Source organism: Sander lucioperca, chromosome 13, assembly GCF_008315115.2.
Source record: "Sander lucioperca isolate FBNREF2018 chromosome 13, SLUC_FBN_1.2, whole genome shotgun sequence".
Lineage (NCBI taxonomy): Eukaryota > Metazoa > Chordata > Actinopteri > Perciformes > Percidae > Sander > Sander lucioperca.
The window spans coordinates 12,479,951-12,540,898 of NC_050185.1; the positions used below are offsets into that span (position 1 = coordinate 12,479,951).

Consider the following 60,948-nt stretch of genomic DNA (forward strand, 5'->3'; position numbering starts at 1 on the left):
AAAGCCAACATGAATGGTGTGTTCAAAGTCTGAGGGTAGGGATATCTCAGGACGTTCCTTCTCCTTCTTCTTGTTTGCTGCAGGAGACAAACAAACAGTGATTAACAATTGAGTATTTTTATACAGAGGTAAACTAGTAAAGGATGTGAATCAATGTGGGGCAGAGTGTGAGGGTGACGTGTGGGGAAGGATACTTACTCTTGTCTCCCCCGGGGAAGATGGAGCGCAGACGGACTTTCTTGTTTTTCTCTTCAGGAGCCATTGGAAGCGGTTTAGAGGCGTGATTCAGTGATGAAGAGTCTCGGGAACTACTGTTCATTCTCAAGGGGGGGGCTGGTGGTTTCTCTTCAATATCGACACTATCAGACATCTTTAGTAGCACTCACAATGTCCTATGAGAGAGAGAGAAAGAGAGAGATGGAGGAGTTCAGTGTTAAATAATCTGGTTATAGATCAGTTGGGACTCGTGAAGGTCACAAAATCTCTCTGGATGCTCCAAACATAGCAACCTTGAATTTTGACTAGTGCTTAGCCATAGTAAGTTCAAAAAAATACAATTACATCAAGGGATTAAATTATTGTGTCAATATCAAGGATGACAAAGGCGTGAGATGCATATTCTATAAAAACGGCAGAAAATAGTATAAAATTGGCCATAGGAATCAGAGCCAGATGTAATGTTTTAAGATCGCTTATTTTATCCAAAACCCAAAGATATTGAATTCATATTTGAGTTTTTGTTGATTTGTCTTTTCAATTCATTATTTCAGCAGTCACAAATTGTTTACTTTTTTTTTGCTTGAGACTATAAAAGTCTTCTATTTCTCACAAAAGTCTGACATTAATTAGTTTTGTACACAGACTACTGATACGTGTGGGCTCCAGCTAGGAAAGTGACATACAGGAGTTGCAAAGGCCGTCTCTGTGGCTGGTTTCTGAAGCAGCAGAACTGGGGAAATATAAATGTGACAAAGTCATATCAAGACTTGAGTTAGCTGAATTCAGACAGATCTTACAGAAGACTCCTAGTTACACTTTCAAAGTATTGTATTTTAAGAGCTTTGGCCTATTTTAGCACTGTAACATGAGGAATTCTGTTACAGCGACACTGGCTGCAGGTCTAAAAAAATTCTCTGCTAACACATCTGAGTCTGATGTCCAGTGGGTCTGTTCAGCTGTGAAAACAGTAACCAGGAGTTGATTCTGAGAGAAACTGGCAAGAGTAAACATTCCCATCACTCATCCTCTCATCTTCCATCTACCCATCCCACTACCATCTTAAACTCCTTCACTGCCTCACCCTGAGGCCAAGCCCATCATGTGATGTGCAGCACAACCGTCCCAGAAAGCGGGCCATCCAGGCCGCCCCCTTAGTGGAGACCTACATTAGCAAACAAAGACCAGTCCTCGGTTCTTACACAGTGCTCACTGCCTCTGACAAATTACACATGTGCCATCACAGTGGCCTTTACAATTTTATGTAACCATCTTCGTGCACAAGGCCAAAATCTGGTTGGTTACACCCTACTTTTGGTTAACTTCCCAAAAGAGTTGGTATTGAATGAAGGAATTAGATTAGTGAGAAAGAAATACTATATATTGATTATGAAAAGCCATGATGTAATCAGATATGTCAACAGTAAAAGCATACTCTTCTTGTGAAACATATTTGCCACTCATGTTTCCTCTTTGGACAGGACAACCAGAACCAATAGAATCTTACAGATTGTGTTCACTATCTTTGTCTTTAACTCTGCAGTGGCTCTTTCAAAGCAACACAATTATTAACAGATGGGTATTTCAATTGTATCTCCATAAGAGCGGAACAGTCTCTCATCTGATCTAACAGTTTTTTTTCCCCCTTGGATAACATCAACCATTAATGTGTGTTTAGACTTATTCTAATGTTTTATTCATATAAACTAGACTACAAAATATCTGCCAATATTAATTATCTGACAAAAGTCTTTAAGATCAAACATTGGTCTGCCATAAAAGACAAACACAATCTTGTTGTTTCCTAATAAACTGGACAGTGTTTTTGTTCCCCTCTGCTGATGGTGTGATGAGAATATCAATTGTGTTTCACTTCAGAGAATGTAACACAGAAACTGCACTGTGATCATTTCAATTGGACAAACTTTTCTATCATCACTGCAGGAAATGATTTGGCAGATAGCGAAGCCATACTTTTCTGGCCTTTAGTATCAGAGCTGGCTGTGGATGAATTGTCACGCAACTAACGGTGGGACACGTGTTATACACTGAACAAGCGTGAGGGTGGCATCCACAGTGAAGTGTGGAACATGATAAAAAGAAAGATTAAAAAAACACTGCAGCTCTTCTAAGATGATTTTCATGGCGTATTTCCAAATAGACTGGCGGTGGTGGTGGTTGACTCTGCTGGCAGTTTCTACCATGTTGGGTGAGTTCCAGGTGAAAGTCCAGACAACAGCAACAAACAGGTTCTCTTAGGATTAGGTTAGGCGTGTCACTAACAACAAAACCCAGTGAAACTCTGCGGTTTACAAAGTTATGTCACAATATCGACAGAGAGCAACAGGGAGTTGCCGACAACATGGCTATCAAAACAAATCTACAGGAAGTAGCCAGGAAAATAAAGATGACATAGTGGTATGTCATGGAAACCTTACAGTATGTGCCACATGACAAAGAAGCCCGAATTTAAAGTTAAAGGGTTGTAGGGATACATACAATTACTGTGTTTCAGCTTAATCAGCACAACATATATCCATTGCCTAGAGTTGTTTTCTATTACAAAGACACATGCAAGTGGCTCTGCCCTGTTGAGACTAATGCAGCTGTGAATGATGCCCTTGTTTAAACCATTAACATAAACCTTTGAACACATTCTTGCCAGCTACAGTACATCACACAGCTTTTATATAGTCATGCACAGAAGTAGATTCACTAATATGTGCACATGGCACAAGCAAGACCTGACAACAGCAACTGGGATCTAATCAATCAGGTCATTATGTGGTCTGCAAATACAGAGAATCAATGGCTGCGACATCCAATCATGACGAAGTCCATCCATCCATCCATCTTCGTCCGCTTATCCGGTCTCGGGGATAGCAGCTCCAGCAGGGGACCCCAAACTTCCTTTTCCCGAGCCACATTAACCAGCTCCGACTGGGGGATCCCGAGGCGTTCCCAGGCCAGGTTGGAGATATAATCCCTCCACCTAGTCCTGGGTCTTCCCCGAGGCCTCCTCCCAGCTGGACGTGCCTGGAACACCTCCCTAGGGAGGCCAACTCTCACCTGAAACGAGTCCGACTTACTGCCGAGAACCCGGACACAGCTCTCGCTTTGGTTGTACAGAGATTGGATGGCCCTGAGAAGACTATCGACCGAACCCTCCTTTCCAGCACCTTGGAGAAGACTTTACCGGGGAGGCTGAGAAGTGTGATACCCCTATAATTGGCACACACCCTCTGGTCCCCCTTTTTGAAAAGAGGAAACACCACCCCGGTCTGCCACTCCTTAGGCACCGTCCCAGACTTCCACGCAATGTTGAAGAGGCGTGTCAACCAAGACAACCCCTCCACACCCAGAGCTTTAAGCATTTCTGGACGGATCTCATCAATCCCTGGGGCTTTGCCACTGTGGAGTTGTTTAACTACCTCAGCAACTTCCACCAGGGAAATTGACGACAATCCCCCATCATCCTCCAGCTCTGCCTCTACCATAGAGGGCGTATTAGTCGGATTTAGGAGTTCCTCAAAGTGCTCCTTCCACCGCCCTATTACCTCCTCAGGTGAGGTCAACAGCGTCCCATCCTTACTGTACACAGCTTGGATGGTTCCCCGCTTCCCCCTCCTGAGGTGGCGAACGGTTTTCCAGAAGCACCTTGGTGCCGACCGAAAGTCCTTCTTCATGTCTTCTCCAAACTTTTCCCACACCCGCTGCTTTGCCTCTTTCACGGCAGAGGCTGCAGCCCTTCGGGCCCTTCGGTACCTTGCCACTGCCTCCGGAGTCCTCTGGGATAACATATCCCGGAAAGACTTCTTCAGTCGGACGGCTTCCCTGACCACCGGTGTCCACCACGGTGTTCGTGGGTTACTGCCCCTTGAGGCACCTAAGACCCTAAGACCACAGCTCCTCGCCGCAGCTTCAGCAATGGAAACTTTGAACATTGTCCACTCGGGTTCAATGCCCCCAGCTTCCACAGGGATGCACGAAAAGCTCCGCCGGAGGTGTGAGTTGAAAGTCTGTCGGACAGGGGCCTCCTCCAGACGTTCCCAATTTACCCGCACTACCCGTTTGGGCTTACCAGGTCTGTCCAGAGTCTTCCCCCACCCCCTGACCTAACTCACCACCAGATGGTGATCGGTTGACAGCTCTGCCCCTCTCTTCACCCGAGTGTCCAAAACATACGGCCTCAGATCAGATGAAACGATTATAAAATCGATCATTGACCTTTGGCCTAGGGTGCTCTGGTACCAAGTACACTTATGAGCATCCCTATGTTCGAACATGGTGTTCGTTATAGACAATCCATGACTAGCACAGAAGTCCAACAACAAACAACCACTCTGGTTTAGATCAGGGAGGCCATTCCTCCCAATCACGCCTCTCCATGTATCTCCATCATTGCCCACGTGCGCGCTGAAGTCCCCCAGCAGAACTATGGAGTCCCCCACTGGAGCCCCATACAGGACTCCACTCAAGGTCTCCAAGAAGGCCGAATACTCCGAACTCTTGTTTGGTGCATATGCACAAACAACAGTCAGACTTTTCCCCCCCACAACCCGCAAGCGTAGGGAGGCGACCCTCTCGTCCACCGGGGTAAACTCCAACGTAGCGGCGCTCAGCCGGGGGCTTGTGAGTATCCCCACATCCGCCCGGCGCCTCACACCCTGGGCAACTCCGGAGAAGAAAAGAGTCCAACCCCTATCCAGGAGTATGGTTCCAGAACCGAGACTGTGCGTAGAGGTAAGCTCCACCAGATCTAACCGGTAGCGCTCCACCTCCCGCACCAGTTCCGGCTCCTTCCCCCACAGAGAGGTGACATTCCACGTCCCCATAGCCAGCATCTGCTGCCCGGGTCTGGTCTGTCGAGGCCCCTGACCTTCACTGCCACCCATGTGGCAGCGCACCCGACCCCAGCGGTTCCTCCCACAGGTGGTGGGCCCATGGGATGGAGAGATGGATGCCACGAAGCTTCTTCGGGCTGTGCCCGGCCGGGCTCCGTGGTAAACCCGGCCACCAGACGCTTGCTGACGAGCCCTCCATCTGGGCCTGGCTCCAGACGGGGGCCCCGGGCTTCCTCCGGACAGGGTCACTCCATCTCTTCCTTGGTCACTCATAGGGTTTTTGAACCATTCTTCCCTCACCTGAGACCACTTTGCCTTGGGAGACCCTACCAGGAGCACAAAGCTCCAGACAACACAGCCCTCAGGTTCATAGGGACACACAAACCTCTCCACCACGATAAGGTGATGGTTCCCGGAGAGGTCACGAAGTGACCGGAGGTTATGAACCATTTAAACATACAATTTATATTTTCTTGAGATTTTGGGTGAAGTCTTGGCTTCATCGATACTCAGGCTCTCCCTGGGAGGATGCGATGCACACTACCCTTACATAAAGCAGTGCGGGTAAAGCGCATGCTCATTAATATGATAATTTCATACAACACCTGCCATTGGAGAGCAGTGTGAATGAATTATGTACTCTTCAGTATCTGACTGTGGTCATTTCTATATCAGGCAGCAGCGAGAATATGTGCCACCAGCTAAAGAATACAGCAGGAAACCACAAGAAACCAAATGAATTAATATGTTACAAACTGTGGTTGTCACTGCTGTGTGGCTATTTGGCTAATCTCCTGCAGCAGCAGCAGCAGCTCTGCTGAGCAGTCAGACGGCTAAGGATGGCAGATTCATGGAGGCCCAGACGTTACTTGATTCTTCTCTCACATAAAACACTGACCTATTTACTATGCAGACTGACAGGCAGTCAGTCAGTGAGTGCACTGTCCCTGAAACAAGCAGCTCCTATTTCTGAAACACACATAAGCTAGTCTCTCAACATTATAAATCAACTCTACGTATGAGGCTGAACTATTTCAGCAGACAACGGGAAAAAATATCATTAAGAAACCAATTTTTGTCAGCTGTAACAATGATCCACAATAAGAAATTACAACCCCAAACCTCACTCTGCTTAGCTTGCTTTGGTAGGAAGTGACAATATTCAGTATGAATGCATGTGTCTAAAAAAATCACAGAACCACCGCAGACACACCACCTCAACTCAGATATTATTGAGGATGTTTTCACATTTCTCTTCCATAAAATATTAATCTGTCTATGAAGAGCAGGCATTTTCTCTGCTTTTTCAAACATTAATGCAGAATTTGAATGGCTAACACAGGAAGAGGCTCTAATCTTGAGCCCATTGCGGCCCAGTAATGGCCCGCAGTGGGGGGAGGGCTTCATAAGCCCGGCTCTTCGTGCCCCTGATTAGGACACACTCTCTTTTTGACTTGGCTTTAGCTATGGCTGTGCTTCTTTGAAGGATGCTGATTACTTGGATGGGGTGGACAGCTAGAGGGCATTCAAAGGATAAGGAGGAAGGGGGGATACTCCAGAGCTGCAGTTTACCATTGTTATCTCCTTTATCTTGGTGCTGTTCATACAGTACTTTTACTGGCCACTGGAGTGTTTTATAGACACAGAGTCAGTAAAGTTGGCCCATTCTACAATTAGCAAGAGCAAAAAAAGACAAGGCCAGTTCACTTGACAACCTTCATATAATACAGACACTTCACCCAGACATTATAGCACTGGAGGCCGACGACACACAGATGTCAACATGCTGCAGTGATGCTCCTCTCTCACATGGTTGGTAAGAATAAAATACACAGAGTCAAAATGTAGATGCCATCCCCCATTCATTTCAAATGAGGGTTAGGGGAGGAGGCATTTGGTGTTATAGTACAATTTTGCTAAAGAGGACGCCCTTTGAAAGGGACTCGAGTAAAATTTATGGTCACAAGATTAAAATCTTACGTGGTCAAACATGCCACAGCATCTCAAGGAAATCATCTTATCTAGTTTTAGTTTCATTTATTTATTTATTTTTAGTTTATAGAAAAACTGAACATAAGGAAAGGATGATGGAAAAAATGTTTTTTTCTGTTGTTTTTTTTTTACTTACTGAGCATTGACAACTGATGGTTAATATGTTATTAAATAGATATTATCCTGAAGATTCATTACTTCTACATTTGAGTCCAGTGTCCCTGGGACATATGTTCACATGGGTGTGTACCAGAGTTTGTGTAACAGACATGGAATTGATGAACATAATCCAGGCTTTTGCAGAATCGCCAAATTTTAACATTGATGTCTGGGGACAGGGTTCCAGCTTTAAGTCTTAAAAGAGTAGAATACGCTTATTTGCTGTCTTACAGAGAGTTAGATGAGAACATTGATACCACTCTTTACTATCAGTATGGGAAATATTAGCTTAGTTTAGCACAAAGACTGGAAACAGGGGGAAACAGTTAGCCTGGCTCTGTCGAAAGTAGGGCTGAACGATTAATTGCATTTGCGATAATATTGCAATATGTTAAAACGCGATTTCCCAATCGCAAAGGCTACGATTTGGTCACATGACTCGCGAGAGCAAATCAGTCTGCACTCCGCAGAGAAAGCATCAACTTAGCATGCTAACGCTACACTGTACCTTGAGCTGATTTCTGTCATTCAAACAACTCTGAGTTGTAGTTTAAAACTTTTACAGCCATTTTAATAAAATTAAGGGTTTTATTCTGGTTCGAGTCCATACGTGCAGTTAATGGATACAGACACGCAGAACTGAAGGCTCGGTTGGCAACTAGCTCTGATTAGCGGTTAGCTCCGGTTAGCTCCGTTATAAATATATGGAGTGGAGGAGCTGCCACTGAGAGGGGTAACAACCAGACTCTGATAAATGACGTTCGGGAAGCTTTCACAGCAGCGTGGCCGCGGTGTTTCAACGGTTTTATTAGTACAGTTAATCCCACGGCAATAACACCAGCAACTAGCTAACGTAACGATAGCCTCTCTGAACAAGTGCACACGGCAGCACGCAACTTCACGAGGGGGAGGGGCTGGAGGCAGCTCCTCTCTGTGCACTGTAAAAAATTACACTGTTGTGTGTGTGTGTGTGTGTGTGTGTGTGTGTGTGTATATATACTATATTTTTACTTGTTTAACTGTCTAGTGTGTAATTGTGTGTTCATACTATAAAATGATTTATTGTTTGTCTTTGTTGAATAATACAGAAGACAAAGAGCTTAAAAAAATAATCGAATCGAAATCGCAATATTTGGGGGGAAAAATCGCAATTAGATTATTTTCAAAAATCGTTCAGCCCTAGTCCAAAGGTATCTAAATCCACCTACCAGCACCTCTAATGCTCACTGTTTAGCATGTCATATCTTGTTTGTTTAATCTGCAACATGTTTTAACGTATAAAGTCAGACTAAGTAGATTAGTGACTTAAAGAGCTGACATTTGACATTCTTAAGCCAACACACAACATACACCGGACCTGGAATTTACAAAACATCAAAATACAGCTGCTGACTGTTGCATCCAATTATTGTCTGTGACTTGGTAACTGATATAAAAATGTTTGACATATCAGCTTTTGTCTGATTAGGCTCCACCTCTCTGGTTTGGTCTCCCTCCTGCAAAACTCTACTTTACATACAGCTGCCAACGTTTGGTTCATGAAAAGGACAAGTCACAGCAATCTCATCAGTTTGCTTACAACAGGTGGCAGGTGAGACAGGGGCATGTGAGTTTTCCTCAACTCGACAACCGAGCATAAATCTTGTTGAGTTCACTGTAAGTACACAAGTTCCAGGCTCATATTTAATGGGGCTATTTGATTGTGAAAAGAACAATTCTGAGAGGTAGCAAACATCTATATACACTCACTAACATATAAATGATGCTTGAGCAAGAGCTTGATAAAAGCTCCATTACATATTCATACATATTGATTCAGTTGTTGTCACCTTTCATGAAGTGTGAAATTGTATTGTTCACTGCTTGTCAATTGCATAACAGCAGTAGAATCATGTCTTGCATTACTGAAAAAAAAGTCAAAATCAAACTTTCTCTTCCAACTTCTATTTTTAGCTGATACACATGCCTTGAAAGAAAGCTATGGAAATGTTGAAGATGCACATCTTTTAATCGTGTTAGTATAAAAGGCTATTCATAATATGCTAACTAGAGCATGATTACACAATATCAAAATCAAATCTAATGGGTGCAATAGTTCCACGTTAAATGTCCGTTCACACTGACACATTACATCCCTCAGAGATAAAAAAAAAAGAAAAGTTGATTCAGATACAATATTATCCTATTAAGATTAGTTTTACTAAGACAGAACCTGACAACAAACACTACACAGTGCATAAACATCCCTAATCAGTAACCAGTGATCTATTATTAGCCAACAGCCAGATGTATGTTCTTGTTTTACTTCATCGTGGCATTTTTATTAATGGATTGTCTAGAAAACTTTAGATCAGGGGTCTTCAACGTTTTTTAAGCCAAGGACCCCTTAACTTAGAGAGATGGATCATCGGCCCTCTACTACAGATATTGTATAAAATAAAGTTGCATATTAAACTGGGCCTACAACAATGTGTGGGTGGCCTATAGCCTTCTTATATACCTATTTAGTACATAGAATACTAAGCTTATAAAATATAAATTGTTGGCATGATTTTATAAATCATGTTTTAATGTTAAGCATACATATGGCACAGTGAATCCTTTGGATTAAATGTCTGTGGATGGCTACCTTAGAGACTACTTTACCTATAGGCCAGTAAGCCTATCATCAATGTTTTTTTTTCCACAAGTAGATCGATTTATATTTGCTAATAATATGTTGGATTCATGTTTACATTTACATTTTTGACAAAACATTATGCAAATTATTATACATTATACCATTATTTGGCGGGCCCCCCTGCAGTAACTCTGAGGACCCCCTAGGGTTGCTGGACCCCCTGTTGAAGATCTCTGCTTTAGATAACCAAGTGTTATTATAGCTTATGAACATCCTGGTGACTTTTTTGACCTTATATATTACTGTTGTTTCCATGCAAATATCACACAAATTGCAGAGCAAAACTGGAACTGAAATTGAACTGAAACTGGGTCAAACAGCAGTTTTTCAAACAACTTGTTTTTTGTATAGTGGATATAAAGATGAAAGATACATTTTTCATAAACTTCACAGAACTAAATCTACCATGTATTGCAGGGTGAGCAGTTTGAGTTGAGATGTTTTTCCTGCAACGCAGTATTTTCTGATTTCATCCTCATTTAATCTAAATTAAATTACTACAAAACACCTTTTGTCTGGGTGTTAAAATCCTACATTGATCTTGTCCATTGCTAATTAGCAACACTAATGAGATAAAAAAAAAGATGATAATAACCTCACACAAATTACTCTCAAAAACTCAAAATATTCAGTGATCTTACCACACAATATTGGACTTACTAACCCTCGGCTCTCACATGTTGTGGAATAATATTACCTATATCCAATACCAAGCAAAAAACATTTATTCATCACAGTCTACAATCCACCATGCCTCTCATTTTAACAGGCATCTTTCTTTTACTAGCTTGAGAGCTTACTCGCTCAATATTTAATATTGAGTTTGGGTGAACCTGCCCCCAGTTTAACTCTTTCTATCCACACACACACACAGGCTACATGTCTTAAACCTGTCATGCTAGTTTCCTCATTTTCAACCGATTTTTGTTTCAACATCTCAAAATCGTTTTAGTCTGCGTTTTCTGATGTAAGTTAATTAGCTGTGTGCACACACTTCTTTTTTGATAAACGACATTAAATTAAAAGCATTAAATAAACTACTAACAATCAAAGCTGAAAAAACTGCTGTGCACTGTGTTCTGACAGTTTGAGAGGCTCTCTCTGGATAAGTTATCGGTAGAATAAAAGCGAACAGTTTATTCAGTTAGGTGGGAAACGTCTATTAAAATGGACTACCAGGAGTACCTTATTCTCTCAAGTGGACGTAACTATTAAAAACTTGATAAAATTAGCTACCTTATTTACACTACTGGTTGTTTTGAGAGATAATTCCTTCATGACAGAAAGGCCTTATTTTATTCAAAGCACATTTCTTTAACCGTTAGTTCATTCTAATAGGCATTTCCTGCCTGACAAAGCCTATTTATCATACTAGTACACAAGGATTGCTTTTCTATTCTCCCTGACAGAATGAACGGTACCTCACTTAACAGAATGCCTTATTTTTAATCACATTTGATAGTCCATCTTGAAATATTAAGTATTTTTGCATGAATGTTCTACTCTTAACCCTGTATTCAAGATTTCAGAAATTGTAATAATGAAATTGGCATGCATTCAGGTCCAATAAAGACACAAGATGGATGCAGAAGTTTGTGGTTGCAGTTTGGTCCAGTGGTTTATGTCAGCAGCAACTCAATACCTTTTTACAGCATTTTGCCTTTATTTGAAAGTTGGTTGTGGAGACTTACTGTACAGGAAACAGTGGGAGAATCAAACAGAAGACATTGCAGTTGTAAATCATGCGTCTTGGACCACTATGCCTCAGGGATGACCAAAACCTTGAATATATCATACAATGACATCCCAAGTAACCCTCATAGTTATGCACCATGTTGGTGGCTGCAACCCATGAATACACTGTAAGTAATGACCCATACCAGTTTCCAAGATGATAAGCAACACACCAGCATTCCCCCTGTCCTTCACACTGACACATTCTCAGCCAACCCTCAATATAAGCATCTTTGAGTGTCAAATATTATACTGTAGAATTTGAATTTCATATCTTACCTTGAACTTTTGAAACATTTGCATGGGAACATGTCAGCAATCAAGACAGGCCTACTAGGTTTGGTGTCATATCATCACAAAATAAGCAAACAACACCCTGGCTACTTTGTTCTTTTACTGTAACCAGTCACTCCAGTTTGGCTTCTTACTCCAAAATCGATGATTTGAGTTATATTAACTCTGTGTCCGACAAAGATGCAAGCACCAAGCACAGGTAAGGCTGCCCATCACGTATTGTCCGCTTTATGGTACCAAAGTGTGTGTTTTTTTTTGCATTAGTGTGGCATGGGTGGGCATGTTTGAGTGCCAGCTGGAGGCAGAGAGGGGAATGGATTCCCTCCCGCAATGCCAGCTGGTGCACCTGCTCTGAGTCAAGTTGAAAGGGTTAAAATGCACCCGTTGGATAGGAAGAGAAAACAGATATGTACATGCTGCCAATCCCTTTCCAGCAATGTATAGTTTGTATGTATGCAAGGTCAGTTGATTCTTTTGAGATTAAGTATAACATCCTTCTTATCTCCAATGTGTCTCTATATCTCGACAGCCTGGCTCTGTATCATGTACTACAACTATACTGCACAAAATATAGTCTAGCTGTTGTGTGAGTACTACAACTAGACGTGCATTTAATTTCAATGTCTCCCCTGCCAAACACATACGTATAGCTGCATTATGATTTTGCATAGCAAACACTGCCACAGGACTAATACGTATGTCAACAAGTGAATCAACTGAGAGGTTGTGTTCTGCCACACACAGTAGTTGCACCTCCATGCGGCTGAATTCCTTGTTGTTTATTTTTAAAGCAAAGAAACAGTGACAGCACTGCTCTAAGTGATCTTCAGCTCAAAGGTGTTATTTGTGTGTGACAGATGAGTAATTCCCTTCTACCTGGAGTTACAAATCTTGGATCGTGTTTGTCATGACCACAGCTTTCCTATAATTTTGTACCAAAACTGTGCCTGGGGTTTTATTCAGTAAATCAACTTAATTGTGAGCATACTTGTTTAACATCATTGACAAATCTTGATCAAACACGAAGCTTTCTGCATTTAAACTCCAGTTGAAATGAAAGTCTTATTAAGTGTTTTGTATAGATATTATAGCTGAAGCATTTGTGAAAGTCTCTCCTCAGGAGATACAGCACAAATATACAAAACAGAATTAGGGCCAAAATGTGAGTTTATAACAATTCTTCTTATGGAAATAACAGAGAAACAGTTACCGTTTGAAAAATGTTTGAGGTATTTCTTTTAATTCACTCTTCCCCTCCAACATATTACAGTCTGCAGTCTGTTTACCTTAAAACAAATTCAAGTTCAGATGCCCTCTGCAACTCTCTGCAAACTCTTGACCCAGCCCAACTTGTAAATCTCTTAAACCCCCTGAACCTGTTTCCTCCTCTTCAACATTTCATCCTTTTCTTCTCCACAGTCTCTATCCATCTGGAACGTCTTCACCCATTGCATCAACTTACTGTAAAGGCTTTAACCCCTCTAACTTTCCGGGAATCTCGAATCCTCCCAATACTTTTCTCTTCACTATCTTGAAGCCATATTTGTTATTAGTGTTTGATACATCAGAAACAGTGTAAGTCACAGAAGAACTATCCTGGTCACAAATTGAGGGATTTTACACACACACACACACACACACACACACACACACACACACACACACACACACAACACTATTCTAAGTAGCAACAGACATCAAGTAGGGAGATTACAGAGGGAGCTGTGTCAATGTGTCAGTGTGTGAGTGTTTCTTCTGTGTGTGTGTGTGTCTCTCTCTCTCTCTCCTGTCTCTCTCCATCCATCTCTCTCACTTATTCCCCCTCCCCTTTCTGAGACAAAATGGCCAGATGGCTTCCAATCCTACATGCTAATCCACAACACACAGACTGTAGCTCTGACACACCTACCACAAGACTACAGTCCTGCTTTAGACAGCTATGCCCTTAAGCACACCCAAACAGCCCACATGAGGCCACTACACATTTATAAACTGTCAACAAGGCTCCTAGCCGATAACTTCACTGAACAATAGCAGCATAACTCATCCTAAGTCCTCAGCAGATGGAGGCCTACTTGTATGTGTTGTGTGTCCTGCTATCATATTTCAGGCAGCCCAGTTAGCAGGCTATAGGCCAAGATGAGGTTCTGTGTCTACTGCTTTTGTTAGCTGAGGTGAGGTAAGAGAAGCTGTGTGTGTTAGGTTACACTGGCCAGTGGAAAACAAGGGGAAGCCCAGAACTGCTGCATACACTAATAGCCATGGAGACATACAGGCAGATATACTGAAAAAAGAACGGTTCACATTGCTTCAGTGTACAAAAAAGTTCTGATTGTATGTGTTGTTTATATGATTATGTTAAATAAATGTGCAGGGCGATTTATACGGTGGCAGATTAAATATTAACCACTTCATTTTGGTCATCCGGGTCTGGTCAGAAGATCATATTAAAAACATAAATAAAACCAATGAAACATCTACTAGTACATTTATCCAAGTGGCCAAGAGATAAGGAGATCCTGGTGTGTATAGTATTGCAAAACATACCTGCCTGACAAATCAAGCTAGAATAAAATAATCCATTATTTAAGCAAAATGTCATGTTTATTTTGTTAAGCAGAAAAAGCCATACCATAATTTATTACATTGCATACAAAGATACTAAAAATAACAATCTAAATGTGGATTTTGTTTATCTATTTTCTGATGATTAAGTTGATGATGTTCTGTCATGTTTCACTGCCTTTAATCTTACAAGGCAATTCTATCTAATGGTTGGTGTTCACAGAAAGTATAGGATTAAAACAAATAATGTTTTGGTTATGCAAGTTGATCACAAGGGTCAGTTGTTAAGACATTGCATAAAAAGCCAAGCCACAATAAGCTTGGATTTTGCCTACACAATTAATGTTTACACTGTAAACAGTATGCTATTTTGGTGCAGCGTTACTTTTATTTTTATTGATACAGAGCGCACATGCACAGAATATCAGACCTGACACGTTACCACCTTTTGCAAATATGACATTTTCATGAGATACCTGTAACACAGAGACAAAGGCCTATGTGTATACTTTCAACTGATGCTAAGCAGCTTTACCCAGCCCTGTGTAGACATTGAAAATACAGAGCTGTTAACTGTCCATTTCCCTGTAACAGACCTGTGCAGATAAAGGTGTGATGAATATATAATGCTTGTGGCAAGTGTAGCACATTGTCTAAGACCCAGAGCGGCAGCCAATTATCCAGCAATGGTTTCACAGATCAGTTGAACAGCAGGATGTATAAATACCAAACACGTTAATGGTATATCACAGCATCTCTCTGATTGTCTCTGACACTGCATTAGATTACAACTGTAGGGCTGGTGTCTTCTGCCAAGCAAAGTGCTGTCTAATGTAATGAGCTATACCGACTCAAACTATATATATATATATATATATATATATATATATATATATATATATATATATATATATATATATATATATATATATATGCACCAACAACATTATTTTCACATAGAAACAACAGTTTAGATCATCAAATGATGTTGTTGAGCTGAACTGAAGGACAAAGGTGGGGCCATGGTGGTGGTGATGGTGGTTATAGGGACACTTCACATTTCCGAAAAGATAGCAGTGGACACAATACAAACCCTTGGGTGAACACAGTGAAAGGAGGGCAGTCATGGTGTCTGGACAGATAGATTAGTGATGAATGGAAGGGCATGTATCACATCTACTGTATATCAGTATAACAGGCCAATGTTCAAAGGGAGTAACACCTTCAGCATCCCATCCCCCAATTCCCCTCTACAATCATCTCACCCTCCCTCGATCACTGACATGACTCCCTAACATCCCTCTTTCACACGACAGCCAGACAACAGGTCTCCCATCAGGCCCTGCTTCTCACAAACTGGAGGATGACTTTGCTCCCTTTAGAGATGAATCTCCCTCTGCATAAGCTCTGACACCACAATCTAAATCAGCAGAGGTGATGAGGAGACATTCACGACTGTAGCCAATCCTTCCATTCTCCACCACCGATGGCTGTGGAAGAATCCGAGGCAGAATAGCTCAGCTTTTACAGGACCGGCCCCTACCCCCACTCTGCTCCCCAATGAAGTCAGGTGACCAGATGTTGTATATCTCCCTGTCACTACAGCCTCCATGAATCTGCTACACACATCCATGTTAAAGCCAGGAGACAGAGGCACGTCTCTGTTCTCTCTCTCTCTGGTCATTGAACGAAATAAATGGAAATAAAAGCTATTTCTTTAGCAAACACTCCCTAGAAAGGCCATAAGTGAGGCAGTGCAGAGATAACAAAAGAGCATCTATCAGCATATTAGGCATCCATCACCCCCCATCCACAGCATATACAACTCTGATCCATCCGTCAGCCTCGGGTCTACAGACTCAAAATAGCATTGCTTCTTTTTTGTGCCAGTGTTGCCACTGCAGCTGCTGCATTTCTCCAGGACTGACACACACACACACACACACACACACACACATACACACACGCCACCATTGATTCTAACACCTCCCCATCAATAAAGATGCTATTTGCGAGAGGCACAAGGGAGTGCATACAGAAATGATGTGATGCAGAGGGGGGTATAGGATCATATAAATACATCTCTAGCCCATTTGATGCAGGCATCCATTTCCATCTCGCCCTCACAGACACACTGCTGATGAAACAGCTGCCTTCTTAGCAGGGCAGAATGCAGAGTAGAAGAGGGAGGAAAAAAGGCTACAAAGCACCCCTACATACACAGCCTCCCCCTCCTCCTCTCCTCTCCTCTCCTCCCTCCCCTATCTCCCCCCTCAACATCCCCTATTGCCATACACAGAGAAGGAATTACCTGAAATATGTCTTCACATTCTCTTGCTCAGTGTTTTGCCTTTGAGCCCGGAGCTCTGGTAGATTCATCGTCAACCGTACAGGCCTAATGACAGTTTAAAGGCAGGATTGCCATTCTCTTGTCAGACCAGTTCCTGACCCTAAAAGCAAGCTTGTTCGGCAGGCTGGATGCTTCACTGGCTGCTCACTGTTCCCTAGCCCATGATGTCATCCACCCTGCTTTGCTCATTGGCTGAGAGGCTGAATATCAATGCAGGAAGCGAGTCTGGGGGAGGAGGCAGCCAACGGGCAGACAGAGTTGGTTTTCTGTTTAACAGAACAAACCTGATGAGTGAGAAAGCCAGGAGGGAGGGGTTACATGTCTAGCTCAGGGGCTGTTCTATCTTGCTAACCTCTTAATACTACATGGAGGCTGCAAATTGAACAAGAACAGGCTTTGCAAAATCCGAACGGCAAAGCATTTAAAAGGGCTGTGTTTGATGCACTAGTTCCTTTTAGAAGTTATAGTTTTACAATGTATTGATCACATGGAACAATACAGCATTTAAGTAAGTACATTTTGAAATATATAATAAAATATTATTACATTCTGAAATCTCTGCATTTTGAAAATTTATTGCAAACACCATGCATCCTGACTTTATTATTTATCTGTGGTGAATGGAATAGTACACTTTTATTTTGTGTAGGAATGGGGATTCTTTAATTTTACGTTATCTTTCTCAAAATAGAGATAATACACATCTGTTAATTCTGGCAATAAATATACAGTTTTCTTTCTTTGACAGGTAGTCTGGCAGAACATGTACTGTTGCTATGATGTTAATTTACTGTATTGCTACATTTTTAACCCCTATTATATATGTTTATGTATATATCTATTTCCAATTTTTGGGAAATGATACCAATATTTAAACCAAATATTTTCCTAAATACTAAGACTGATCTGCCAAACACCTACAGTTTTTTTCACAGTATAAAAGTGACTCTGGGTTCATGAGCAGGCGGAGACAACAAACAAAATACTCACTGCATTTGCCCTAATTTGCCTATGATGTCATCTTTTTCCTCTATCTCATCTGTGATTGGCTGACTGGCACAGCATCTGCTCAGTCTCATGGCTAGTGCTTCAAGCCCAAGGTGGAGGCCTATCTGAGGCTCTGTGAATCATGGCTGGTTGTCCTGACAACCCCTGTAATGTCGATTCCTTGTCAAAGCGTAATATGGCTGTTCTGTGACAGTGTTCACTCAAATGGAGAACCTAATGATAACGAGAAGAAAGTGTCCCTTATAACCCTTTATTCACATCAGAAGGTGGCTTTTGTGATATTTTAAATAAATTGCAATTATATTTTCTGGGACAGATGGAGCTTTGAAATAATTTGTGTCTGAAATGTGTTTTTTTGTTGTTGCTTACAATCATTTGAGACCTTCTAACGTCTTATAAAGATTTTAAATATATTAAGAAAAAGTGATAGAACAATTTTTCACCAGCTTTGCAGGCACAGTAGCGAGACGTGATTAAACCATAAGGATCAATGTACAGTTTACACAGAGACAGTGAGGCATGGCTTGTACAGAAAAGTCTCAAAATGCTCCTAAATCTGAGGCAACACAACAAGTATGACAAAAAACAACATTTGGATAATATTGGCCTGTTAGATGTTATCATTTCAGGACATATATAGTCCATTCAGATCTCTTTTTTGTTACATTATCCAATCTAATCCTCCCATGCAGCAACCACTATTTCATTAATTGCCCATGCTTATGACTTCCGTACATGTGACTGTAATTATGAATAGTCAGTGTCACAGTGGGGCAACCCCATCAGGCATTTGGCTGATGGAGAGGAAATACCCTGGACAGGTCAGCTGTCAATCGCAGGTCCAACACATGGAGACTCTCAAACATATCACCATTTCACCTGGATTAACGTGATTAGCCCGCTTCCATAGGAGAGCAGGTGTTTTGAAAAAAACAAAGTGGGGTGCAACAATGATCAGAAAGGTCACAGACTTTCTACAACAGCCAGTGTGTCCTTTCACAACCATGTGTGTTGTTGTCGTGTCCTTTAAAAGTACTGAACCCATACCTGCTCCCTCATTGTAAGTCACCATAGATAAGAATGCATTAAATGTTCTAATTAAAGATAAAGATATCTCTCATTTACACACAAAATCCCCCTGTGCTTTTATCTGGTCTTGAGTCTCAAACACTATCAGTTCCAGCAGCTGCATGAACACTGATGCAATATTTTCTCCATTCCACATTCTGCTAAATATGCGACATTTACTCAAAAACGTAGCCAAGTAATACTCAAGGCAGATAATTTCCTAAAGCTTGGCGCTTAAAGCGCAGATCAGGAGCTGACAGAACAACCTGCAGCTGCAGTGAGGAGGAGCATGATTTACTCACATAGGCTGCTGTCAGTGATCAGGTTTATATAATGAATCCTATAAATATCCTTGGAGGCAAAGCACATCTCTGTGGTGACATTTTGTAATAAGCCCCATCTGGAATTTACTAGTGTTGTGGGCAGTGTCTTTTAAAATTAAATCTATATAACCTACATATATCCTGACTCATAATCTAATCATTAATGTATTCAAGTAGGTTCCAAAAAAAAAATGTTTGTAATCTTGTTATAGGCATCTGAGTTTACAGCTACCTGCCTGTAATTTGAAGCATGTTTCTGACTTATTTCATTGAATTCATTCAACACTGAAATTTTACCTTTTGTACAACGCATTTTCATCAATGTGGCATTTGGAGTTTTGCCGAAAATTACAGTGTGGAGTACATTGTAACATGAGAATATTGTGAATTATGGAAAGGGAAAGTAGAGAAAATACCAATCTAGTCATGTACTGTAGTCTAGATGTGTGGCCTTATGGATGGTCTGTTGGTTCACTACTTTGGTCCAGACTGAAATATCATAACAACTATTGAATGGGTTGCCATTAAATCATTCATGGTCCACTGAAGATGAATCCTACTGACCTTGACGATCTCCTGACTTTTCCTCTAGAGCCACCATGAGGTTGACATTTTTTTGTGAAATGTCTCAACAACCATTTGATAGATTACTATGAAATCTGGTACAAAAATGCATGGTTTCCAGAAGATAAATCCTGAAAAAAAACAATCCCTTCTAAATCCCTGACAAGATGTAGTACAGATATTCATGGTTTCTGGATGATTTGTGTTTTGTTTTTTTTCTCCGTGAAATGCCATTATTTCATGGATTGTTATGAAATATATTACAGACATTGATGTCCCACATTTGTCCAAATCTTTGGTTTATTACCAAAAACCTCCAAAACTAGAGACATTCCCATCAGCCTCAGCTATACTTTGTGTTTAGCACGAATCGGCAAATGTTAGCATTCTAACACAACTTAGATCATGAACATGGTAAACATTACATCTGCTAACATCAACATGTTAGCATTGTCATTGTGAGCATGTTAGCATACTGATGCTCATTTAGGACAAAGCACCACTGTACAGCCCCACAGAGGCGCTAGCATGGCGTTAAGACTCTTAGTCGTGTTTACTTTGTAATTTATGTACATTACTATAATGGATTCAAAGATTTGTGCAGCTCTTATTGGTTCTTTGGTTCTTATAAAATGTTTGCCTTCTGGGGAAAAATAGAAAGAAATATCAAGCATTGCCGCCGTCTGATCAACACGTTTACTTATATTATGTCAGTGAAGCTTAAATATTTAGTTTCAATCTATTTCATCTGCAAGATAACTTTGGATACCAACTCTGCAATACCAGCCATAAATCCCATCAACACAAACATCATATCATTTTTGTTTGCAATATAAATGTTTGCAATGTGAATGTGAAATTTCATCACTTCTTGTGTGTGTAGCAGCATTTCCCGATTATCCTTCTTAATCAGTCCAAGAAAGAATGTATCATTGTGCAAAATGGAAGGAAGAAATTTGAGATGATAGGTTCTTTGGTCTAGAATCAAATAAACACAGCACTGGTCAATCACTACTGTATAAACCATATCAAATTATGGTTTAGATTATCATATTATGGCAGTGCTCACTGTGCCTTGGGAGCAAGAGGTAGAGGGAAGCTTTAGAGAGGCACGCAAGCCTCGCAGGAAATGATATATGAGAGGGATGAAGTGTGTGGGTGAATCCCACTGAACTAAACTTTGCTTTCTGCTATGGTGAACTATGAAATATATCACCTCGTACCTGGGCCTGAAAATATATCTTGTGATAACAACTGTGCAATTTTCTTTTAGTCAATGTTGACATCAGGTAGTGCAACTTAGGAAAGCACACTGTGAAGTTTTCTGCAGGTTTCATACGTCCAAGCCGCAAGTACTTCTGTTTCTTTGAAGACTGAAAGAAGCTTGTTTGACTCATTCAAACAGATGTTTATGATGGAGTTCTAAAATTTCAAGTGTGCAAGTTATATTGTTATATAATAGTGGGTGTTTACAAGCAGTAATATTCACACAATTAAGCACATTTAAATCAAGTTCTTGTACAGCATCAACAAAAACCTACATTAAAGGACATCTTCAACTACATTGCTTTTTACAAATCAAAATGTTGTGTTTAAAAGACAATATATTGCGCAAATACTCCACCAACAAAAAGCATATGCAGCAAAGTATTGCTCTAAGTGCGCTGATGTCAGTGGATAAAACAGAAGAGTGATGGCTGATATGGTCAGTGTATTAAATGCTCTTCATTTTACCACATCAGATTAACTTCTGTAAACCCTCCACTGGTAATTCAACATGTAAAAGATAATGGGTCACGCTCATCCATGCTACAGCTACATTCACACATAGGAAAGCTACTTTTTGTGTGCACTGGCAATGCAGAGATTACCCCCAAAGGAATATAATTGAGGTTAGTGGGCCTCTATCCTGCTGATTATGGGTAACCTATTGATAGGTTAGCCACGGTACAAGAGCTCATTAAGTCTATTCAACATTTTTTCAAAGTGAAAAATGCTCAACAGTAACGTAAGTGCTGACAGCTAGGCGCAGTAATCACAGATTACAGCACAGTTTAATGTTGTGCACTTAACACCACCAAGATTTTAAATGTTTTTCAACCTGCTTACTCAAAGAGGGTGCTAAGGCAAAGAGGGAGCATTTTTTTTATCAAACTCATACCGTATGTTTTGGATCATGAAAATGACATGATTGTTTGTGCCATCAAACAGAATTCCATCCTCACATTGCTAATCTGTGGTTACCCACATTGGGGGTGGTGTGTGGGTGTGTGTGTGTGTGGAGGGAGGTCTTATTGACATTTTGCAGTCTCATAGCTTGCTGTGTCTGACGGCTGTGTGGCTGGTATGATGTGTTTAACTGTAGTTGTTGTAAATCTAATACATGATCGCTTGTGATGCTAAACGGATTTGAGAGATGTGTGCTGATAAAATACGATGATATCAAAACTATTTTATTTGCACTTAGGGTAGTATCACATCCTGGAGGAAACTCATTCGTTTTATCTATCCACACAGCTGTCCAGGTATGTGATTCAGTCTAAACTGCAACATTGTAGAACTATGTATGAAATGTGGACACAGCAGATGCTGCACTGCATTTCAAAACTGCTCCTTTGTTTTCATTCTTCTAAAGTGATGTTAAGTCTCATCCAGCTATTAAACCTTTCCCATTCAACATACTACAGTATGACCTCTGGATTGTAACACAGTCTGATAAATCCGTTCTTAAGAGGGATTAGGGGATTTTTATTATGACATTTGTGTGAGAGTGAAATCTACAATATACAAATCCATTTTACACTTGAATTACCTTGGACTTTAAAACGAGGCAGCTTCACACTGTTTGATGTTATAGTGTGAAACAAAGTTGATGGGGGTTGGGAATATACATTGTCAGCAAATATGTCAGGTATTAGCCATGCTGAAATAACTAATAACAAAATAAAAATGTGAAAAATGACCTCTAACAATAACAAATTGTTTATATTCCTGTTGTATGATGTAAGACCAGGCCAGTAAGCATTGATATAGATATATATATATATATATATATATATATATATATATATATAGATAGATAGATAGATAGATAGATAGATAGATAGATAGATAGATAGATATATATACTACCAGTCAAAAGTTTGGGGTCACTTAGAAATTTCCATTCCACTCCATTATAGACAGAATAACAGCTGAGATCAGTTGCATTGTTTTTTTAACCAGGGCAGCAGTTTTCAGATTACATTATGTGCTTACATAATTGCAAAAGGGTTCTCCAATGTTTTCTTAGTTAGCCTTTTAAAATTATATCAGATTAGTGAACAGAATGTGCCTTTGGAACATTGGATGAATGGTTGCTGATAATGGGCAATGTAAATATTGCATCAAAGATCAGTCGAGAACCATTTATATGTATATGTATATATATATATAGCATATATATATATATATATTTAGCATATATATATATATATATATATATATATATATATATATATATATATATATATATATATATATAAGGAAATAACAGTCTAGAACTATACAACTAAACAACTCTGGTTCTATATTATTTCAGTGTTAGTGCAGCATAAGTATACATTACAAGTATACCATTCAGTGTAGCAGCGTGAAATCACACAATTAAAAGGTCCAATATGTAATATATTTACTGTAATAAATCAAAAAATGACCCCAATGCATCATCAGATATTAAAGGACAAATCCAGCGCAAAATGAAGGGGTTAATAACACATTACACAGAGTCAACCGTTCTCTGGGATATGTTTTCATGCTAATCGAATGTGACCAGTTTTATCGCAAACCGCTAATTACCTTATAACGCTAGTCGTCGGGGCAAGGGTACAGTAAAAAGAAATCGCTATTTCTATACCACTAACAAGGCTCAAAATAGCACCACACTTCAACGGTAGCATAATGAGGGCCCCTACATGTAAACCGAAGCATTGAGAATTTTGTAAGTGTACAGACAGTTTATTAAAAAGATAGTTTATAAAGACACTTACGTTCATGTATACAGGCAGGAGCCATCTTGGCAAAACTGTCACGACTACCGCAATTCTAAGCCGAGAAAGTGTGCCTGTCCGTCGGGTGGAGAGAACGGCGAGGTTGTTGTGTTTTTAGCGGTTCCTACCGTAATTCTAAGCCGAGAAAATGTGTCTGTATGCGGGTGGAGAGGACGACAATTTGCGCGGACATCAGCTCTGATGCTGCTAAGAAGATGCTCAGAGGCACACCTCTTAACGTAAAACAAGGGTGGCAAATGCGTGGCCTGTGGGGGTTAGAGAGAGGGGTTTGTGTGTGTGCTTATATAGGTCAATAATTATTCAGTTTGCATAAGTATTTTAAAAAGGATAGACCAGTGGTGAGTGGATACGACGGCAGTAGCACAATCCAACACAATGTAGCACACTTCAACATCTTCCAACACAGTTTGTACATCTCAAACAATCCTGTGCATACACTTTGCATAGTCACAAACCACAGAGTATCCATATTCACTTCACCAATACACCATGCTTTAACTCTGTCCTCAGTCAAGCCTTGTGTCAATATTAATCAGTGCATGACAGGAGCACCTATCCGCTCTCAAAGGGCAACACAACACAAAAGTCCTATCATTACAACAGTGTTTTGAACAAGCCCCTCCCAGTGACAGCTGGTTTATTGTGTGCTGTGCCTATGGCTGTGCCTCTGAAGCAGCCTTGTTTCCCTTTGCTTGGACAGTTCAATAACTAATCTCAATGCAGCCAGCAGCATGTAGAGGAGGAGAGGCTCGATGGAAACTAATAATCTGCTAGTCGGTGTTGTGTCTAACTGAGAGGTTACCCTGTTAGTTTACATTAGGATTCATAGATGGGTCAGAAACTGCGCACACACCTTGGCTGCACAATGAGTTGTTGAATAGAGTTAGAGTGGGCTATTTTTTGTAAATATGCTTTGCCATTAGTCTGTATGTGTTTCTCTTAAGTACCAATGTCCTTAAGTCCATTTGCCATGATGTTTAACAAGGAGGTATTTTAGCCAAAAAAAGTCCCCATGGACTAACACCTTTCTTTTTAGTTATCTAAACCACTGTGTTTTAACCAGCCAAAGAAATTTGCATCCTCACTGTCTAAAGTCTTCTTCCTGTCCATCACACATTATCATTAGATTTTTACCAAACATAAATGAATTATACTTTACGTTCAGAGCACAATGGATCAGTTAAGTTAATCATCTGCAAGATCATCTGTAATCAGTCATAACATCTCTGATATAATGTGCTACTTCAAAGAGCATGTTGACCTGTCGAGTCATCCCTCAGCCAACGGTTACATACAATGACATCACACATAAAATCTGAACAGGACTCACAGCAGATCAAACGGTGGATCCCCCTGATGTTACTGCACACAGGGCACACGAGAAGCCCCCTCCCTCTGTCACATGTAGGCTAATGAACAGCAGGCTCGTGCTCTTGATGGAGGAGCCTTTTGGGTCACACAAACCATGTGTACTCACCACTTTCTGCTTGGACACACACAAACAATAGGACACGTCTGGAGTGCTTGGGGCCCAAACCCCGAGGAAGGGCAGATGGTGCCCGGGATCGAGGACCGCACCCCCATTAACATGAGAAAAGAGAGGGACAGAGGCGGGGGAACAGGTACCCTCTCTCCTATTTCCCCCTTCGAGAGATTAGAAAGGGGGTGACTCATTTACCCAACAGAGTCTGTGGCGCTGATTTGGAACCCAATTAGGAGCAAGCTGTCAACTCAACAGCAGAGAATATCAAATGTGAGGATCCTGGTCGAAAAAAAAGTCCCATCGACGGTTGCATATAAAATGCACAGTTTTTCTTATTTATATTCAACAGTTCCAGTTCATCACTTATTTAGAAAAATTAATTTTGCATGTGATATAGTTTCCAAGAGTAACTGACTCAAAGCTATCTTTTTATTATATTTGTTATGTGTGTAGCTAGTTCTACATACTTATTCTTGAGTGAATAAGTCATATGATGGGTATTTTTTATGCATGTTTTTGAATGCCAGCAGGTGGTTAAATCAGTAAAACGTTTTTTTAATCTGCATGTTAAGAGATATCTGCAGCTGGCCATGGTAAACTCTAAATCTAGAGTTAAAGCTGCCAGAGTACTTATTAATTAATATTTGGGAATATATATGTAGCATCGCCTATATAACAACTTTGGATTTTCCTGAATGTTTCCGGACCTGGTAAGGCTATTTCTCAGATCACAGTCATCATGAAACCCCTGATGATTTGGAGAAAGCTGGTGTGCCAAAACTTTCAGCCTTTAGTATCAATAGAGAAACTGTCTGGTAGTGTTTTCCTTTCTTTCCACTGGAAGCATTTGTTTTAACCTAAAAACATAAACACTCCTGTTGCTACAGCTGCAGATTGTAGTGCTGGATCCTCTCTCTTGGTGGAATGAGGCTCTTTTTTTCTTTTACTCATTAGTCGTCATACCAACAATAATGTGAGGATTTCTCATGACCACAAAATTACTCTTTAAAAATAAATGTCTTCCTCTATCTCTTCTATTCCAAAATAAACCAACAACAATAAATAACTTATTGGGAAAGCTAACCTGCAACATTTTCATTTTCAAGTCAATTTGCAGCATTATGATTGCCACCACACTGTATGATTAAAAAGAAGAGATGAGTGAGAAAGTGGAAGAGAAAGAAATTAAATACTAAGGTGCATTTCTGTAGGTGTACAGCCTTTAGTGCCCACAACTCGTCGTATGTCTCCCCCTAGTGGCTATTTGGAGGACAGCTAGCATCTCCAGTAACTTCAGTAACTTCAGAACTGACCACCTTCAGCACAATATCTCTTTACATAATTGTTGTGGCCCACATTGACTAATTAACTTAATTACGTAATTGCAAAGAGTGGGGGAAATGTCTGACCATGCCCTCTTTCCCTGCTTTGAGCTTCACTTCAAGAAAACAGTGGAGCAAGTGATGTTGCATGTTACTTTCATGGAAAATTAGGTTACAACCATGCAATTTCATATTTTGAGTTGAACTGGATGCAATGAGAAAATATTTAGAAGACTTTAACTTATCAGATGTGTACTTATGTAAATGTAATGCCTTAAACCTTCAGTGTACGCCAAAAATATCTGGCTAGTCCACACAGCATCAGGGATGGGAGAAAAACGTGCTCTGGTTTATTGGAATTTCTTTAAACCAATCACAATCATCTTGGGCGGTGCTAGGCACCGGGCAGAGCCACGGTGCCACTGCAAAATAGGCTCAGGAAGGAACATGTTTTGGTGGAACATGTGTACATTCAAAAGTTGTTTTAGTCGTGCAACAGAAAACTCAGATTAGACAGATAGTCTAGCTAGCTGTCTGGATTTATTCTGCAGAGATCTGAGAAAAGGTTAACCATAGTCCTCATAAATCGACCGGAGTTTAAAATGCCAACACAAAGAAAGCCCAAGGGAACGGATATCCGGCCTAAATTAGTGTAATCCGGCGGAATTTCAGTCGGCAACAGAGCAATCCTGGAAGTGGAACGTCAAGGATATAGACTATACAGTACTGGTCTGCCCCTCATTGTAGTGTTTCCACAGAAAGAAACTGACATAACAGAGCAAAACATCACTAAATTGCATATATAAAACTTTACAATTTATAGATTATTTGGAGACCTTCAGCTGGTAAAACCTCATTCTGATACTTAGCTTCACTGACCAGTATCACTTGAATATTTTCTGCATCGCCATACATATACCAAAGATGAACTGTAATCCCAGACTTTAAGTATACTGATACCTTAATTTGATATATCTTGATAGAAAGCTGATTATTAGCATGGGACTAAGTAAACAAAGTACTTTGCAAACAGTGATGTTTGCCAATCTTACTCTTTTGTTATCCTATTTTGTTTCACCATAAAATCATAAAACAACATATATGGCACTAACACACATATGATAGTTGTATCGGTAGTAAACCTGCATAAAGCATGTAACTTATGTGTATACAATATTTATCTATACCATTAAGGTGTAAAACTTTCATCCTCACCACCAAGAGGTCACAAAGACCATTGAGACGACAGGTGGGTCAAATAAAAGCTGTAAGTCATCTTGAGAATCTGTTTGGTTTCAGCAGCACTGGCCAATGTGCTGCTCTAATACAGGACCACTGTATCTTCAACATTGGCCTTTATCAAACACTGTCAATGGCTGAAATGTTGTGGTGAACGGCCACAATTATGTGGATGGAAGTGACATAAGCCGTCCTGCTACCTCAGTTCACATCCAGAGCTCTAGTTTCAGGCTTACTCTAGACACTGGTCAGGGAAGCAATGATAGGGTGAACAAGCCTACCTTGTAGATTGTGGCCTTGAAGTTTACTGTGAGGGTGTCATCAAAACCAAAGCACCAACAACTGGTTTGTGGATTGTAGCCATGCCTGCGATGCGGTGGTAAACAGAATAACAAAGTAGTCTTTAAATTGAACTGGCATATAGCAACATCCAAAATTTGGCAATGATTTTGTGTGCTACCTTACCAGGAGCTTGAAGTTGCATTCATGGTCACTCCTACATCTGTGCGGAGAGAAGACAAAAGTGAAAAAGATGATGAAGGATTTAGCCTCCTTAATCTAACTGCAAGAGGCTGCGATCTTTCTATTCCTCAAAAATGCACTTTAAACATTAAATTCTAGTCATTAGTAAGTTCTGTAGATTGAATTTATCAATAAACACTAGAAATTGTTGCAGAATATCTCAGTAAAATCTTCCTGTTTGTTGACTAATCTAATGAAAAATATTTATTAAAGTATAAAAATAAAACAAATACAAGTCTGAGGAGGACTTGGCTGCATACATGAAGGTCTTGCTATGGTATTTAGAATGTTCAGAAAGAAAATGTTCCTGCTTGTCAGTAATGAGTTATCCACAAAACACAAATTGTTGCCTATGTTTACACCATAGACTGTACTCACATGGACAGAACTGCATTTTGAGTTGAAAATATATTATAAGTAAAACAACAGGCCTAACCTTATATGGATACTATAACACCACAATGTAATGTGTTGTATTAGTAATGTTTGGACTGGAACGATTGGTCAAATCGATTGAAATAAAAAATGATTGTCCATTTTGTTAAAGTTTAACAGCTAAGTAATGTTAATGTAGCCGGGGAAATGCTAAACATTTACATTTTCACAGGATTTGCAGGATTTCTCTGTTTTTTTTTTGTTTTTTTTATCTTATATCATGTTAACAATAATTGACTTAATCGATAGTGGTTGCAGCCTTACTTACTAGCATGAGGATCAGTGAGGCTCATTATAATAGCCCAGAGACGGAGCTCTCCTCCAGTCAGAGATTTCCGCCCCTGTCATCTTGGACAGTTTGGAGCCCGGATGCGCCGCCATGCCGACTCTATCAGCGAATGGAATAATTTATTCACCAACCTGCCAGACACTGGGCGACTAGGAGTTCACTGAAGAAGTCGACAAGACAGTTTGGAGGGCAGAGGAGCCCCTAACTGCGGGATGACTACTACGGGATACCCGCTCTGTGTTTACTTGTTTGTTTGCGTTGCTTGCCACCGTTGTATTGATGTAGGAACACTTGAGTGCTAGCTACGCTAACGTTAGCTCGAGTCGAGAGAGTGCGCGGTAGTGACAGTCCGGCCGGAGGCGGGGAGAACTGTGAGGTGAGACTGTTAGTTTGATGGTGACTACACTAAACTGTTGACTGTATGTGTAGAGATAGACACCTGGTAGATAGTATTACTTTTAACAATGTGTATCACGATTTTAGGGGGGTTCAGGCAGCAGCACATCGAGCTGGGTAGTTGACTGTTTGTCTAGTATCGTATTTTTGGCCGGAGTGGAGCTGAACGTTTAGTCGACGTTTCAGTCTTCTGGCCCGCAATAGAGAAGCTAAGAGCTAGCTTGCTAACTAGATAACTATCCAACACAGGGAGGACTCCTAAACTTTTCAGGTCAGTAACCCCTGAGTAGACACGCTTTAGATGTCAGATTCGCAATCTAATAATGACGTAGTCCCAGACACCGCATCTAAAGCGGGGACTGTTATTATTGTAACACTATGCAGTGTTTCCTCTGTAATTTTAAGACAGCTGTGTTGCTTTTGGTAGTAATTATTATGTCTCATATATTTTGCTGTTTGTGTCTAAGTTATGTTTAAAGTTGAGGTTCTAATGTTCAACATATCTTTTATTATATAGTCGTTACTTATAAAAGCAGGTGGACTACACTTAGTTTAGTTATAGATAACATTAACGCTAAATTACAATATTAAACATAGGCTATGTTTGCAGTGGTGGTAATTTCCATGCTGTGGTGGTGCAGCACTGCTAAATGAATACAGAGGAAACACTGCTATGTTAGGATATGACTGAGAGTAAAGAGTCATCTGGTACATCTTCTTCTGTAAATGCAAAGTGATTGACCAAAACGTGTACTTTAACTAACCCTCATTTTTTGAGGTGCAGGTCCCTTGACTCAAGTGTGAAAATCTCAAAAGCATAAAATAGTAAATTGTATGAGTGACTGCATTGTAGTTCTGATTGTGTGTGATTGAAGCAATAACCTACTTTTATGTATTGTTGTTCACCATACCTCACGTGATTTATACTATTCAAGTTTTTTATTTGACAGATTTTTTTTTTCTGACTTTCAGATCCAGAATAATTTCTATGTCTGCATCAGTCCTGAAAACCAGAAGTGATGTCTGTTGATGAGGATACTGTAAAAACTGGCAGTCCACAGGCCAGCTCAACTTCATCTCTGCAGCTCTCAGAATGTACTGGAGGATACAGCAATATAACTGTGATGGTGGAGGGTACTGCTGCCACCCCTGATTTTGCAGCTGCTTGTCCTGTCTCAGGCCCTGAAGCCTCTCCAAAACACATCAGCACGACTGATGCGCTTACCCACTCAGACGATGCTGGACAGGGAGCCAGAGGGAACGAGAATAACATCAATCGCAGGAACAGCTTTCATCATTCCAAACAACAGCAACAAACAAAACTAACAAAGCGCCGCTACACAGCAACCGCTAGTTTCAAGCATCCGACATCTGGCAAGAGGAGACGAAGGGCCAACTCTGAGAGTGACTCCGTCCTGCCTACCAACTTCCTCCTGGGTGGGAACATTTTTGACCCACTGAATCTCAACAGCCTGCTGGATGAGGAGGTCAACAGGGCACTCAATGCAGAGACGCCCAAATCCTCCCCGCTGCCAGCGAAGAGTCGAGACCCTGTGGAAATACTCATTCCCAGAGATATCACAGATCCACTGAACCTGAACAGCGGGATAGCAGGCAGCAGCTTTTTGGTGTCCCCCTTCAAAAGTGGTGGCAGGAAGAGACACCGCAATAGACACCATGGAGGAGGAGGAGGAGGAGGAGGAGGAGGAGGTGGGATTTCAACCACACAGATCAACCTCTCAGAATCAGGAAAAAGTGAGGTTAAAACTGGCACCTCCACACTGCTTCCAGGTATGTTAGCCTCATGTTCTGCTCTAGATGTCTCCAAAGAGTCCAACAGTTTCTCCAGTGTCGCAGGGGATTCCCATGAGCACTCAGCTGACAACTCAGCCAGCTGCAAGGAGGAGATGACATCTGTTTCTATAGAGGATTCCACTTCCTCCACATCGGGGGCACCAAACCAGCACACAAGCAGACGCAAGCGTAGGCGCAACTCTGGCAAAATGGAGGCCCCTGTGACCCATTCTACGCCAATTGGAAAGTCAGTATCTGTAGACAGGAATTGTGGTACATCGAGAAATTTCCAGTCCTTCCACACACCAAGGAGTGGTTCCAAAACAGGGCCAGGAGGTCGCCAGCACCAGCAGCCCCACACCCAGGCGAAGGAGCAACAGAAGAAGTTCCAGTATGGGAACTACAACAAGTATTATGGCTACCGCAACCCAGGCGCTAGTGAAGACGCACGGGTACGTGTGCTTCGTCCCGAATGGTTTGAAGGTAAAGACGTTCTAGATTTGGGGTGCAACTCAGGCCACCTAACACTCTATATTGCCAAAATGCTAAGACCTGCCCGCATATTGGGCCTGGATATTGACAGTGGTCTGGTACATGCAGCTCGTAAGAACATCAGACATTATCTGTCTGAACTGCAGACCCAAGAGGCCAGGCATGCGATGCAGGAGAAAAAGAGCACTAAGCAGGCGAGGAATGGAAATGAGAGTCTCACAGGCACAGACAAGAAGCACAATGAAGCAGAGAGCAGGGATGAAAACGGTAAACCGGTGAAAGGAGAAAGTGGCCCTGCAGAGGTTGCAAATGACAATGACTCCTGTCACACAGATGAGGCGGGGACCCAGAGGCAGGGCGACAAAACAGAGGTAATGGAGCAGGAAGATTGTGATTCACCCCCCGCTGATCACTCTGTGAGCTGCTCTTTTCCCGTGTCCCTACGGATCTCCAGGGGCCCCATTGCTGCACCTCCACTAACAGAAACATCCACCACACGGCCCGGAGAGTTCCCCTCAAATGTGTCCTTCATCAAGGTAAGACGGCATTGCCTGTGTGAACATCTGGTGGCAGCATGAATGAGGTTCCCATGTTTTTGCATCTTGGGAGCTTAGATGAAGGCCAAAATAAAATCATTACCTCACAATTACATGCTGCATGCATTATGTCTGCATGTTATATATTCATTAAGACTAAGGTAGCAGCATGATGTACAGAAACTAGGGCTGCATGATATGAGAAAAATATGTAATTGTGATTTATTTTTTACTGATATTGCAATTGCGATATGATTTACAATATTGGTGGGAATGATAATTTTTGTATCATTATTCTCATTTTCATTGAAAAATATTCAAATTTAAAAGGAAAATAAATAATAGTGTGATTTTTGCTAGGATCTGTACCAAACAAAGAATTTTTTTTTTCTTCTTTAGTCTGTAGGATAGGATTTGTAGGCTGGGACGTCTCTGCAGCACCATACTTAATTCAACAACATATTTTGCCTCTAACAAATATTGCGCCCCCATGCCATTTGGATATTGTACTAATCCATATTGCGATTTGGATTAAAATTGCGATTAATTGTGCAGCCCTAAAAGAAACCAGCCCCTGTCCATTGTAAAACCTATTAAAACGTATCCAAAAAGACTTATAGGAGAGTGGCTGCATTTTACAAGAAACACTCTGAGGTCTGACTGAATTCACAAGAGAACTTGACATAATTTGTGCACCCACTTACTCTCCCTGCAACCTGATGATAATTGTCTTGCTTCTAGATTAGGGATAGCGTTGTCACAGCACGGTCGGTCAGTTCCATCATGTAGCATATCTACACAAGATGCATATGGTATAAACTTAGCATGAGAATGAATAGAAGTATTCAATTGCATGCAAGTTAACATTGTAATTGAGTATAAATTGATATTAAAATTAAGTATGCATATATTTGTGTTACTGATTTCCTTTTTTTAAATGATTGTGATTAGGCCTACAAAGGTGAATAAATCATGTACTGTAGATCTTTCAGGACATTGGCATGGCACATATGCATGGTTGGAAAGTGCACTGTTGGAAAGTTTTAACAACTTTGGGAGTTTAAATATATCTGGGAATCAATGAAAACAGATTAATTACATTTTTAATGCAGTTGTTTTCGTGTTTACCAAAAGCTACTCCGCTCCCAGTCATAAGGACACAGGTTTCTCCCCTCTTATAATTCAATACAGATATATAAATCAATCATGTTGGCCAGATTTTTGTTATGGTTAGATCCTTTAATAAGGAAGCATCTGCACCCGTTTGATTTTCTGAGTCACTCTTATTGTCTTGAGTTTATCTTCACTTGCTCAAGCTGTGATAATGGAGGGAATTACTGTTACTAGTTTGTCCACCCTTACGTCTGTTGCACACCTTGTGTGTGTTTCCATTCAGAGGCTCACTATTCCCTGACGCTGCCAGTGATTTTGAGAACTGAAAGATGGAAGCAGGAAAGAGGAAGCAGTCTGTCCTTTTCGCCAGGGTGATGTTGCAATATGGCTAGAAGCATTTGGCATTGGCCTATCAGTGCCACCTTTGATTGAGAATTTGACAAATGTTACGTCAGATTTTCTCTTTCAAATGTAAAGGTTTCTCATCTTGACTCTCGATAACATTTCTTGGATGTGCGGTAGACCAAACCCCAGCTATTGCTAATAACACCGGTGTCTTTTCCTGATATTACATTTGAAAATGTCTACTGTGAAAAAGGTCTGTTCTGATAATCAAGTTTCCCAAACTTTGTTCCCAGTTGCCTTCTGTTTAAATAGTGATCAGGATCAAATAACACTCTCCTTCTGTTTCTCCTCAACTGTTTCTCATTCTGCATTAATAATACATATCAGTCCATGTATCTCCATATTTGAGAAGGTGGAGCCAAGTTTTTTTTTTTAATTTTTTTTACTTGATACATGACTCAAAGTGATACATTTATTATTACAACAAATCCCTTTCTGGACTTCTCGACACACGCTTTCATATTAATCTTGCACCATTTGTAAGTCAAATGGTTTCACAGAGCAGCAGTAAAATTTGGTGGGTATTCTTCCTCCGTAGCTCCTGTGTTTGTTTATGTTGCTCAGTGTTATGGTCTGTCTCTCTTTTTTTTTTTTTTTTTTTTTTAAATATATATCTTTAAATTCCTTTTGTCTCCGAACTGTGGCCTCCAAACAAAAACAAAAAATAAGATTTTCAAATACCAGATTTCCAGCTGTGGCCATACCCCTAATGTGCTTGTTTCAGAAAAAAATCTTGACTTTATTACAGTCATGGTGCTGATAGTAGCACAAAATAGTTTGTCCTGTCAAGGCCATGTTTTTTCTCACTGCCCCTCTTCTCTCCTTTTAGGCCAATTATGTACTGGAGAACGATAATCTTCTTTTGACTCAGCGTCCAGAGTACGACGTGATCCTGTGCCTGAGCGTTACCAAATGGGTTCACCTGAACTGGGGAGACAGTGGCCTCATGCGGCTCTTCAAGAGAGTCTACAAACATCTCCGTCCTGGAGGCATGTTCATTCTGGAGCCACAGCCCTGGGAGTCCTATGTGAGGAGGAAGAAGCTGACGGTAAGAAACTAAGATGACTAAGAGGGCTGTTGTGATGCACACCATGACTTTTGTAACACAGCAAAAATACTTGGGATATACCAGGTGCCCTTTGTGATTTTTAAAGCTTTGTTTGATTGGCTAAAATATTCGTTTTCCCTCTCACTTGACAGGATAATATTAGCAGGAACTTTCACAGCATCCGCCTCAAACCTGACCAGTTTTCATCATACCTTACAACAGAGGTGGGCTTCACCAGTTCTGAGTACCTTGGGGCCCCCAAGTGTTCAATAAGAGGTAAATATTCTAATTTGTCAGAACAAATGTATGCATTACATGTGATCCACCACTTGATGTCATTTTCAACTTTTTTTTCTCCCCATTGCAACAGGTTTTCAGAGGCCAATCTACTTATTTCACAAATGACCGCTCCTGCCTTGAAGATCACTGAATGTGAGTAGCCTAAGCCACCACCATACAAAGAAGCCAGCCAGCTGCCCTGGACTGCAAGGAATCATCTGTGTCCTTAACAGTTACTCCAGCTTTTCAGACGCTGAAGATGAAATTCAGAAATGAGAATGGGACCAAAAGTGGAATCAATTTTGTAAAGATGAGATGTGTCAAGAAGAGGTATCTATCAGAATCCTCTGTGACTACAAATTCTTAAAGAGTATGGAGTGAACTTGGATAGGACTCCACAGTGTATAACCTGGACATCATAGCTGGGCCAGACTGTAGAAGAGGTGCTTAGCTGATTCTTTCCTTGGGCCATCCTAGTGCTAATGATGCTCCAGTTTGATGCAAGGCCATAACATGTGTTTGAAAATCTTTGGCCATATATCTTTACTTTCAAAACTTTGTTTTCATTACTGTTCTGTGCCACCGCATCAACATAAAGTTTACATATTAGGGTTGGGCAATAGGGCAGACTTTTTCCAATTGGCCAGCATATCCACGTTAAGTGGTGATTGATGGTGTATTCACTACATTAGCTCCATGTGACCAACTGTGTGTTGCACTTGCAAAACCGCAGTACACCACTGGATTCCAAAGCCATTACACAGATCATACTGATATGATGTCTTTTAAAAAGCCACACTGGAGTGCAGGTAATCTTTATGCTGTGTATGACACTATGCAGGTTATGAATGAAGCCTCATATTGCCGGCTCCATTGCAACTACTGATGGCATAGAAATTGTGCTCTTTGTGGTTACATATCTGCATCATGTTTGAAGCCTTGAATCCCGTTGTGGTGGGACGTATAAATGCAAATATTTTGGTGAATTTAAAACAGCCAAACAAATTCCATCAGCCATACATTGTCTGTAGCTGATATATCTGTCCCATTTTCCAACCCTAATATATAGTTTGTTTTGTCATTATTTTTGCAAAATAGGCCTTAGAGCTGAATTAACTTTAATATGTTACAGAGCTGTGAAAATGATGTAAGTCCACATTTTGCCATGGACAGTATGAAAAGCTCCTAAATTGCACAAACCTAAGACGCTATGAAGTGAAAAGTGGCTTGTCTAAGTGATAAAGACAATAATGCAATGAAAAAGGTGCACTGAATACAGCCAAAAACATACAAAACAGAACAGCCATCCAGTAAACTGCCTAAACTAAACTACAACTAGTGAAAGCTTACCCAGTGCCCAGCCAGCATGTCTTCAAGGTATTGTCTCTTTTTTTTCTTTGTAACAGTCATGATGAATGTCATCAAATATTAGATTCTGTTATTATGACATGGAGGAGGTATGTAGTTTACTCAGGCCTACTACCACTGGGAAGAGTACTTAATATGGTACCTCAAATCTGACATCAGCTAAAATGTTAAATCCCCAAGTACAAGTGGAAAAATCAGATATCTACATTTTCAAGAAAGGAGTTTTGGCTTTTTGAATGTAAACCTTCAGGCCTGTGTAATTTACTTGAGAGTTTGGACTGTTTAGGAAGCAACAAATCACTCCTTGGGTTTTTTAAGCCTTTTCAATGCTCCATCCTAATGGTAGGGGGCACATTTAAGCTGTGCTGACACCCAGGTGTTGGCTCAGCTCAATCATTTAGCACAGAAACCACAAGGACTATTTAGCAAGGTAAATCTGTAGCATGCAGTGATCAAACATATTTTTTTAATGACAGTTAAGCCATAGCCCTACCGTTTTATATGTTGTTTACAATGACAGAGAGTATAATTGAGTGTAAGATTTAAGGCAGAGGCCTGTCATTAGAGAGTTGCTACAGCGTCTTCAGTGCTGTATAAATCCGACACATGCAGTGTTTTGTGTGGTCTGATCATCACCACTGGACAGGCATTAATTCAAACAGTATCAGAATCACTTTTGAGCTCCTGAGTTGAAATCAACTTCTGTAAGACGGAACAAAAACTTACATTTGTAGAAAATGGATTGTTAGTAAAATGACTGAAATATATCCATATGACTTTTTACCATTTGAAATATTAATAGGCTGTTTGTATTGAAGCTCTGCCAAACTATTTTATGGGTAGTTAGTCTTTGTGATTGTATCTTTACTGGTGTGCGCACTGAGCATCGCTCATCTACAACCTTTCATTGTAAATGGCTGGGACTAAAAAGCTTCCTTTTTTGTGACTGGTTCAATTACAGCATTTGGCATAGTAGAGTAGGAGATGATGGAGAAGATGGATGATAGGTTTCTATTTTAGTAAGTGATCAATGTAAATAAGTTAGCAAATTTTGTTTTACTGTTGTCAATATTAAGTTCATAACTGCTTTTGTCATTTTCCAGTGTTTTTTTTTTTTTTTGGTGTGTTTTCAAATGTTCTCTGCCAATTTGTGAGTGAGTCAGAGTTTTTGTCCTAAAACAAACTGCTAATCCAGCTCTGTAACAACAAATGAATATGTACATTGCAATGTTCTGATGTGTTTGCTTTGTTCTGTCCTGGCAGGCACATGGATTGTTAGATTGGCTCTTTATTTTTTTATAAACCATTTGAAAGGATTGTTGTTGTTAATGCACTCTCATTTCACTTTATCTTTTTAAATTCTTCAAAATAGAAAAAGATATTTAATACTTATTCCATCAAACTTTTTATAACAAGTTGTGGAACACCGATTAACCTATACAATAAAGCTTTAGGTTGCATTCTCAATTGAAAGAGGATTGGCTTCAACCTCAGTCAACCTCAGTCAGACACAGCACAGGGCACCAAATCACACCTTTCTCCTAAACTAAGACAGTCGGTTTCTCAGGCTCAAATTTAGCCCACAGCTGTATCTTCAAGGGCATTTTGCTTTTTTGCATTACTAACAAAAGATTTCCTTCTTGAGTATTTTATTTGGGAAACAAAGCTAGTTTAAAGCTACAGAGTGCTTTGCCACAAATGTGAAAGATTGCACCTTACTGTCTCAGCAGCAACATCTTAGAGATTTTAACCCAACAAGCCTGACTCAGAAGTCCAGGTATCCAAGCTAAATCATGTCTTTGCTGGAGATGTGAAATTGCATGTGGTCATAAACAGTGCTGTAAAACCTTTTTGTACTCCCCAGATGTTGCATAAAGTTGTGTAATGTTTATTTTATGAAATTAAATTACACACAAAATCAGGCGTAAGAGATATAACACCTCTTGTTTCAACAGGGTTTAATGGCAGTGAGAAATATTACTTTTTCAAATGTATAATGCTCAGATCTCAAGTTATAGTAGTGTACAACACAATTTTGTGCAATATTTGCTCTTCAAAATTGTACGTCTGCCCTTAAAGCCAGCAAAAATCAAAACCATATCACCGGAATTAATTTTATAGTGCAGGATGGATTAAAATTAAGAAAACCTTCAGGTCCAGGTTTTCATGTTGCAAAGAAACCAAAAGTCAATATGATCAGAAAAATTGCAGTGAAAGCACACCCTATTGTATTTGTTTTATGTATTTACATGTTTTGTATTTGCAACTTTGAGGACCCATTCCAAAGAAATGGATTTGATGAATTACTGCATTTGGTCATCTGGCTTTTTGCTGAGAGAAAGAGCTGTTATGGGTTTTATTTAATAATTTAGTTATTCTGTTTTGCGCAGCAGACCTCTGGATGCCAAGGAAAGTAAACTTAACATCCAACGCTATGCTCACATTTTCTAAATTATTATCTCATCCCATACACAAAATCTCAGAGATTTCCTTCAGGACAGCAGAGCAATTTTCAGTGGCTGCTAATCTTTAAATTATGTAGTTATAACCCAATTATAAGACTTAAGCATTAGTAATGAAATATTGATCACATATTTTGTCAGAAACAATAAAGCCCTGACAAAACAATGGTCATACCTTTGCGTACCCACTTCTCATTTATTAGTTTTCTAACATTAGTGTATATATATAGTATTAGTAGTATATAGTATATATAAGTATGAAATTGTATAGCTGTAGTGAAATAGCTAAAACCTCTTTGTATTTTCTGGGAAAACTGTTGGGATAAAATATCTATTCTGTCAGGGAAGCATTTAGTTTTGTATGCCTCTGAATAAGAAGATATATCTGAATGTTTCTCTGTGTTTTACATTTAAATTGATTAAAAGGGGTTCCAGATTCAGTGGTTCAGTATTTGCTATACAGCCTTTTTATTAAGGTAATTCAACTGAAATGTAATTTGTGGTACAGACATTAAGGTATTTATTAGTAAACTAAATATACAGATATATATCTATGCCAGCTTTTTCACATTTTGCTACCTTTCACATGTTCAGCAAGTAGTCAGCTGGTCTGCCCATAGGTGTTCTTATTGAAGTGATCATCGCAGCATCTGTAAAGAGGTTACTAACCTACTTTGAATGAAGCGGTGAGTTAATCCATCCACTTCATCTGGAAACAGGTCAAGTTGATTGATTTCCTGTATGTGGGAAGTGCAGGCCTGTGACCTGCTCTTGTATAAAGGGAATTGTTATTTCATGCAGTTTATGTCTCCCTATAAAAGTATACGTGACTACTTTGGACTACGGTCCAAAGTTAGGTTGGAACAGGGTCTGGACACAAACGACAAAACCTGTACATTATAATACAACAGCATCCCAATGATAATGTTTATTGCAGGGCTATTGTCGGGGATTGCAAAGCATTTTACAGGTGTTACTTCTGTTATGTGGAATGGCATTTAGTAAGAATTCATTCATCTTAATTTTTTCTGTATTTGTTAGAAATACTCAATTTAAAATGTACAAAGCATTATTATTTGTCCACAAACAATCTTTATGCATTTACAGACATATCTCATGTACATGAATACAGACCCTATGCTGTGATACTCTAGATTGACCTTAGAGGCATCCTTAAGATGATATACTTATACAGTGGTGCTCATAAGTTTATGGACCCATGCTAAAGTTGACTAAAAAGAGGAATAAAAAAAATCATCTTTTGGAAATTGATCTTAATGCGTGATTTATGCTTCTGCGTTAAATCTACACGTTGGCTATGTACGTAGGTACATGGAGGCACGGACCCTACGTCGTACCCTGACGTGCACCTATTGAAAAATGTAACTACACGTCGCAGTGACGCACGCCGCTTGGCCGTGGCTTGGTAGCGTTACATTTCCCCCTACTCATTTCCTCGTTCTCCTTCTCCATAAATAACATGAAATAAAGGAGAGGGTTAACTTTTCCTGATACAGATTTTCCACCTTGGTCAGAAAGCACAGGGGAGACACTTTGTTTCTCTCACTACGCCTCTAGAGTCGTTACTCGCTCAGAAGCTAATCGCCGTCACTCTCTCACTCGTGTTTGGTAGAGCGAGTGAGAGAGTGACGGCAATTAGCTTCGGGGCAAGTACCGACTCTAGAGGCATACTGAGAGAAACAAAGCGTTGCCGCAATGTGTAGTTACATTTTTCGAAGGGGTGCACGTCAGGCTACAGCGTAAGGTCCGGCATAGGGTCTGTGCCTCCACTACCTACGTGCGTAGCCACGGCATAGATTTAACGCAGAAGCATAAATCACGCTTAACAGAGCTTCAGAGATCATCAGCAAGTGAACTTGAGAGGACAAGTTACTGTCTACAGCGCTCCATCAATCAGGCCTTTATGGTTGTAACGGTACAAGGCTATGACATTCTAGCTAGAGCTTGTATAATGACACTTAATAGACCCTAAAAAGTTAAACTCTAATCTGAATGTCAAGCACTACTTCAAATGAAATCCAGGTATTGCTCATCACCTGGATAATGCCATCGCTCTAGCTACTGGATTATAGTGGTGGCAGCACCACAACAGATGCCTCTCAAATGCAAGAGACTGGTCAAAGTCCTTTAAGAAAATATTATCTAAAGTGCTCTGACTTTAGCATAACAGCTACCCGAATCACACAGCTGAGAACAACGCTGGAGTGGTTTCAGGACTAGTCTGGATTTCTGAGTCGCTTAGTTGAGGAACTGGAAGTTGTAAAAAGTTGTTTTTTATTGGTCAGAGTGCAACCTTACACTGCTCCATCTAATGAAGTGGAGGCCATTTTATTTTGTTCACTTGAAAACAAGTCTTCGGAATGACTCTCAACGCCAAAGCAGAAATAAACTATAGTGCATGATGTTTATATGGATAAATAGTAAATGTAGATAATGTAGACAAGTCAAAGATCATCTTAAATCATCCTTTACATATTTCTTAATGATGCAATGTGTTTATTGGGCCTATAGTATTATGAGATTAACATTCAGTTTGACAAAAACTCTACTTTTACTTAACAGTACAGACACAATTGTTGAAGTCAAGTGTCGGCTCTGTGATTTCTTCTCTAAATAATTTCTAATTAGCATTTTATTTTGACAAGTCACTCAGACTTGAGGAACTGCACCCGTGCTTAACTTGGGCTGCAGTGTTAAAGGTCACAGTTTGTTGCTAGCATTAGAATATTACTATGTGATTTCTTCTCAACTTGTAAAAAGCACCCGCAGCATTTTCAAACCCTAGTTTATCTACAGTGACAAAGGTCTATACTGTTACAGTTAAAAAAAAAAACATCCATCCTGTAATAACTTACTGTTTTAAGCTGTCAGCTTTGTGAAGACAGACAGCCTTGTGTAAACAGGTTTGTGGGGGGTTACCCCTTTGTAGTTTGGTCACGCTGCACTGTCTGAATAGCACAAAGATTCCACTCAGATGACAATGCAGGGCAGCACAATACAGCGGCTCGTGTTTACAAATAGCAGCATCCATGCCTTTAACACCTACTAGCCCGGAACAGTCATTAACCATCTTCAGATCCTGGCTCTGTTAACTCTGGCACAACATTCAGTAACTAGATGGACAATAAAATGTTGAATCATATAGTAAGTTGGTTACTAGATGTCGGTATTTACTAATGAATCATGACTTCTTGTTGTCCAGTGATGATGTTGCCTTAAACTCAGGGGGGAATTTGTTTTCAGCTGATAGTCACATTGCTTCCTAAATAAATGAAATAAAATGTAGCCAAAGTTCACCAACAAAGATATTTGACAAAGAAAGGCAGACAATATGACAATGAATTTGCTTTGCAATGGTGGATTGTGACGTTGTCTGTCTGTTCCAGACAGTGTTGTCCAGACAGACAGAATGGTGAATTAAGATAAACACAGAGACACAATAATTCATTCACAAAAGCTCTATTCCATCACAGCTATTTGGGTCAGTCGCTTGACCATTATTGTGTCCTGTCACTAGCGCTGAGCGAAAGCATGCCAGACTCAGCTCAGACTGCTTTCCATGCTGTTATTTCCATAAGGTCAAGCCAAGTGGGTAATGGGCTTCAGAGTTAGTGTTAACACTATATTTTAGATATTAAACTTAAAGAATGACTTTGCATTACATTTGGCACGGTATAATTAAAGATGGTAGTGATGTTTACCCTAACTGAACGGCAACAAACCAAAGCATCAGTCAATTTATTTCCATGCATTTATTGGTAACACTGCATTTCAGAGAGTCGAACTGACTGCTCACAAAGGATTGATTATAAAACGTTATTAAATGTGAGATACAGGATCGGTCACACGGTTTCAAGCAACAAAAACAAATCTATGAGCAGCAGGATTGCAGCTGCACACCTAATAGCTGTAAAATGAGCTGTATATAAAATCCACTTCAAAAGCATTTTAGATGTCCAAGAGGGGTTGATTGAGAGAAACGTTGTCAAAATGGTTTGTCCAGAATAATGCCGTCTGTAGACCAGGATCACAGCATCCTGTGCTGGAGATGTCAGCCCTCATACTGGTGCATGCAGATGCTAAGACCGCACAGCACAGCACCTGAAAATGAGTACAGACAGTACAGCGTAAGATAATCTTACAATTAGCAATCATTTCTATGCTGCCTCTGCAATTAAATGTATGCACAGTTATGATCCTAGCAGGCCTACCTGTATCTTCGAGGGCAACCGTGATGACCAACGATGTACTCCTGAGCATAGCAGAACCGTCTGCAGAGTCCTCTATACCCACATGTCCAGTACTGCATTTCTGGATCATTGCCTGTAGATAATTATAGAAGAATTATAAATTCTTCCCATATTTCTGATGAATATTGGCGTAACTTGTGGACTCGTTTTATATACTAATCACATTATATCCATGTATCTTAAAAAGAATTTAACAAAATTTGCAATTACTTAATGGTTAACAAAAACTGTCAAGTTGTGATGTCATAATTTGTTTGACTTCTTCTCAGAGCCACACAAACAAGCCCACTAATGAGCACAGTGTAGTTTGAGCATTTGCCATATCTTGATTTGATCTCGCACAGGAAGAAAATGGGTGTATCCATTGCTTACCCTCCCCGACTGTGAGCATCAGGAGAAGCACAAGGAGAACCAAGCTCAGTCCCTTCATGTTTAGGTACCAATAAGCTTTCAGACACTGTTGTTGACAGGCTGATGCTGCATTTATACAGCATTTCAACCCACGGGGGAGGAGTCTGTCGTGCTCTGTCCAAATCACAATAACAAAGTATCGCTGAATGATGGCAGTCTGAGGGCAGTCTGAGGGCTGAAAGTCAGGACTATCAGCTTATTCAGTTTAGTCCACAGCTGCAGCTTCTTGAGAATTTAAGATTACTTTTAGGCATTTAACAACGAACCATACTGTAATTGTATGTGTTAAGTGTTTTGTGCAAAACAATACTTTATTATACAACCTGTTCTGGGATTGAGATACTATAAATTACCTGTACCATCAGATAAATCAAAATGAAAAAGGGTCCGTTCTTTGGTACTTACATACACCCCTATATGGCTGTTCCACAAAGGACTCCTTCAAAACAACAAGCCCTCCAAAAGTTGTAATTATAGGTGAAATACTAACTGATCTATTTGTTTTAGACACAGTAAGCAGTACAATTCTGTCTGTCCTGCTGTGTTTTCTGTTCAACCACTGCTCTGCCCACATCTGAATATGGCAAAAGTTCATGTGTTATTGCTGATGCTGTGAAACTACAATCAAACAGCACAAAACACGCTGTTCCAGTGACACAGGGGAGGATTGTTAACAAAACAATAACAACACAAGGCATATATGCATAGATAGACATGGACATATAATTGTATAGCATGCCCCCTAGTGCTTATTAAGATGTTTGCTTGTTTAATCTCTCTCTCTCTCTCTCTCTCTCTCTCTCTCTCTCACACACACACACACACACACACACACACACACACACACACACACACTGGAGATAAGACTTATCTTCAAATTGACAGTGAGGCATGACTGTTGTAAAATGATGAAACATTCACAGCTCAAAGACACACTGTCACTGTGGACAGCTGAGAGTATTCTCTCTCTCTTTCACTCTCTCTATCTCGCACACACACACGCGCACACACACACACACACACACACACACACACACACACACACACACACAGATCTGTGATTAATCTTAAGTCTAACAGTCCAAGTCTTATCTTTTTTGCCATCATAGATCATAGGCCTGGGAAAACCAGGAACCAACTGAGCACGAGGAGCTGAGCAGCATTACCTTGCTCAGCATTGGACTAAATCAGAGCATTTAGCAACCTGCCAAATTTAAAAGCACTTTTCCTGAGAAGAACAACAACTTTTTCAAGCTCTCCCATCTCAAATCCCATGACTGCAGCACACTCCTTTGTTTTTAAGATATTGTATGTATGACAAAAAAAGAGAAATTAAATTGTTTTCTTCCAGTGAATGTTGATTTAAGGTTACTCTGGATACAATTGTGTGCTTAAAGTACACATCTCATCAGTGTGAATCACATTGTGTGGGGCTTCAATAGTACAGAAAGCCATTCTCTCTATATAGAGAGTGATACATTTGCTACTTAAGTACATAACAGAAATATTTGAGTACATAAGTATAAGTATTAGTGGCAAAGTGCACTTAAAGTATCAAAAGTAAAAGTACTCATGCAAAATAGCCCCATTGAAAGTGTTGCATTTACTGTATTATAGACCTATATTTATTATTGGACAAACAAAAGATCTGCACACTTTATTAAAAGCTCCCAAAGCAAAGATGCTGGGAGATTTTAATACAATTTGCAAATCTCTTGCAATTCTCAGCTAAATAGCCAGCCAGAGGCAGCAGCAGCAATCATTGTTAGATGCAGCAGAAGAAGCATGGTTTCAACAAGACAAACTAAACAACAAGCTACATTTTTTGGTCAAATCATTTAAACACATTCTGTTCGGAGTACTATTGTTTGGTTAGTGGTAGGCTACTATAGGTTAAAAAAAAAAAAGTATGCACTTTAAGAGCTAGCTGTAATTGTTCAACCTTGTTGTTGTTATCGTGAAATATGAATAAACAAACTTATATAGGCTTACATATATAGCCTATATAACAAAAAAAAAATATCTGATCATAAAAAACGTGTTTATATTAGTCAATTTGAGTAACGTAATTGTGTATTTTACGTATGATACAGTTTACGTCTTTGCGTAATGACATCACAACGCCATTAAGCAACTTTTAGCAACAAATCGACCTGCCTGTAGTAACCTCCCCTAAACAGTGGTGTGCGTGTGCCCTATCATTCCAAGATGGCGGACCTCCTAGGCTCAATCTTAAACTCAATGGAAAAGCCTCCAACAGTCGGCGACAAGGAAACCCGACGAAAGGCTCGAGGTACATCATGTTTTGCATAAATAAGGACTTGTTTTGCGTTACTTTAAAACAGTCCAAATGGATATAATAAGGGACTTAGATTTGTGTCAAAAATTAGAAGGACAGGCGAAGAGAGCACTTCTGGGGCTGCCATTGGCCAGTTGAGCTTGCACTGTGTGGCCATGGTTTAGTACCGCCTCAACGGATCATGTAGCCCGCATGTCTGCAGACTGCCGCAGACCCGAGGTCACAGTCTAGACTAGTGATGTGAGAAAAGAAGCTTTCAGATGCACTGAATAACTATGAACTAAGAATGACTTGTGTTAAAAAAGGTTCACTGTTTTGAAACATTCGATACAATCAAAATGGCGATAACTGCTGGCCAAATCCTTGGATGTGTAACGTTATTCATATTCATGAATGGATTAAATCTGAGACCATGATCAAACTGTTAGGGTAGTCAGAATACAAGTGGCGCTGCTGTTACTGTACTGTTACATAACAAACCTCCTTTAAGCACCATGTAAACAACCAGCACTGTCCATCTGCAGCCTCCGGAATGTTGACATAGAAAATAAGTTTCCTCTCAACATTCATAGTGCTCTACCTTTTATATATCAATTTCTTGTAAGATCCTATTATTTCCATTCATGGTCATAGTTTTAGCTACCATTTCTCTCTGCCAATTAATTTACAGCTTTTACTTTTCAAAAACCATTATCTTTGCTATAAGGCATTTTGTAAGTAGACAAAAGTGAATAATGTAAAAAAAAAAGTATACATAATAATTATTCATATATTTGTTAATTGGTAGTGATAAATACTAGATAGATGGTAAATCACATGTGTATTTAAAAGTTACTGAAAGCTACCTTTTGAGACTTTCAGAGTTACGAAAAGCAGTTTCTGTTAGGCTCCATATATAGGCCTATCTATTTTAATAGTACTTTTTAAGTAATTTTAGTTAAAATATTTCCTGTTTGCAGATCTCACGTGAAACTGTACTTATTTAGAGCTCAGCACAAAACTGTGACACTGTGGCAATACTAAGTGTAGTGTTGCTACAAATAAACAAACGTCATCTCATTTTAAGTTGTTGTGAAGACATAACCACAAGACGGCGATGATAAAAAGTAACCAAATCTGTTTCATTAACTGTTATGAGTATGGCTTGCAATAAAACATCAGAGGCTGTTTGCCTGGAGACACGTGCAACAAATAATAGGATTTGAGTCACTGTGTACTTTCCCTGAATGTTCTGGAAATGTGGTTTTGGGATTACAAGAAGTCTGTCTCTTGATTATCCTTTTCGTGACTTAAGTCTTTAAAATATGAGCAGGCCGGTTGTAGCTGTAAGACTATGTGATCTGTGTTTTACGATGGAAACTTTAAACGCTATCGGACACAAACAAACCACATGACATGAAAACTTTAATTTCTTTAATATCTTTTTGAAGAGCAAGCAGCAAGACTCAAGAAGATGGAGGAAGATGAGAGAAGAAAGAAAGCCGAGTTCAGGAAAAAGGTGAGAGCTTAAGTGTCACATCTGTTACACTATTGAATATACACTCAGTAGCCATTTTATTAGGTACACCACAACAATCTAATGCAACCCAATACAACTCACAGCGTTTATAATTATAGATAGTTTTTGTTGACATTGTTGGAAATGTGTAGATTCAATTACATGTTTATTACCGAGGTTATAGTTAAAGCTGGTGCTGTACTGGACTTCAGTGTATTGAGTAATTGTTCATTTTTTGCCTTTTTTATTTAAATATGGGGGACAGAATATTATAACACCTAAATATAATGCAGTCCACTACAAAACCACCTTTAACTGTGACATAAATGCTAAAACATATAATTGAATTAACACCTTTATGACAATGGCAACATAAACATTACAGGCACCCTAAAAATAGACTTATGGCAGAACAGTTGTATTGGATTGCATTAGATTGTATAAGTCTATATAATAAAGTGGCCACTGCTCTAACACAGAGCTCCTGTGGCCTCCCTTCTCCACTGTCGGTATTTATCACATTTAAAAGTACACAAACTGACTCCCTTTGTCTCTCGTTTAGATGGAGAAAGAAGTGTCGGATTTCATTCAAGATAGTTCACAACAGAAACGAAAATACAATCCTATGGGGAAGATTGAAAGGAGTATATTGTAAGTAGTGATTACTTCAGATAATTACAATAAGCTCATTTTACGCAAAAAAACATGACATGTTTGATCATATGCTCACAACAATTAACATGCCATTCCATTCTGTCTTATAGGCATGATGTTGCAGAAGTGGCTGGTCTGACTTCTTTTTCTTTCGGAGAGGACGAGGAGAGCCGTTATGTCATGCTTTTCAAGAAGGTCTGAATACTTTGCTTTTAATCCAGTGTTGGATATTGAATTAATGTGGGGAAATGTGACTAATTTCCACCTTGTGCTATGGCAGGAGTTTGCTCCATCAGATGAGGAGCTAGAAGCTTATCGCAAAGGAGAGGAGTGGGACCCCAAGCTGGCAGAGCAGCGGCGCAGATTAAAAGTAAGACTCTGTTTGTTTGTTTTTTTTCTCACTGAGGCCCATTTCAGACATGCACCCTTTTACATTAATCTGATGGCAAGTTAACATGTCGTTCTCATGTCTGAATAAGCACCCTGTTCACTTTTACGTAAAAGTCCAAGCGGCTATCTTACTAGGGGGCCTATCACTGTATCACTTTCAATTCACAAGTCTGAATTGAATGGTATCCTATCCACGTAAAGGCTGCAGCAGCACAAAGTGAAACAAGCAAAGAGGGAGACGGACAAAATCACTGTAAAAGATTTATTGTGTCAGCCTCTTATTAACAAAATACAATGCAATTTTGTTCAGACTCAACAAGCATAGAGGGAGAAAATGATCATGAAAGAAACCCCAATTTCTTCACAGAAGGTCACTTCAATGGAGCATAAAGAAATACAATGATGCCTTAACTTAGATAACCTTGACCACAAATGGTCTTTGGCTAAGGATATCATTATTGTTTTGCCCTTTACATGAAGTTTATATTCAGTAATATGCATAATCTTCAGTTGACTGCTACAAGTCCCATTGTCCTCTCAGGAGAGATATTGAAATGTGTTGATTAATTTACTGAAGTAAAAGCTAGTGAGGCAGGTTAAGAGGAAGCAGGTATATTTAAATAAACACTTTACATTTTTACTGCCAAGGAACTCCTAGAATGCATTTCACATTGGTGATATCTAACTATGTATATGGGGTTGATTCATCTGTGACTGACTTTTTCTTTCCTCTTCACTGCAGGAACAGGCTGCATTGGAAGAAACCGCATCCAGTCAGACAAAGAAGGCAGAAACATGTCCCAACTCCAACTACAGAGACAAGTACAGTCACCTGATTGGCACCTCAGCTGCAAAAGATGCAGCACATACACTGGAGGCCAACAGCGCTTATGGCTGTGGTGAGTAAATGTTGTTGCACTGATCACTGTATTGCTTTGCCTCACTTACACCTTAATCCGAACCACAGTTCTCCTTCCGCCTCTTTATTCACTCCTTATTTTGGTATTTTTTTTCTTCCAGTGCCGGTGGCCAACAAGAGGGACACACGCTCCATAGAGGAAGCCATGAATGAAATCCGAGCGAAGAAACGGCAGAAGCAAGAGGACGACTCGGGGGCGCACAGCAGCAGTTCTTGAGACTCCACCACTTTTGCTTTCTGTTGTCTGTTGTGTGTGTGGGTGTGGGTGTGTGAGCGGTCTAATTCATCCTATAATGCAATATCTTGTACTTCAGACATTTAAAGTAACTTGTATGACAGCTGTTGAATCCAAATCTTGTTTAGTGGAGGATGCTTAGGTGTGTCTGATCAAGGAGCTGGATTACTATACTATATGTGTTTTAACATTTGCTTGTGACGTTCTTTCAACTATCTAAGATTCTCACACACATGATTGGACCCTATACAGTATAAGAAACGTGTTTTGATTAAAAAAAAAAAAAAAAATGTTTATGGGTGTACAGCTACTTAAAAACACCTGATATCTTAAGTGACATTTTTATTAAAATATTGACAGTTTTGAGCTATGGCCAGGCCGGATGACATCCTGAAAGCAAAGTTTTAGGCCACTCATGGCTGAAAAGTCAGTGTTCCAATTATCCAATGCAGTTTATAAAAGGGAAAATATCTAATCTATTTTGGGTTAATTTGGGTTTGTTTTTTTTTAAGTCTCAACCTGTTTCAAATCTTTGGTAAGTTGGAAGCATGCCATTTCCTCCATCTCAAGAGGAATCCCATTTTTAAAAAAATACAGTTTTGTGGATTTTAGGAATCTGTGATTAAGTCTGAGATTTTCTTTGTTTCGATGTACATCTGCACTGAATTAAGCTGTTACTCCAAACAAACTACTTTATTATTAAGCCAGGCGATGGCTTGCAATAGGCATCACAGTATAGGGAGCAGGAGTACCAGAATCATTGTAGGAATATTGGTCACATCTCTTTTGGTTGTCATATCTTCAAGTAAGTTTCTTGGCATCTTGATGTCTATTTTAACATGTTTGCACGTTGTTATCCCCCATGTGTGTTAATAAATGGAGAACAGTATTAAGTCTTTGTCTGCATGTTAGCCCTCAATTCTTCATGGCCTACTTTGTGAATTTTAGCTGGTTTTAGACTGTTTTTGGTGTTTTACAATATAATTTAATCCAATACAACAACACAAAATACAGGCTCAAAAATGACCACAGTTGAATCAGCATTATTCAGGGATAATTTCACTTTCACTGGAAGTAATAGAAGATAGCACAATGACTTGATCATGAGTGCACTCACTGGTCATCTACTATACGCTCTTGCCTAAAGTTCAGTATATCAACTGACCCACAGATGTTGGTGAGGGTAATGTATGGTCATTATTTGGCAGTGGTGCAATATAACTAAGTGCATTTACTCTAGTGGCACTTGTACTTCACTTTTTACTCTTAATTTTAAGCTACTATGTACTTCTACAAATATTTAACTTCACTACATTTATATTACATATAGTAACTAGCTCATAAAGCTCATATTTATATATATTTATTTATTTATATTTCTATGTACGTATGTATGTATATATATATATATATATTTTTTTTAATAGTATACTTAAAATGATGTCCAGCTAAAACATTAGAATGCAACATAATGCATTTGTAATAATAATAAAAATAATAATAGTAATGAACAATATTAATAGTAGATAGAAAGGGGCCACCCAGTCAGCTAATGAGTAGGCCTACTTTTACTTTTGATATTTTAAGTAAATTTAGCTGCCAATACTTTTGTACTTCCACTTTAGGAAAATTATGCAGGATTTAGTTGTGATCGAGTTGTACAGTGTGGAATCGCTACTTATAGTTTAGTAAAATATCTCAACACTTCCTCCACATCTGTAATGTAATCACTCCATACCATATCTAGCTTGTGTATTTTAGGGTCATGCGATTACTCTGCTGTTAATACTTGTCATCCCTGTTCCTGAGCTGGCGCTACCTTTTATCTCCTGAAGGGGGCGCCATAGATCAACCAAAAGAACAGTTTGATATATTTTTGTATCCTTGTCTCACAGTCCTGCAGTTTCTGTCCGGCAGAAACACACTTATTGCGCGCTGAAGACTCAGTCACGCACATGTAAAAAATGAAGTCCATGTTTTTCTTCTTTTTTATCATTTGGTTTGCAGATGCAGAGCTAAAACCCCGGAAAGGTAAGAGCCAAACCCTGCTGATGCTTATTCTGTCCTCTTCAAACTTGTGCGGGGCTTAAAATAAGGAGAAGCATGACAATGTTACTCAGATAAGGAAAGTTTTCTCGGACTTAGCCAAAACTGAAGAGATGTTTTAAGATTAACATCCTCTATTGCTCTAGCGTTTAAAAACTTTTGGTGTAACTTTGGTGTTTTGTGGTGAAACTTATTTATAGGCCTATCGTTCTGTCACAGAAGCTACCAAAAGTTACACTTTTGTTTGTTTTAATGGGCTGAAGTGGGATCAGTGGTATTCATTTGCAGTTTCCCATGTTTTCCTCTGGCTTGCATTACTTTGGGCTGATGACGCTTTGACGAAAATGTTTTATGTATTAGTTAACATGTAAAAGCGTTTATTTTGACGTTCGGCCATCTGCGCCACATGTAGCTCATCCTCATTTTTGACACCCAGGGTCCGGGGTGGTATGTAGTTTCAAAGACAAGACATACAGCCCAGGCGACAGCTGGCATCCCTACCTAGAGCCCTTCGGATTCATGTTCTGTATGCGCTGTGTCTGCACAGAGGTACCGTTGAACACGTATTTATCACTTCTAAATAAACATCTAAAGGAATATTACACTAAAATTGCTCGACTGTCTGAAGAACTCTGTGCTTGGGATTTTGTGCTTGTAAACTCTCTCTTAGACAGGTCATGTGAAATGTAACACAATCAAGTGTCCTGCTCTGCCATGTGAACACCCAGTAGCTGAGCCTCAGCAGTGTTGTCCAAGATGCACAGGTAGACTGTCCTCCTATCCTAGACACCCTATCAGCTCTGAGTTTTAGAGTTTTAGTGGGTGACACTGCTGTCTTGTGTGATGTGCCCTCCTCAGATGAGCCCAGGATCCCTGCAGGGCTGCGAGCTTCAGTGAAATCCTGCAGGTATAATGGAAGTATTTATCAGCCAGGGGAGACCTTCACAAAGCTCGACCTCTTCCCCTCCAAGCAAAGCAATCAATGTGTTATGTGCACATGCTCTGTAAGTTTTTTTTCCTATTAAACAGTGTATTCAAGCACTACCACCAAAGTGAAGAAAAACTCTTTAATTACTAGATGTACATTAAAGGTGCTGTAGGTAGGATTGTGAAGAACCAGGACTTAGCCAACATTTTTTAACATCGACAGCTTCTCAGTCCCTCCCCCCTTTCTGCTAAAGCCCAAAACTGTCTCGTAAGCCCCTCTCCCCAGTCCCCACAAGGGAGAATGAATGCGTGTGCATGAGCAGTGATTGACATGCAGTTAGACACCCCCCCCCCCCCTCCCCGGCCCTGATTGGTGCATCTGAACAGGGAGCTGTGGATTTTTGCAAATCGCACTACAGGCTGTAGGTGGTGCCAGAGGAGCCAGATTTATTTAAATTACCTGCTTCATGTAGTTCTACTCAAACATAGGGTCAGTTCCAGCAAATATGACAGAAAGTTAGTTTTATAAGTCTTACCTACTGCACCTTTAAATGAATGTTATAATATCTCGTATTCCTTGCACAGACATGTTTTAGATATGTCTGTGTGTGTGTGTGTGTGCGTGTGTGTGTGATGTGTTTTTTGAGGTACTTGTAATGTTGCATATGCGTGAAGAGTATTTCTGCCCACTAACTTACAGTATTGCTGCTAATGCTATCCAGTTAAAGTGGAAATGCATCATTAAATTCCATTTAATCTGTAGCTGGTGAAAGCATCTTGCTTTGGTTCGTGTGTAGGCTTAGCGTGGTTGTAATCGGCACAAGACATTGGATGGCATTTTTAATTTAAGGTAGATATCGGAGAGGAAAGTGGGAGTGAAGCAAAAATTGACATCACCCTGGAGTTGTTCTTCAAAGGCTGCATGATGTGAGAAGTTAATTTTATTAGTTGTTAAGTGGTGTATATTAACAGATGTTTCCAAGGAGACATAACAATATACTTCACAAAAAGATTCCTCGTAAAAAATTTAGAGCAGTACAAATCACGTTTATCCTAATACACTTCTTCTATGGATCTCTTAATTACTTATTCTATTCTCTTTGCAGTATCTGTTCATGCCTGATTTCAATGTAACATTCTCACAGCTTTGCTTATTCCTAAAATATTGGTTTCCTGTGTTTCACAGAAGACAGTGGGATTATGATTTACTGCAGGTTTTAAAATGGATTACTCAGCAAGTTTTACAAGACATGAGTTGTCCATTATTTCAAGCTATTTGTAGTTATTTGTGTCCTTATAAAAGACACTGAATCCTTATTGTCTCAGATGAGCAGGACGGCACCTTGCATAGCAGCTCAGGCACCACTGGTGTCTGAGTGTGTCCACTATGTGTGGCAGAAGAATATTTTTGGTATTTTTCAAGAACATTAGATCTCAGAAGACACTGTGATCATTTGCTGTTTGGACTTTGTCTCTATGATTCTTTCCCTTCTTTTCTTTCCCTTTCTTTGAAACTTTCCCTCCCTTTTTTTTCTCAGAATGGAAACATTTTCTGCGCTCTGAAGACATGCCAACCAATCACCTGTTCCTCACCAGTCTCTTTCCCAGATACGTGCTGTTTGGTGTGTAAAGGTAGTCAAACTCCTCCAAGCTGACAAAATGGCTTTATTCTGTTTCCAACCTGAAATCATATTTTTTAGGACTAAAACATGCAGATTAGGCCTGAGCATTGGCTGATTAATAAGAATGGTTTTTTTTTCTGATATTATTATATATCACAAAATGCAAATAGATGCACAGTTACATTTTCATTATCATTATCAAAATGATGTTCAATGCAATGTTCCATTTTAATGCACTGAAAAACATCACAATACAATCATAATATTATGAAACAATTCCACTAAAAGTCGATATACAATCATTCTGAATTACAGCCCAGCCCTAATGTCATATTTTCCGTGTTAATTACATTGTCCTCACACTTGTTATTTTTTCCTATTTGGTTTTTAGATCATGGCACCAGTGGCTCCTCATCAACTGAGGATGGAAACCAGCAACTGAACAGAGGCGTTGTATGTTCTTGCTGATTTATCATGAAATTAACATTTCCTAGATATTGCTTTCACATGAAACTTGACTATCTTTGAAAATATATTTAAATGTAGTGGAAGCAATGTGGCATTGTCAGTTGAGCAGCTGCACTTAACTATAAGTTACTGGTCTTACAGGCAAGTGTCTGCTCTGATGATGATATTGTCCTTGAACATAACACAACACAACATAGATCACTACCAGCTTCAGGGGAGCTGCTCAGTAGCTCACGCTGAACTTTGACCTCCCTGTGCAAGAGGGCGAGCGAATCAATAGTTCAGATTATTTCTGAAACATCCATATTGCTGTAATCATTAAAGACAAAGCTGTCAAATTTACCCTCAATATTCATAAACCACTTGGCCTGACAATAAGACTGAATTGCAATGTTGTTCTATTTGAATTGCTGAAAGAATCTGAGATGTGGGAAGTGATTCAGAGATCTGGAGCCAGGCAATGCACTTTTATGATTTAGGGCTATGATGCTCCTTCAGCTATCACTCAGGGGAAAAGCAAGTAAAACCAAAAGCTGAAAAGATGAAAGATAACTGTGTTTTATAATATCTGTGTTTACAAAAGAGGCATTCAGTCGACCAGTGTTCTGGAGAGCAGAGCAGGGCGCGGTCCGACCGTGCCACTACACCCAGAGACAGGACTTCTCCCAGAGGCCTGAGCCTCAGTAAACTTAACCTCAAAGGGGCTTCAGAGACCACCGTGAAGATTTTGTTGCAGAGGAAACACCAAAGAGGTGAGACGTTGTCAAAACAAAGATCCTGTATAGGTATTTGATTTTATAGGCATGTTCCTCACAACTTTATGATCGCTTCCATATGTAGCACAACGCTCCGCTGTTTTCCATTTCTCTCAGCGTGCTTATACAATGGCAAGACATACTCTCATGGAGACATTTGGCACCCAGTTTTGGGGAAGGTCCTGGAGTGCATCCTGTGCACTTGTACTGATGGCCTCCAGGACTGCAAACGCATCACGTGTCCCAGCCAGTACCCATGCCCACATCCTATGAAATCAGCGGGAAAGTGCTGCAAGACTTGTGCAGGTAGTCAAACATGGCTCATGACATAATGAACTGTTTATACTGACATGATGTTTTCTCGGCTATAAACACCATGCACACAACTTGTGTCTGTTTTGTCTCTTTAGAAAGTAAAGCTGAACGTAACCAGACCCAGTGTTATCTTGGATATAAAAATAACCTCTTGGTGTATAAAGTAGACTCATCTTTGAAAGTTGACTCACCCAGCACAGTTAGGATCATTGCTGTTGAAAGACAAAGTACTGCTGAGGTTGAAGTGCAAGTATGGAAGACTGTCGAAGGTAACTACTGTAATTACTGGTGGCAACTGAGATTAATACCACTCTGATATCTGTCAGTTAGATATGAAGCTACAGACAGCAGCCAGTTAGCTTAGCTTTAGCATCTAGCATATAGCCGGCTATAAAATCAAACGTTTTATGCTTTGTTGTTGTAGAGTATAGTGCTGGTCGAAGGATTTTGGTAGTACCTTCGTATTTATTGTATAGACATAAGAGTGGTATAAGTCTTCTCAACTAAAGCTGGAATTACGCTTCTATAGGCTGCACATAAGTGAACATACACCGGTGTCATTTGCGCACGTTTGCATACATTGTTCTTTTTTACTTGTACGGACTGAATATAACATAAGTGTCCACTAGAAAGCAGTGTGCCATTTAGCAAACCTCACTGTAAAGAAAACATAGAAGAAATCAAGAAACGTTAACATTCGTGAAACAAAGACAAAGGAATTTGGGTTTTATTTATCTCTGCAGAAACATAATTCCAGCTTAAAAGAAACACACACACACACAGACAAACGTGTTTCGAACAACACCTGTATACGTAATGCAAGAAAACAAAGAGTATTTTCCAAATTGTCAAACTATTCCTTTAAGACGAATAAGACAAGTATTGCTGCACAAATGTATGACTCTCATCTAAGTTCTTTACTTATACAGGTGTGTTACAATTAATGGAAATTGGTGACGTTCAAAGAAAAGACATTGTGGATCATCCAGAAAATTACACATTACTTACAACACTTGATGAAGGTTTGTTTCATGATTCCTTTTTGTGAAATCCTGCTGACTTATTTTAATAGGACTATTTTGGTTTTGGTGTTAGATTTTATATTAATTCAAGTTTGTTTTTTTTATTCCAGAGACATGGAGAAAATTTAAAGAGGAGAGAGAAAATCTGAGCACAGCTCCTCAGACCACACTTTGTGAAGACGGCATACGAGAGATGGTGACTTTTCTAAATCCCAAGCAGATAGAAGACCTGTGTTCACCCTAATGACTTTTGCTCCCTTGACACTCTTTTTATAACGATATTCCCAATAGCATACAGTACATACTTTATTCATACATGTTGCACTTGGGTGTCCTGTGTCATTCCTGTAATACAAGTGGAATTACTCATTTATAATATTGTTTATTGACTGATACATTGTTGTCTGTCATGTTTTAATCATCACATATTTTTATGTAAATCATTAGGTTACAAAACACAGGCTATAACAGTGTTTGATAACTGTCATGTCAACCTCAGTATCCAGTTATTCATTTGGGGGTTGAAACCTTGTTGAGTCAGTAATGATAATATGTGCATCTATTGAATGATTGAGGACATTTTGGGATCAGTATTTCTCAAACGCACCATTTGCTTTAACCATATGAAAATAATCTGTATTGTAAAATATGTTGTGCAAGGGGCCACGTTCTGTTCAGAATGTGAAGGATGTTTTAAGGATGTTATATGACCATCAACATATTTATTGTAAATACAACATGAGGTGTCACCATATTTAAAGTGCATTGGTTCCTGTATGATTACTGTGTATATACATTTAACTGTCTGAATTTTTTTTTTGCATTAAGTAGCACAAGGCATTGCTCTGGGGTTCAGTCTGCCAGCAAATACACAGCCGTGTATGTGTTAGTGAGAAAACGGCCTTCCCAATTCTGTCTGATGTCAAAATATAAATGTATTGTAACTATTTTTATCAGCCACAGGATTTGCTTTGTTATTATAGCTTAATGACATTCTACAACTCCACATACCAGAAATGTTTGTATTTTAAAGTGGTCATAGTTGATGTAGCTGAATGCACTTTGTACCTCTGCTCACAATTTTCACCCATAAAGTTTTCTTAGTGTTTTACAGCAGTAAACGTGGTCTGATTTTTTTTTAGTTATAACTTGACATGGCATGTAATGGAATCATTTGCAAGGAGCCATATACAGTAAGACACTGGGAATATGTACTTGAGACAGGCTTAAGATGTGGCCGCTGCAGAGCGGTCCTAACACCATCATCGCCTAAAGGCTCCATTAAGTAGAACTCCGGAAGGCCGGATAAACTGTTTTCCCGATGGAGATGAAATGATATCAGAGGCATGGAAATCAAAAACAGAAGTTCAAACTCCCTTGTCCGCATTAATATTATTATTGCACATATTGATATTATTATTGCACATATTGAATGAATCTCAGGAACGCTTTGAGGGAATTTCTTCAGATTTGGCACAAAAGTCCACTTGGACGAACTGATTAGAATGTTTTTGGACATATAGTAACTCAAGAATTCATACACTAATTATGAGAACATTTCACACAAATGTCTAATAGGATAATATGATGAAATGATGACTTTTTATATCAAAAAGGTCAAAGGTCAACTTCACTGTGACATCATGAGGTTCTGCAAAAAACACACTTTTGTGGCCATTATTCAACACAATAACTCCAAAACTGAAAGGGAGACATTTGGTCAGATACTGAATTGGATCTTGAAACTGTGCTGGTTGTTTCGATCTTCAGTGATGCCGAGTTGAAGATGTGTGTGAAGCATCCACGTTTTAGAATTTTAGCTGTTTGGCGGCAACATCCATATTTGAAGAAAACTGCCATGGCTACAACTTGTCCAAGCATGTGAACACATACAAGGAATTTGACTATGTTTTTTGTTTCTGTCAATGAACTTACACTCTAATAGACATACAGCAGACCAAGAACAACAAAGCTTTACAAAGTCAAATCAATTTTATTTATACATCCTTATATCACAAATCCCAAAAGAAATCCTGAAGGAGCTTCACAATCTGCACAACAAATTACATCCTCTATCCTTATAACCTCGACTTGGATGAGGAATGACTCCAAGGCTATGATCTTGTCCTTCATCCTTCTCTCTGCAACAAGCTGCCAATCTGCCACAGCTCGTTGTAAAGAGGGTGAGAGGGATTATCCAAGATGGCTTCCGCCACTGTCTCTATCCTGTCCAGTTCCAACCTGATCGCCTAGCCGGCCTTCCTTAACAGCTTGTTGAGACTGCTGATCTCCAAGCCTTGATGCCACCACCCCACTCTCTGAGTGAAGACAGCATGTGCATAGTGATAACTTCGATTTCGCCAAAAAATACACTTAATACCTTTTATTAAATTCCTTAAAGTCTTCACTGTATATATAATAAATGAGTCTGGACATACATGGATGTAAACTTCCACTTGACTGATTGAGGAAGGCATACAACCGCGAGGGAGTAATTCTAGTTTTTTAAAGCATTGGAGATGCCCTGTTTTTATTTATTTTTTTACAAAATAAGTAAGTAGTGCAATAAAAATTCTGGCATTGTTTCCTGGCCATCAAAGGGCCCATTGTAAACTTAAACCTTATAGATCACTCCTAAATTATGTTTTAAATTTCTGTAGTGGGGATTATTTTCAATAGGTGAGATTGTACTGTTAGATCTACATGTAGGCCACAAAACTAATCTGTATTTCCAAAACACAGTTAATGAAGTAGATAATACTTCCAATCCAAAAATTGAAATAACACTGCGATAGACAATGTCATGGAAATACTGAGCTCCCTAATACCCATGTACTGTAAGCATGATCTATGAAAGCAGTCTTTTGCTCAGCAGCACTGTGTGCAGTCTGTCCCCGGGCCTGTTTGATCAACAGGTGTCGAATTATTCCCATGACTCAGTCAGTGTGAAACTGCAGATTTGGTAGACTGAGTGGGCGCTTCAGAATAATATTGCTTCCCTTCTCTGTGATCTCCCGACGTGCTCTCTATTGTCCCTCCCTTTCCACAATGACTCATTGTGTTTCTTTCACACTTTGCGCCAGACAGCTCTGCCTGTCTCTCACTAAAGGCATGAAACAATATTTTGAAACGGACGCACTCCCCTTGAATGCCTTAATTACTTTCACAAAAAGGCCGCCATATTTTCGTGTAAGCTGTTGGATCTGACAGTTCATAACAGTCTCTCCCTTGGTTGTCCAAAGAGGCTGTTCCAGTCACAAGGGTGAGAAAGGGGGGTGTTCTACTTTATTGCTGCCAACTTATATTAGTAATTAACATTTTCACGTTGCCATTTTCCCATGCAGGTCATTGAATGATGAATATGACGTGTCCAGATTTGAAACAAGATTGATTTTCAACAAACACACTGCATCATCTGGCACTGCTTGTTTCGATATCTTTGTCTTTTTTTTTGGGATGTAAATTCTATCAGTCTTTATTTTGTAGATGTTTGAATTTGTTTCACTTCAGCTATGCATGCTTAGTCTTGGCTCTGGCAATTGTAACAGCTGGGGGCAGTCAGTAGGTATAAATCATGCAGTCGGTCAGCTCTCTGTGTATGTGTACTCCGCCCTGCCATGTAGCCCAGATTCAGTGAGAAGTGAAGAAAATGTGAGACTCGGGGTCACGACTCGGCCCAGGATTGGAGGCACTTCTGAGCCATTGTTGTGATATTAACAAATCTCATTTGTTGTTTTATTTGTCAGAGAACATCAATGCATGCATGTCACAGAAAAGATCATGTTGAAGGACTTCATTGCAGTAATCACGCTGTTTTGCAAATGAAAGCAGCTGAGTTGAACTAATTTCAAAAGATTGAATACAACATTTCCTCGTGTACTGCAGCAGGTAGTTCCTCGCTGATGCAAACAGTGTCTGCGAGGAACTGAAGCATTGCAAATCAATCAGGCAGTCCTTTGATTCAAAGGGAGCCAAATTGTGTTAAGTTAATTAAGTCTGATAGATGTGTTTGCTTTCATAGCTGATTAAGGTGCTCAGCAGAACCCCTGAGTTTATACTTCATCAAAATACTTCCGAAATCTATGAA

General features: G+C 39.7%; 5 protein-coding genes across 8 annotated transcripts in view; 3 read left to right on the forward strand and 2 right to left on the reverse strand.

The window, feature by feature from the left end:
- The window catches only part of LOC116064858 (serine/threonine-protein kinase PAK 3), a 31,238-nt gene extending 14,218 nt beyond the window's left edge, over nt 1-17,020 (reverse strand). For both annotated transcript variants that reach the window (XM_031320186.2, XM_031320185.2), the window contains exons 1-3: nt 16,796-17,020; nt 199-392; nt 1-77 (exon numbers count right to left, since the gene is read on the reverse strand). The exon at nt 1-77 is cut by the window's left edge and continues 24 nt beyond it. In XM_031320186.2, the coding sequence (XP_031176046.1) occupies nt 1-77; nt 199-370 (249 nt within the window). In that variant the 5' untranslated portion in view covers nt 371-392; nt 16,796-17,020. The remainder of the gene's footprint in view (nt 78-198; nt 393-16,795) is intronic.
- A 12,152-nt stretch (nt 17,021-29,172) lies between these two features.
- mepce (methylphosphate capping enzyme) lies at nt 29,173-37,884 on the forward strand. Of its 3 annotated transcripts, none has more exons than XM_031320106.2 (5): nt 29,173-29,803; nt 30,505-32,354; nt 34,702-34,920; nt 35,073-35,196; nt 35,291-37,884. In XM_031320106.2, the coding sequence occupies exons 2-5, from the start codon at nt 30,552-30,554 to the stop codon at nt 35,323-35,325; spliced, it is 2,181 nt and encodes a 726-aa protein (XP_031175966.1). In that variant the 5' UTR covers nt 29,173-29,803; nt 30,505-30,551; the 3' UTR covers nt 35,326-37,884. The 3 variants fall into 3 exon arrangements, with proteins under 3 accessions (XP_031175966.1, XP_031175967.1, XP_031175968.1); XM_031320107.2 differs by having other exon boundaries at nt 29,174-29,512; XM_031320108.2 differs by having other exon boundaries at nt 29,178-29,355.
- A 5,042-nt stretch (nt 37,885-42,926) lies between these two features.
- defbl2 (defensin, beta-like 2) lies at nt 42,927-43,793 on the reverse strand. The gene is made up of 3 exons (XM_035991070.1): nt 43,673-43,793; nt 43,262-43,373; nt 42,927-43,151 (listed from the first exon to the last, which is right to left on the reverse strand). Exons 1-3 carry the CDS (start codon nt 43,728-43,730, stop codon nt 43,130-43,132), a joined length of 192 nt encoding a protein of 63 aa, XP_035846963.1. The 5' UTR covers nt 43,731-43,793; the 3' UTR covers nt 42,927-43,129.
- A 2,034-nt stretch (nt 43,794-45,827) lies between these two features.
- On the forward strand, nt 45,828-50,601 carry spag7 (sperm associated antigen 7). The gene is made up of 7 exons (XM_031320420.2): nt 45,828-46,004; nt 47,441-47,508; nt 48,071-48,159; nt 48,273-48,357; nt 48,443-48,532; nt 49,295-49,451; nt 49,573-50,601. Exons 1-7 carry the CDS (start codon nt 45,920-45,922, stop codon nt 49,686-49,688), a joined length of 690 nt encoding a protein of 229 aa, XP_031176280.1. The 5' UTR covers nt 45,828-45,919; the 3' UTR covers nt 49,689-50,601.
- A 950-nt stretch (nt 50,602-51,551) lies between these two features.
- On the forward strand, nt 51,552-57,421 carry chrdl2 (chordin-like 2). Its single transcript, XM_031320447.2, has 11 exons — nt 51,552-51,737; nt 52,189-52,301; nt 52,423-52,516; nt 52,611-52,756; nt 54,218-54,311; nt 54,693-54,754; nt 55,353-55,521; nt 55,642-55,830; nt 55,935-56,108; nt 56,769-56,861; nt 56,972-57,421. Exons 1-11 carry the CDS (start codon nt 51,671-51,673, stop codon nt 57,103-57,105), a joined length of 1,335 nt encoding a protein of 444 aa, XP_031176307.2. The 5' UTR covers nt 51,552-51,670; the 3' UTR covers nt 57,106-57,421.
- The last annotated feature ends 3,527 nt before the right edge of the window (nt 57,422-60,948 follow it).

Excerpts from the sequence above, each read along its gene's own strand:
- mepce (XM_031320106.2), top strand. The coding sequence starts at position 30,552 with ATGTCTGTTGATGAGGATACTGTAAAAACTGGCAGTCCACAGGCCAGC. Across the intron at positions 32,355-34,701 it reads CAAATGTGTCCTTCATCAAG|GCCAATTATGTACTGGAGAA; the intron begins GTAAGACGGCAT and ends CTCTCCTTTTAG. Across the intron at positions 34,921-35,072 it reads TGAGGAGGAAGAAGCTGACG|GATAATATTAGCAGGAACTT; the intron begins GTAAGAAACTAA and ends CTCACTTGACAG.
- defbl2 (XM_035991070.1), bottom strand. The coding sequence starts at position 43,730 with ATGAAGGGACTGAGCTTGGTTCTCCTTGTGCTTCTCCTGATGCTCACA. Across the intron at positions 43,374-43,672 it reads GATGCTCACAGTCGGGGAGG|GCAATGATCCAGAAATGCAG; the intron begins GTAAGCAATGGA and ends AATTATCTACAG. Across the intron at positions 43,152-43,261 it reads GGTTGCCCTCGAAGATACAG|GTGCTGTGCTGTGCGGTCTT; the intron begins GTAGGCCTGCTA and ends ACTCATTTTCAG.
- spag7 (XM_031320420.2), top strand. The coding sequence starts at position 45,920 with ATGGCGGACCTCCTAGGCTCAATCTTAAACTCAATGGAAAAGCCTCCA. Across the intron at positions 47,509-48,070 it reads AAGCCGAGTTCAGGAAAAAG|ATGGAGAAAGAAGTGTCGGA; the intron begins GTGAGAGCTTAA and ends TCTCTCGTTTAG. Across the intron at positions 48,358-48,442 it reads ATGTCATGCTTTTCAAGAAG|GAGTTTGCTCCATCAGATGA; the intron begins GTCTGAATACTT and ends GTGCTATGGCAG.
- chrdl2 (XM_031320447.2), top strand. The coding sequence starts at position 51,671 with ATGAAGTCCATGTTTTTCTTCTTTTTTATCATTTGGTTTGCAGATGCA. Across the intron at positions 54,312-54,692 it reads GTGCTGTTTGGTGTGTAAAG|ATCATGGCACCAGTGGCTCC; the intron begins GTAGTCAAACTC and ends TTTGGTTTTTAG. Across the intron at positions 55,522-55,641 it reads GCAGAGGAAACACCAAAGAG|CGTGCTTATACAATGGCAAG; the intron begins GTGAGACGTTGT and ends CATTTCTCTCAG.